We start from the raw sequence: 66131 nt of genomic DNA, 5'->3' as shown, positions 1-66131 counted from the left end.
ACTGCTCTCTACCTGCACACCTCTCCCACATTCAGGCCCTGCCTTCCCTTTGTCCTCACGAGCCTGCACCTTCATGGACTAGCCACCAGAGGGTGCACTGAGACCAAGACCCAGCTCAGCCTGAAAGGCCAGAAGGTTTTCAGGGCAATCCTCCCATCTTAAGCCACTGGGGCTCTGGTTCCAAAAGTCCTGAGACTGACACAGCAGGAGGGAGATTTTACAGTTTGCCATAATAAACCTTGCTACCATCATTCTCCTCCTCTGCTGCCCCCTCTTCCTGATCACTTGCTATGTGGCAGGTGCCATGAACATACTTAGCATGCTTACGTCATTTACAACTCACAAAACCCTTATGAGCTAAGTACTGTCATCTCCATTTATAGATAGAGGAACTGAGCCACTAAGAAATTAGATAGCCTATAATTTATGTCAGTGATTTGGGAGTTCATGAGTGACAGGGCCAAGATTTTCTAATCCAGAACTGCCTGACTCAAGATATATACTATATGTCTTACATTTGGGTTCATGAAAGAAAATGACAAATACAGGATACCTGAGGACTGATGAATAAATAGGAGCAAGAGTGACTTAAGAGGGCTGAGTTCAGAATAAGCCAAGAATATCATGTAATTCTAGGCAGCATTAATAGAGCCAGAGTGTCCCGAATTGGGGAGGTGGGAATCTGCTCACATTGAAGCTCAGCTCTAGGCCTCTCCTATAACCCTTCATCCAGTTTTGGGGCTAGACCTTAAAAGTGACACAGCAACCTTGGGCATGGCTACAGGAGAGTGGCCCCGGAAGGGGGGTGAGGACTTACCACCATGCCCTGTGAGTGGCAGTTTCAGGAGCTAGAGAAAGGAAGAGGAGAAGGAAATGCAGCTGGGACCCAGGACAAATGGCACAAGAATTGTGAAACGGCTTTTCTCAGGTGCTGGTGGGGAGAGGGAGGTTTGCACACATGGGTGCTCTTGGTTGCTTTATAGAAAGGCAAAGTGTGTTTTTCTGAAATCAGGGCAGTGCTCTGGAGGGAGACACCTGAGGTCTCAGAAGGAGGCCTAAGGCCCTGGCTAGAATCCCCAAAAAGCAAGAATCTGGAGTGGAAGAAGGGCAGAGTCAAAGACTTTGAGAGGAAAACTGCTCTCTGTTGGGCTAAAGATTATGGAGGTTCTAAAAATGCTAAAGGAAGAGAAGATCCCGTATGTGAAGTTTTCAGACCTGGCATGACTTGCCCAGGGCCCACAGCTGGTCCAGTATAGAACTTCTGGCCATCCTCTTCATATGTGGAAGTGCTACCCACAGGGACACCGGGCTCAGGTGTTGGTCTACAGCCCTTGGTGGACAGACTTTGGAGGTTTCTGGCGGCCTCTGCTTGCTCCATCTGGAGAAGGATCACAGGCTGCCTCACTGAATGAAGAGCAGAAACTTTCCCAGGGACTGGGCTGGAAAAAGATAGTCTTTAAATTTTTCTCAAGATTCATAATAATCTACAGCATCCAACCAAGGAAAGTGCTTGGTTAGATCAATACAAAGCTCAGAATAAATACAGTGATGTCAACTCCTCACCAGGCCAGGGCACTGTTCACTGCTGGAGATTACCCTGAATTTAGCAGTAACCAAACAATTCCAGATACATTATTAGCCTCTGTGGGGAGGCAGTGGAGGGAGGGACAATCAGATTTGACCAGCACCCTCAAGCAGATTATGGTCTAGGGAAAGTGGCCAAGTAATCACCTTTCTCTAACACAGATAGGTATGAGGCTAACCTGAGAATGAGCCAGTATTGTGAGGAGTGTGTTGTAAATTCCCAGCAAACTCCACAGAGGCCCAGCCACCTGAGCTGGGTCATAAGGCTGATCTTCCAAGTTAGCACAGAAAGAAGGGCAGCTAGGCCAAGGGAATGCCCTAAAGTGAAGGCCTGAAGGTTTGGAGTATTTGGCTAGCTGTGATGAGTAGGAGTGGAGGACTTAGAGAGGGCAGGGTATACTAAGGAGGCTGGAGTCAGAGGAGGGAGGAGCAGACTAGGGCTTGAAAATGTTCAGTGTTCCAAGAAGGAGCTGAGGGGAGGAATGATAGAATCAGGTATACATTGCTGGCAGGGATATAAAATCATATGGATGGGCGGTGCCTGTGGCTCAACGAAGTAGGGCGCTGGCCCCATATGCCGGAGGTGGTAGGTTCAAACCTAGCCCTGACCAAAAACTGCAAAAAAAAAAAAGAAAAAAATCATAAAAAAAATAAAATAAAACCATATGGCTACTCTGGAAAACAATTTGCCAGTTTCTTATAAAGCTGGCATGTACTTACCCTGCCATCCCATAATTCTACCACTAGGTTTTTACTTGAGAGAAATAAAACCTGTGGAAGAATATTTAAAGGTTTATTCATAATAGCAGAACATTTGAGCCATTCTTAACTTCAGGCAGTGGTGAATGGATTAAAAAAAAAAATGATGGTTCAGGGCGGCGCCTGTGGTTCAAAGGAGTAGGGCGCCAGCCCCACATACTGGAGGTGGCAGGTTCAAACCCAGCCCCAGCCAAAAACTACAAAAAAAAAAAAGGTGGTTCATCTAATGGAATCTGCTCAGCAATAGAAACAAGCACTGCTATGTAACTTCTTTTTTGTTGTTGTTGTTAAGCAGGCCCAGGGCAGATTCAAACCCACCAACCCTGGTGCACAAGGCTTATGCTGTAACCACTGAGCTACTGGCACCCAGCAATGTAATTTATTTTGACTGAGATCATGGTCACATGACTGCATGCAAAACGCACTGAACTGTTCATGTATAAAACATGTGAATTTTATTGTGTCAATTATACCTGATTTTCTTAAAAAAGTAGAGGAAGACCAGTGGCTAAGGGTCTAGCAAAGTGGACCCATTAAAGACAGGTACCGTCTCTTAGCACAACATCTGCAGTAGGCACAATACAAGGAAGCCAGCCTACCTGACAAAAAGGTTTGGGCTCCAAACTTCGGGCCACTGTCACTCAAGTTCATACTCCTGCAGTGCTGTGGGCACACCCTGAGGGCCTGAATTCTGGAAGAAATTGTAGCCATAGGTATGAATGTGATTAGGAATAAAAACCTGAAGAGGTGGATAGTCTAAAAGAGGGATGAGGGATGCACAAAGTTAGCGAGCAAGACATTGTTAGGCCTAGGCTAAAGTAGAAAAACACCAGTTAACTCCTGGCAAATTCTTGGGCAGCAAGCCCTCAACAAAATGGAGTAAGTCTGGTTCACTCCCAAGATAGATGGGAAAGTACTCACTAACTTCTTGCTTGACCAACTCCCTGGGAAATGAACTAACTATCCCTGGACTGACCTTTAAATAATTCCAGGTGGAAAGAATACTGGAACTAAAATGTATGGGAAAATATTAAAACAAAGATGTATGACATATAGCTAACTAACCGCAAAATTCTGCCTCTGTACAATGCTTGCTTGCTCGCTGCCCACCCGAATGCACCTGGACAGCCTGCATGCCAACCAGGATGCAGACTAAGCCTTAAAAACCCAACTCCTTAAGCACCTGGGGCTGCTCTCAGAAACCCCTCATTGGGACACTGAGGCAGTCGCCAGCCAGCTCTTCAATAAAGAGATTCTCTTGCAAATTTGTCTTGTCTGGTTGTGTGGTCTCTGAGGAACTCCTGGACACAACAATGTGATTGTAGAGGATGGAGATACAGCCAAACAGTAAGGAGAACTACTGCTAAGTCTGGGTTTTCAAGTCGGCTAATACTTCAGAAAATGTTTAGTAAGGTCTATGTGCTTATGACATCTGGCACTTTTTTTTTTTGAGACAGAGTCTCACTATGTCGCCCTGGGTAGAGTGCTGTGGTGTCACAGCTCACAGCAACCTCAAACTCTTGGGCTTAAGCGATTCTCTTGCCTCAGCCTCTTGAGTAGCTGGGACTATATGCACCCACCACAATGCACAGCTATTTTATTTTTGTTGTTGCAGTTATTGTTTAGCTGGCCCAGGCCGGGTTCGAACCAGCCAGCCTCGGTGTATGTAGCACCATAACCACTGTGCTACAGGCACCGAGCTGTCATCTGGCACTTTATAACACTCTCTCTAACCCTCTGAATAGTCCCTCAAGGTCGACCTCCCTCCTGAGATTGCAACAAAGACTGGGAGGCAGCCAGGGCCTTGGGAAGCACTTGGTTTCTGGAACCAGAAGGCTTGCATGTGTATCCCAATTCTGCCACTTATCAATTGGTGGTTGGAACAGTTGCTGAATCCTTTTGACCTTCCAGTTCCAGAAATAAAATCAATAATGAACATAGTCACGGAAGGAGGGAGAAGGGTGGGGCCTTGGTGTGTGCCACACCTTCTGGGGGCAAGACATGATTGCAAGAGGGACTTTACCTAACAAATGCAATCAGTGTAACCTGGCTTATTGTACCCTCAATGAATCCCCAACAATAAAAAACAAACAACAACAACAAAAAAACCCCCATAAAATAAAAAGCCTCCCTGGCCACAAAAAAAAAAAATGAACATAGTCACAATACATCCCCCACCTTCCTTTCTTGGTAAAATAGTATATTTTAATAATGTTCCTATTAAAAGGCTCTGCTTCTTAATTCAGTAGTCAACAAAGATTCGTTTTCAAATCATCTAAGGGGTAGCTCAGATGGTCCTGTCAGTCCTCTTACATATGATCTCATGATACACTTAAGTTGGTTTTCATCCATGGTTCCTGCCTCATAACTCCCTGAACCCTTGTTATTTCTTTCCAAGTCATAGAATCTAAACACACACTCTAACCTCCCCCTGCCTTCCTGCCTTGGAGCGGTCATATAGAAGTCCTCTGACTTGCCTTGTCTGATTGTGGGTCATAAGATCCTCACTTTAGAAGGGGTCCCACCCTATACCCTCAAGGAAGGAATGCTTCATTGAGACACCAAGAGAAATTTGGACAGGCCTTGCTGGGTTTCTCCAGGAGCACACTTTTTTCGTCCAACAACAATTTTACACAGTTGGCAATCATGCCTGTCCAGTGAAGTCTCTACAAGAGGACAGGTTGAAAGAGCTTCCGGATGGCTGCGTGCGTGGTGGCTCGTCACCCCGGAGGGCACAGAAGCTCTCACCCTTTCCCATACCTCACCCTACGTATCTCTTCATTTGTATCTTCTGTAATATTCTTCATAATAAACTGGTAAATGCATTTCCCTGAGTTCTATTAGCTGCTCTAGCAAGTTAATCAAACCCAAGAGGGGCATTGTAGGAACTCCAATTTTTAGCCAGTGAGAGCATGGGTAAAAACCACGTGGGGGAATGCCTCGGCAGTGGAAGGAAGGGACCGTGCATCCTGTGCAGTGTGACACTATCTCCTCGTAGACAGGATCAGAATTAAACTGGTGGTGTTCATGTAAAAATCACGCAATCATAAAATTGGAAAGGAGAGCTTTATTTCTTATAAAGGGTTACAGCCTGCAAGGTGACCGTTCTGACAGGCTAGAAAGCATAGCCTCAGGCTAAGATGAGATACAGGCACTTTGAGAAAGGGAGGGAAATTTAAGCTGAACAGGTCAGCCAAGTGTACATATTCAACAGGTTATTCAAGAGGAGGTCCATGAATATTCATGAACCTTGCCCTGGTACATGCGTACTGGATAAACATGCATGTTACGTAAGACCCATGTTCAATTTGGGGAGGAGACCTAACATTTAAATCTGGTACAATTAGATCCTTGTGGGTCAAAATGGCTTTTCAGGACACAAGGCGCTCAAGTGCACAGCTTCTATTAAATTGGCTAGAACCAGTCCATCGCCAGTGGGCCATTATCAGGAAAAGGTAACTGCAATCAGTCTCTCATACAACCAAAGCTGTAGTTATGGCTTCTAGGGGTGGGAGTCAGTCTGGAGGTGGATGAGCTGGAATTGTTTTAATATTGCTTATCTCAAGGCCAGTGTTTTTTTAGTTGTTAGAGAGAAAGAAAATCCTTGTAGCAGTCAGAACCTAGTGTAGTTTACTATTTAGGAGTTGGGGTGCGTGACTTAACCCTTGCCTGGTATGGTCTTAGATCCTGTTTATAATTTGGTATTTTACTACCACAAAGAATCGATCCTTTCAGTCTTATGATCTCTCTTTTAACATTAATGCTGGTCAGGTGCTGTATCTAAATCACAAAAGGGAGGTGGTATCATGAGGCATGTCTGGTCTTTTGTCCTGTCATGGCTGGGAAGCCAGTTTTTAAGATTTTCTGGGGTCCACTTGGCCAACATTGCCATGAGGCAATTTCTCCTTTAAGGAAACCACAGCTTTGCTCTAAAGGCCTTTGAACTGATTGGATGTGGCCCATCCACATTATTGAGACTAATCTCTTTTTACTTAAAGGCAACTGATGAGATATTAACCACATTTACAGAACACCTTAACAGCCATACCTAGATTAATGTTTGAGTGAATAGCCAAGTTGATACAAAAAACTAACCACCCCCCTTGTTATGTGGGGTCATCTGGTATGCACAGACAGGGTGGAAGTTTTCAAGGGAAGCAGGTGATTTAGGGAAGGGAGAAAGAAAAAAAAATGTCCTGGTCCCTTTCCTCACAGGAACATCTTGATTCCAGGGATGGTTCTACTGTTAGAATACTCCCCACTAGGAACTTTGTGGCATAAACTAGAAACATTTTAACCTAACATCTTGCAAAGCAATTTGAGTGATGTAAAAAGGGAAAAAAAAAACAAAAAACAAAAAACATAAAAACAGAGACACAAACTGCAACCTCTCAAAAATAAAAAATAAAATTCATTTATTGAAAAGGAAAAGTTTAACACACAATCCATATGCAGAACCCAAAATGAGATCTACAAGCTCTGGCACGATCCACATCTCTACACGTACCATGCCGAGAATACACATCCACGTAGGCGCACAACACACACGTACTTTTTAGTTATCAAGACCTGCTGTACAGCTGTTTTTCTTACTCCTCTCATTCACACATCCACTGACATGCTTTAAAATAGAGTCACCTGATTTTATTATTCACTAAAATAGCTTCCCCAGCACCACCTTGGTTGAAATTAAAGGGCATAGCTCATGACAGGCACCTTCCCCTCATTTCCCACCTCCCTTACTCCAAAAACCTCCCATGAGCACCATTGATATCCCCTGGCCAGGGAATGACCCAGTGGTACAAAACAAAGGGAAGAAATGTAACAGGTTGATGCTGTCACAGCAAACAGTCTTGTAATCAGCCAGACAAACCACCTAAGAGTATTAACCATGATTTCAAAGGCAAATCAAACCCTTCTTTTTCCCCTTATGGTCTCAGAGATTTGTAATGTATTTTGGAAAATTAAATTCTAAGGCAGACTTGAAGTCAACCTCCTAATCATTAAGTCCTGGCACTTGGACTCTGTGTCTCCTCAGACAACATTGTGTTCCCACCAGGAGCCACGGCAGAGGCCTGCCTTAACATCTCTCAGCTACACAATAAACCCATGATACGATCCCTGTGCTGGGACAATGAACAGAGAGAGCTGTAAACAGACATAGATTAAGATTTTTTACATTTCCAAAAAGCATGAGGTGAACATTAGTGTTAAATAGGGATGACAGTCTAAGAAGGGAGAAATTTGAGAAAAAAAGTAAGATGAGAGAACAGGGAGGGAGAAATGATTTTTCTAATGCACTCGTTTGGTATGGACACCTTAAGAGGAGGCATACAACTGCACATTCTACCCATCACAGGGTCAACAGCGAGCAGTTAACATCAGCCAATGAATCTGGCAACAGAGGTGAGTCAGGCAAGAGTGGGTCTAAGCTAAAACATGTCACACCTTTCTACACATCTGGCCAGGATTTGTGCAGATGAAGGGTTCCCAGCAGCTGGACAGCAGCACAATATACATAATGCCACTTGTGAAGGGTGACAACTCCTAGGCAGAGTGAACAGAAAATACCAGGTCACAATCTTCCCAGCAAGTGCTCGCATTGAGGAGAGACACCACCGCTGAGAGCTACCTGCTCACAACAGCAGCATTTGGAGGAGAGAACCACAGGGGGCTCTGAGAAAGCTATTACCTCTGGGCTCATAGAAACTGGGGGGATGGTGGCAGGGGCACAGGGCACAACAGCATCTGCCCAGAAAACCCAGTTTGCCGTTGCTGCAGCAGATACAGCCTAACACTCCAGAAAGCCTTTGCTCTGTAGTTCCACGATCCGATTTCCACCTGTCCTGGTGCCTTTTCACCAGGCAGCAGAGTCAGGGCATGGGGAAAGGCTCAGGCTGTTTCCCAACAGCAGTGGGAAGATTCCAGGGAGGGCTCTCTGCCTCAAGAAGCCCTATCGGTGGCAGAAGAGGAGGGAGGGCTTCCTCCCACAACTTTCCTCTGGCTGACCTTTTCCTTAATGCTCAAGAGCTGCTCAGCTGCACAGCCAAGAAGGCCCTCTGACTGGATCTGCCTTGCCTGGGTCTTCAAAAGGAGCCATGCAGTTAGGCTGTCAGTGTAGCAGGAACACAGGAATAAGATCAAACAGACCAGGACAGATCAGCTTCCAGGATCCTTTAAGCTAGAGGCAGCCCTCCTACACACCAGGCTCTCAGGGCCAAGGGGCTTAAAGCAATAAATAACCTGCAGTTTGCTAAGAGCTGGAGCCAGGGAATCCCAGTATGCCGTTGTCCAGTCCTCAGTTTCCAGCATCGTGGTCCCAATCTCAGAACTCACCCAAACAGGACTGCCTCGAGCAACTCTGAGTACACAGGAGCCTCCACCAAGGAACCTGGGGGCAGTACACAAGTCTGGCCCCTTCAACTGGCACATACCTTTCAATGAAAACAATTCTTAGCACTGCTGGAGGCAGCCAGCTAGGCTATGGGTGGGCCCCCAGAGCCCAAGCTTGGCAACAGGAGATGACAGCACACTTGAGCCCACTTTGGTAATTCCAAGCCTTAGGCTTCAGAGGGTAGGGCCTCTGCTGCTCCCGGCTAGATTCTTGGTCACAAAAGCACCTGTTAGAACCCACCAAACAGCAGAAAAGGTGGGTAGAAAGTGTCACTCTCCTAAGGGAGAACAGTGATGACATCTTCTTAAGTTAATATTATACATTACTAGGCAGGTTAGGACTCACTTCAGTGAGAGTCCCCTTTTCCTGTCCCTTCACCTCAATTCCGCTCTATTGGCTTTGAACAGAAGAGAAAGAAAAAGCTGGGGCCACAACGGAGCCCCTTATGAACTTTGGTGAAACACAAAAAACAAAACCCTGATACATTTTTGCTGCTCTCCCTTAACCAACTGGCAAGGTGAACTTTATCTCCAGGTAAGCAAGAACCTGGTGATGGGAGCGGAGGCGAGAGTCCGCTCTGTACACACACAGCCACGACGCCTGCTCACAGCAGAAGCTGGGTAGTTAATGAACGCCATTCTGAAATACTGCCCACGCCTGGAGGAAAGGAAGAGCAGGCACCCCCAAGCCCAGCAATGCATCCTCCTGCCTTCTCTGCAGTTTGCCCCAAATCTCAGGTCTGGCCTTGAGGTGAGCCGCCCGGGGCTGTTTGCCAGACTCAGGGAGGCACAACTGGGGAGAAAACAGGGGTCCCAATTAGTGTTCAGTGGTTCTTGCCGAAGTTCAGGTCACAGAGGCAGGGTGGGTACTGGTCCTGCCCCATCCCCCCCGATTGTAAACAAGCACCATGCGTAGTGTCAGACCAGCTGCTGTGAAGTTTATGAACTTAATTTCACGCTTTCTGTGCACACTGACCTCAATATCTGATCCGTGGCAACAGTGTGGGTGTCTTCCTTGCATGACAGCCACCAAGGGCTGCCATCCTCTTAGCTCGGTGGGGGCTGAGGCTGGAAAATGGGCCTGAACACAAAGCAACCATTTTCTACATCTCCCACTCAGCCACCCTCCCTCAATCCAGGGTACTCACGAGATTTCCTGAGTCCTCCAATAGCTTTTCAGCATGAGACCAGGCTGGTCAGCGGGAGGCAAAACCCATGCCTCCCAGAGAGGTACACTTTTAGAGGATCCTGATTAAAACCTCTGGGGTCCTCAGCTAAGACTGACATTTCCTGGAGCAAGGTTCTTTTCAGCAGGAGAAGCTGAATAAAAGTTTACTGAGAAAGAAACAGTTCATAATAACCCCAGATCTAGAGACAGAGTCTAAAAACAGAAAGCTAATTTTAAATAACATATAAATACTTTCAGTTTAGGCAGCACTTCATATGTCTTTTAAGAGCTAAAGCAACTAAGAATACAGTGTTGTGACCCATACTGAAGAATCCAGAGAAGAGAAGGTGTTGCCCTGGGGGTCCCAGCAAGTCAGAGAGGAAAGTTAAAAACTCCAGTCTGGTGGGCTGGTTTTAAATCATCTGGTAGGTCCAGCCCCCCAAGACTTGACTAGGGAGAACACTGAGGTACAATATTTGGGAGAAAGATAAGGAAGAGGATCAGCTTTATGAGGAGGGGGAATAGTGCCCACTTATTTCATCTCAGCCTGGCCCAGGAAAGGAGAAGACAAGAGGTGGGGGAGGGGCCCTAAAAGTTTTAAATAAAGTGAGCTGTGCAACAGGAATAATTTGGTGGAGGATGGAGAAGGTGTGAGGGAAAGAACTGAAGAATTCTGGGTTAAAAGAAGTATGAATGAAGGATGACAGCACTGTCACGAAGGTTATCTACCGCAAGTCTGTGCCCCACCCTCTCCTGCCCTCAGGCTTACTTGGCCCAAAGTACCTACGGGCCACATAGAGGGGTTCCCCGACAGTGACCCTGCCTTTCCCCAGAGCCTGGATCAGATCTGAAGCTCTGGGGTCAGATACTGGGGGACGCATTGGGGATGGGGTAGACAGTGCGGAGGTGCACACAGATCATTATATAAAGGCGCGGGTGGCATTGATGAGAGTGGGAGCATTGATTGGCTGGATCAGCTCACTAAGGGCCTCGTAGGTCCCCACCACAAAGCCCACGAAGCCCAGGATGCTGATTAGGGCGTCCTTGGTGATGGTGAGGGGGCTCATGCCCTCTGAGTAGTAGGTGGTGATCTCCAAGAGGGGTGGGATGATGAGGGCCAAGGCGCTGCTGCTCACGGAGCCCACCAGGGAGATGACCAGGTCCAGGCGGGGGATGAGGATGGCCAAGACACCTGCAGGGAGAGAGGACATACCTGTTCAAGACTCCCCAGAGCTGGGAGAGGTCCCCTCCCTGGGCATCAAATTCAGCACCTGTTAAGGGTTAAGAAAACTTAGACATTATCCAGTCTAATCTCCAAGCAATGAATGTCTAGAGGAGTGGAATAACTGGGCATACCACAAGGTCAGTAGAACTGGGATGGGAACCTGGATCTTCTGGCTTGGTCCCCTGGCTTTTAGCTTTCCCTGCTACAGTGCATAACTCCATCTTTCTGAGCAAAAAGGAACCAAATCACATTCCAGGGCAATCTGGTCTCTGCCAAAGAGGGGGGAGTGGACTATGTCTGAGCAACTGCTTTCTTACCACTGAGGACACCTCCAACATGAGCATCTCGACTTGATTAATAACAAACAAAATGGCTGGGGGGAACCCTCGTTTGGAAAAAATACCATGATAAACCATTTCACAAAGCATTTCCAAACAGGCAATAAAGCCAGTTGTTCGTAGGCATCGCTGGACAGATCCTTCCTACACCCACTGACCCTACATTTAACTGATCTTCCCATGGGTGAGCAGAGGCCAGGGCTTCCCAGTTCTATTAAGGATTGTGGGCTCAGGAATTAGACTCTATGTTCACATGCTGCTAGGTGGGTGACACTGGGGAAGCTGGAACTCTTTCTTATTCCCTAGTTTTCTTGTTGGCAAAATGAGGGTACTGACTGCCCCTATGTCACAGAGCTGCCGTCATGATCAAATGAGGCCACACACACACTTAACAACATGTTATCCTCACTAATATTCATCTTGTTGGTCATGAAAAGTGCATCCTTAACTTGTTCATAACCAAATAACAATGTCCTTAGCATTAAAACAGCAATCCAGAGCTTATCTATTACCTCAGTGATTCTTACAAAAGGGCTACATTTTCCATGGGGGGCTTGGCTCTAACTTCCTTTCGTAAATCAAAAATGTGGTCAGGTCACGGTAAAGAAGGCACCGCACTGGGGAGACTGCCAGGGTATCTCCATCCAACAAAGCCAATTTTATCTCCAGTGTCTGAATCACTCGCTGCTGCTTTGGCTGAGCACCAGAAGAAAGGATTGAATTACAGTTAGAGAACAGATTTTATCAGAAACACTTAGTTTTAAACTGGAATATCATTCCCTGCAGTAAGGTGGGAGGCCTGTGGGAACCAAGGCTTAGCAGGGGAGACAGATTCATGACTCCCATCTCACACATACTCTGAAGTCGAGCTGTCCAAGACAGCAGCCCATAGCCATGGGTGGCATTTAAATTTAAGCAAATTAAAATCAAATAAATTCTGTTTCTCACTCACACTAGCCACATTTTAAAGACCCAACAGCCACCGGAGCCTGGTGGCTATTATGCTGAACAGACATAGAACACTTCCACCGCTGCAGAACACCCAGCATTGTCTAGCACTGTTGGGGTAATCTGCCCCATATGTGGGCATAGATAAGAACCCCACAACAGTATCACAGTTACTGTGGGACGAGAAGCCCAGAGGGTAAAATGATAGAAAGTGCCAGCACTGGCACTAGGATCCAGGACCTCAAGCCCCTGGTACAGTAACCTCATCGACCTGATGAGGACAGAAAGGCAGGACCCACGGAAGGAGGGAGGCAAGTGTCTGCTGGATCAGCAGAAAGATCCTGTCTGTGAAGCAATGGGGAGGTAGATACCCAGGTTAGCTTTCCCAGGGACAAACCACAAGGGTTTGGCAGAGACTCCAGCATACACTCAGCCCTGACCTCTTTCTGCTTTGTCAAAGGGAATTGGACAGGGATTCAAAGCCTAATAACTAAGGGGTCCAAGGATATGGAGCCTCACATCCACCTCTGCCACAGTTTGGTATCCAGGGGCAATCCTTTCTTCCTATTTCTTATGTTCATCAACCCTAATGGCAATTCCTAATAACATCTTCACTGATCTCAAGGCTTTGGAAAATTAAAAGTAGTCTGTTTCAGCTCTTTTTTTTTGCAGTTTTTGACCCGGGCCAGGTTTGAACCCACCACCTCCAGTATATGAGGCCGCCGCCCTGCTCCTTGAGCTACAGGCACAGCCCTTTTTTTTTTTAGGCAGAGTCTCAAGCTGTCACCCTTGGTAGAGTGTCGTGGCATCACGGCTCACACCAACTTCAAACTGTTGGGCTCAAGCGATTCTCTTGCCTCAGCCTCCCAAGTAGCTGGGACTACAGGCGCCTGCCACAAGACCAAGCTATTTTTCGGTTGTAGTTGTTGTTGTTTGGCAGGCCCGGGGCAGATTTGAACTGGCCAGCTCCGGTGTATGTCTGGCACCCTACCTGCTGAGCTACAGGTGCTAAGCCTGTTTCAGCTCTTAATTATTTCTAAGTAAACAGAGTGAGTGACATCCCTCAAATCTTGAGGGGGAGAATTTGAGGGAAAAAAATTGGAAGTATTGGCTCGGCGCCTGTAGCTCAAGTGGCTAAGGTGCCAGCACCATACACCAGAGATGGCAGGTTCGAATCCAGCCCAGGCCTGCCAAACAAAAGTGACAACTACAACCAAAAAATAGCCAGGTGTTGTGGCAGGAGCCTGTAGTCCCAGCTGCTTGAGAGGCTGAGGCAAGAGAATTGCTTAAGCTCAGGAGTTGGAGGTTGCTGTGAGCTGTGATGCCACAGCACTTTACCCAGGGTGACAGCTTGAGGCTCTGTCTCAAAAAAAAAAAAAAATTGGAAGTATTATAAAAATTGTAGGTTGTTGATGAAATGGCATTCCCACAATGGGTGATCTAATACTCAGCAAGAGCTGATCTGTGTGACCCACACTAAGACATTTGCCCTCTCTGGAGCCTGGTTCTCCATGTGCCTAAGGTCAGCCTCAAAGTGATGGCCCTGGGTGTTCCAGGGGGTTGGAAAGTGCACTAAGACGGCAGTAGGAGAACCATACCCCAGGGAGAGGTGCTCAAGGACTGCAGGCTCCAGACTCAGAATGTCCAGGCTCCAATCTCAGCTCTACCACTATGTGGCTAGTTACTCAAACTCTTTGAGACTCACGTTCCCAACTACTAAATAGGACTGGTCAGATGCGATCACTCATGGAAAGAATGCAGAGCACTAAAAGCACATAATAAATGCTTCAGTGTTTACTAGTATCACTACTAGCCCCTGCCTGATAAGTTTTGTGGCCCCGAGCAAATCAGTTTACCATTTTCAGCCTCAATTCACCTCCCATTGAAAAGTGGTGACTATTACTACTGATGACCACTGAAGTCTCACCCAACCCTGGAACCCCAAGGAACTGTACAACCCAGTCTGGGTCCCTTAGGATGTGTCCTGGGATATTCCCCTCATCTCACTGATAAGAGGAGAGCTGATGTGCGGCTCCAGACCACACAGCAGAGCGATGGGGCGACCTTCCTAGAACTCAGGGTTGTCCAGAAAGGTAGCTTCTAGCCCACCTGGGTTTGCATCAATAGAGGCAGTGTGAGCTATTCCTCCAGTGCCAGCCACTTCAGCACCTCCACTGAGGAGAAGGGAGGATACATTATCAGAGACAATGAACTCCTGGCAGAAGACAAGTCAGACAACGGGCCCTCCCCTCCCCGCCCTGAGAGTCAGTCACCTCCTTACTCTCTCTCACATTGCGTGGGAGGTCACGTGGGCCGTTCATCAAAGAGCTAAGTGGAATCAGATATGCTCCACTCTGTGATAAGAGTTAAACAGAATACAGACAGAAGTGTGAAGATCAGAATCTTTTCTTAGATTAGGTAGAGGCCTTCTATTTCATCATGATGTTTTTTAAGTAATGTAACAACTTGTTCTTATTCTTACTACTATGTAAGATAAGTATGTCTCATAAAAATATTCTTTTTTTCAACTAGACTCTAATATTTATTTATAGTATTTTTTCTTTAGAGATAAAATATGCATATAATGAAATGCACAAATCTTACATGTACCATTCAGTAAATTCTAACAAATGCACATACCCTTGTAAACAATACTCCCGGCAGCACAGAACATCACCATCAGCCCAGAAAGTCTCCTTGTGCAGCTTCCCAGTCGATCCACCTCCCTTCCCACCAGGCAATCACTGTTCTGAATGTTCTCGGCTGAAATTAGTTTCAACCTATTCTAGAATGTAGTATAAACAGAATCATTGAGTATGGATTCTGGCGTAGCAGCATTAGAATTCAAAAAGCTGCCCAGGTGATTCTAGTCTGGGAATCTTTGCTGTTGCTTAGGCCTTTTCTCACATTCCACATGACAACAATTTGGTATTTGCCTAAGGTTACAGCTAACTGGCTACAGAGCCATGGCTGGAACACAGGTCTTCTTGCTATCAGCCCTCTGTTTGCTATACAACAAAGTTTTTCTGGGAAAATAGCATCCATCAGAATCTCTGGAGGACCATAAATCTGGGACGAAGCGCAATTATGTGCATTTCTTTTTTTTATTGTAATTTTTTTCTTTTTTTTATTGTTAAATCATAGCTGTGTACATTAGTGCAATCAAGGGGTACAATGTGCTGGTTTCTTATACAATCTGAAATATTCTCATCAAACTGTTCAATGTAGCCTTCATGGCATTTTCTTAGTTATTGTATGTAAACATTTGTATTCTGCATTTAGTAAGTTTTGCCTGTACCCATTCTAAGATGCACTGTAAGTGTGGCCCCACCTATTGACCTCCCTCCACCCTAACCTCCCCCCTCCCTTCCCCTTCCTTAGCCCTTTCCTCATAGTCTTGTGCTATAGTTGTGTTATAGCCTTCATGTGAAAGCTATACTATAGCTTCATAGTAGGGCTGAGTACATTGGATACTTTTTCTTCCATTCCTGAGATACTTTGCTCCATCCATGTAAACATGAAAGAGGTAAAGTCTCCATCTTTTTTAAGGCTGCATAGTATTCCATGGTATACATGCACCACAATTTGCTAGTCCATTCGTGGGTCGATGGGCACTTGGGCTTCATCCATGACTTAGCAATTATGAATTAGGCTGCAATAAACATTCTGGTACAGATGTCTTTGTTATATTGTGATTTTTGGTCTTCTGAGTATAAACCTAGTAAAGGAATTTTTTTTTTTTTTAAGAAAACAATTTTATTCACAATAACATCAAAAACAATAAAAAATTAAGACCTAAATTTAATAGAAGTACAAGTCTTGTATACTGAATATTAAACACCATTGCTGAGAAATTAAAGATCTAAATAATTTTTATGTCCATGAATTGAAATAGTTGATACTTTCTTTTTTTTTTTTAATTTTTATTTTTTTAACTTTTTTTTTTTATTGTTGGGGATTCATTGAGGGTACAATAAGCCAGGTGACACTGATTACAATTGTTAGGTAAAGTCCCTCTTGCAATATGTCTTGACCCCATAAAGTGTGACACACACCAAGGCCCCACCTCCCTCCCTCCTTCCCTCTTTCTGCTTCCCCCCATAACCATAATTGTCATTAATTGTCCTCATATCAAAATTGAGTACATAGGATTCATGCTTCTCCATCTAGTAAAGGAATTATAGGATTGAATGGCAGGTCTATTTTTAGGTCCCTAAGTATTCTCCAAACATCCTTCCAGAAGGAACGTATTAGTGTGCATTCCCATCAGCAGTGTAGAAGTGTTCCCTTTTATCCACATCCACGCCAACATTTCTGGTTTGGGGATTTTGTTATGTGGGCTACTCTTACTGGGGTTAGGTGATATCTCAAAGTAGTTTTGATTTGCATTTCTCTAATGATTAAGGATGATGAGCTTTTTTTGATGTGTTTGTAGATCGTGCGTCTGTCTTCTTTAGAGAAGTTTGGCTTCAATCCCTTGCCCACCTGAGATGGGATCACATGTTCTTTTCTTGCTAATATGTTTGAGTTCTTTGTGGATTCTGGTTATTAGACTGTTATCGGAGGTATAACCTGCAAATATTTTCTTCCATTCTAAGGGCTGTCTGCTTGCTTTACTTACTATGTTCTTGGCTGTGCAGAAGCTTTTTAGTTTGGTCAGGTCCCAGCAGTGTATTTTTGATACTGCTTCAATTGCCTGTGGAGTCCTCATAAAATATTCACCCAGGCTGATTCCTTCAAGAGTTTTCCCTGCACTTTCTTCAAGTATTTTTATAGTTTCATGTCTTAAGTTTAAATCTTTTATCCAGTGAGAGCCTATCTTAGTTAATGGTGAAAGGTGTGGGTCCAGTTTCAATCTTCTACAGGTTGACAGCTAGTTCACCCAGCACCATTTGTTAAATAGGGAATCTTTTCCCCACCCAATGTTTTTAATTGGCTTGTCAAAGATCAAATAACGGTAAGTAGCTGGATTCATCTCTTGGTTCTCTATTCTGTTCCAGACATCTACTTCTCTGTTTTTGTGCCAATACCATGCTGTTTTGATCACTATCGATTTATACTACAGTCTCAGATCTGGTAGCGTGATTCCTCCTGGGGTGTTTTTATTGCTGAGTAATGTTTTGGCCATTGGAGTTTTTTTTCTGATTCCATATAAAACAAAGTATTATTTTTTCAAGATCTTTAAAATATGACAATGGAACTTTAATAGGAATTGCATTAAAATTATCTATTGCTTTGGGTAGTATAGACATTTTAATGATGTTGATTCTTCCCAGCCATGAGCATGGTATTTTTTTCCATTTGTTAACATCTTCAGCTATTTATTTTCTTAAAGTTTTATAGTTCTCTTTGTAGAGATCTTTCACGTCCTTTGTTAGGTATACTCCCAAATATTTCATCTTCTTTGGCACTACTGTGAAAGGAATAGAGTCCTTGACTGTTTTTTTGTCTTGGTTATTGTTGTTATATATAAAGGCTACAGATCTATGTGTGTTGATTTTGTAGCCTGAGACATTGCTGTATTCTTGATCACTTCTAAAAGTTTTGTAGTAGAGTCCCTAGTGTTTTCCAGATATATGATCATGTCATCTGCGAAGAGTGAAAGTTTGATCTCTTCTGACCCTATGTGGATACCCATGATCACCTTTTCTTCCCTAATTGCAATGGCTAAAACTTCCATTACAATGTTAAAGAGCAATGGAGACAATGGGCAACCTTGCCTGGTTCCTGATCTGAGGGGAAATAATTTCAATTTAGCTCCATTCAATATGATATTGGCTGTGGGTTGGGTTTGCTGTAGATGGCCTCTATTTAAGAAATGTCCTTTCTATACCAATTAAGTGTTCTGATCATGAAGGGATGCTGGATATTATCAAAAGCTTTTTCTGCATCAATTGAAAGAATCATATGGTCCTTATTTTTTAGTTTGTTTATGTGCTGAATTACATTTATAGATTGACATATAATACCAACAAACATAAAATAACGTAAGTTGAGACCCTGGGATAAATCCCACTTGGTCGTGGTGTATAATTTTTTTTGATGTGATGTTGGATTCTGTTTGTTAGGATCTTATTGAGTATTTTAGCATCAATATTCATTAGTGATTTGGTTTATAATTTTCTTTTCTTGTTGGGTCTTTCCCTGGTTTGGGGATCAAGGTGATGTTGCTTCATAGAATGTGTTGGATAATATTCCTTCTTTTTCTATATTTTGGAAGAGGTTTAGTAATATAAGTACTAGTTCTTCTTTAAAGGTTTGGTAGAATTCTGACATAAACCCATCTGGTCCTGGGCTTTCTTTTTAGGGAGATTTTGTATAGTTGATGCTATTTCAGAACTTGATATAGGCCTGTTCAACATTTCCACTCCATTCTGGCTAAGTCTTGGTAGGTGGCGTACTTCCAGGTATTGGTCAATTCCTTTCAGATTTTCATATTTCTGAGAGTAGAGTTTCTTGTAGTATTCATTAAGAATTTTTTGAATTTCTGAGGGGTTTGTTGTTATTTCATCGTTACCATTTCTGATTAATGAAATTAGAGATTTTACTCTTTTTTCATGCTTAGGTTGGCCAAAGGTTTATCTATTTTATTGATCTTTTCAAAAAGCCAACTTTTGGATTTATTGATCTGTTGTATAATTCTTTTGTTTTCGATTTCATTTAATTCTGCTCTGATTTTGGTTATTTCTTTTCTTCTACTGGGTTTGGGGTTGGAGTGTTCTTCCTTCTCCAGTTGCATGAGATGTCCCATTAAGTTATTAACTTCCTCTCTTTCCATTTTCTTGAGGAAGACTTGCAGTGCTATAAATTTCCCTCTTAGGACTGCCTTTGCAGTATCCCACAGGTTCTTGTAATTCATGTCTTGATTGTTGTTTTGTTCCAAAAATTTGGTGATTTCCTTCTTAATCTTGTCTATAACCCATCTATCCTTCAGCATAAGGTTGTTTAGCTTCCATGTTTTTGTGTGGGTATGCATGTTCCTGTTGTTATTGAGTTCAACTTTTATTCCATGATGGTCTGAGAAGATGCAAGGAATCATTTTTATTTTTTTTAATTTGCTGAGGTTAGATTTGTGGCCTAGGATGTGGTTGATTTCGGAGTATGTTCTGTAGGCTGATGAGAAAAATGTGTATTCAGTTTTCTTGAAATGAAATGTTCTTTAGAGGTCTGTTAAGTCCAGATGTTGAATGGTTAAGTTTAAATCTAAAATTTGTTTGCTTAGCTTCTTTTTGGAGGATCTATCCAGCACTGCTAAAAGGGTATTAAAATCTCCAACTGCTATGGAACTGGAGGAAATCAAGTTGCTCATGTCTGTTAGAGTTTCTCTTATAAATTGAGGTGCATTTAGTTGGGTGCATAAATATTAATAATTGAAATCTCATCATATTGAGTATTACTTTTAACAAATATGACATGTCCATCCTTATCCTTTCTTATTTTGGTTGGTTTAAAGCCTATTGCATCTGCGAATAGGATTGCAATGCCTGCTTTTTTCTGCTTTCCATTTGCCTGGAGTATAGATGACCATCTCTTCACCTTGAGTCTATATTTGTCTTTTAATGTAAGATGAGATTCTTGTATGCAGCAGATATCTGGCTTGAGTTTTTGTATCTAGTCAGCCAACCTGTGCCTCTTTAGAGGACACTTTAAACCATTCACATTAAGTGAGAATACTGATAAGCCTTTCGAGAGTCCGGTGGACATTTTTAATCCTTTTGCGATTGTGGAAGTTGGAATTTGATCAAAATTTTCTGGGTGGGTTTACTTTTATGGTGGAGAATTATGCTGGTCTTCGTGGAGGATAGGTCTGAGAATATCCTGGAGAGCTGGTTTAGTTATGGCAAATTTCTTCAACATGTGAATGTCATTGAAGTATTTAATTTCTCCTTCATGAATGAAACTCAGTTTAGCTGGGTACAGGATCCTGGGTCGAAAGTTATTTTGTTTTAGGAGATTAAAGGTGGATGACCATCCTCTTCTAGCTTGAAAGGTTTCAGCAGAGAGATCTGCAGTTATTCTAATATTTTGCCCTGGTAGGTGATGGTTTCTTTCGTCTAGCTGTTTTCAGAATTTTCTCCTTCATATTAACTTTAGTGAAGTTGATTATGATGTGTCTGGGGGATGTCTTATTTGGGTTGATTCGTGCTGGAGTTCTGAAACTGTCTGCTATCTGAATTTTAGAATCTCTTGGCATGTCTGGACAGTTCTCCTTCATAAGCTCATGGAGAAGAGACTCTGTGCCTTGTGAAGCCACTTTGTCACTTTCAGGGATCCCTATACGATGAACATTGGTTTTCTTTGAATTATCCCAGAGCTCTCTGAGAGAGTTATCTGTTTTTGCCCTCCATTTCTCTTCCTCTTTGAGAGTTTGGGAGCGTTCGAAAGCTTTGTCTTCAAGGTCAGAAATCCTTTCTTCTGCTTGCTCCGTTCTGTTACTGAGGGATTCAACTGTGTTTCTCAGATCTTTGAGGGCTGCAACTTCTTGTCTCAATGTGTCAAAATCTTTGGTCATTTGGTCTTTGAATTCATTGAATTCTTGAGATATCTTTTGGGTTACTGCTTAGAATTCTGATTCGATCTCATTTGCTATCCAGATTCTGAATTCGATTTCTGACATCTCAGCTATTTGTTTGTGCATGGGATCTTGTGCTGTGTCTGCCCCATTGATCCTTGGGGCAGTTGATCTACTCTAATTATTCATATTGCCAGAGTTTTTCTGTTGATTTTGCCTCATGATTATTTTTCACCGTTGGCTCTGGCCGTCCTCAGAGTTGGGGAGGTTTCTCTCCAAGATTAGACCTCAGCGGGATCACTCTATTTTTGCTGGATCTTTGTATGGAGTGGCCCTGTGTAGTTCCTCTGGGTTTGCCCCAGCCAGGGAGTTCTGGTTATGGAAGCAGCTCTGGAGTGTGATACACCTGGATCCAGCAACAGGGCAGAAGGTGGTGTGCACGGTTCTTGGAGTGCCTGGTGCCCAGTGACTTTGGCACAGAGAGCCCAAGGCTCCAGCAGTCTCTGGCCAGGAGAAGGGCTCTGCACAGAGGCAGGGAGGGCTTGGAGGGCACCCGGCTACCAGAGTACCTGGCCAGATGAGTGGGCCGGCGTGGAGGAAGGGAGGGTACGGGAGGGAGGACACAGGGTTACGCGGTTCCCGCAGTTCCTGGTCAGGGCATGCGGAGGCCCAGCGGATGAGCGTCACGGTGCAGCTCTTATGGAGGTCCAGGCGGTGCCAAGCCCAGGAGTTTGAGGTTGCTATGAGCTGTGACGCCATGGCACTCTATCCAGGGCAACAGCCCAAGGCTCTAGTGTGCCAAAACCGGTCTCACTCTGCCCCTGAGGGTTAAGGCTGTAAGGCAGCTCAGTCCCCACCTTTAGGCTGCTCAGTCACTAGGTTACTAGCTCCTGCACCATCCTTGCTCTGAGACCCTGAGAGTGGAGCTTGCTGGAGCAGTTCTCTCACACTGGCTCCCTGCGGCCCACAGCTGAATACTATTAGCTCTGTCCAGCTCAGCAGCTCAGTCTGGGGCCCTAGACAATGCCCAAAGTTCTCCACACTCCTGCTGAAGCTCTCCCCAAGGCAGTTCAACTGAGTGCCAAGTCCTAAAACACTGAAACAGTTCACAGGTAAGGCCTTTCTGGTTTGTAGTCTCACTGCTGCTTGTACTTACAGCTGCTGGCAGGATTAGGTCAATCGAACACATGCAACCACTTTCCAGTTTTCCACTGTTTTTGTCCTCCTCTTGAGGTCCAGAAGTCCCTTGCTGACTGCCTGTATCCTCAAAGGGATGATTATAGGTAGATCCCACCAGCCAGAGATGCCAGATCTCCCCAGACTCACCATGCCCAGTTGCAGGGAAGCTGTTACTCGGCTGCCATCTTGCTCCACCCCCTGTCTATTATCCTCATAAAAATATTCTTAATGGAGGCCAAGTGCAGTGGCTCATGATTGTAATCCAAACACTTTGGGAAGCTGACGTGAGAGGATCACTTGAGGCCAGGAGTTGGAGACCAGCCTGAGCAAAATAGGAAGATCCTTTCTCTACAAAAATTAAAATAATTAGCCAGGCACAGTGGCATGTGCCTATAGACCCAGGTACTCAGCAGGCTGAGGCAGAAGGATCACTGAAGCCCAGGAGTTTGAGGGTAAGTGAACTTGAACTTACAGAGTGAGACACTGTCTCAAAAAAAAAAAAGAGGAAAAGAAAATTCTTAATAGAGATTTTAAAAAGAGGCAAACTTTTCTCTTCTCTTAAATCTAAGACCACAGGGCTGCAAATGGAAGTCCCTTTTCCTGTCCTAGCTGGACTGGACATCACAACTGAACCCTAAAGACTGACAATGGAGAAGCCAAGCAAGAAGAATGAGCCTTCCACCACCACAGTAAGGGAAGGGGAAGAGAAGGATGCCCAAACCAAACTAGCAGAAAAATCCCCCAGAGTTCAGTAGCAGGGGTGCCTGTTTTGCCATTTGAAATGGCTTTAACTTAATCACAGAGGCAAAGTAATCAACTACTTAGGAAGATATAGGGGCAACTAAGACCCCTTCTAGCGCTAAATGTCTTTAACTTAATAAAATAGAGACCTAGGGAAGCGGCCAACTGAGAACACACCTAACCCTACTCTACCTTACTCCTCCTGTAAAAAAAAAACAAACAGCAAAAAAACAAAACACCCCCATCTAAAGAGGAAGAGCGCATACTAACTGCAGTTCCACAGCTCTTACAGGAGCTCAGCTGCGCCATGTACAGAGAGGGAGGGAATTGGGGACACCTAAACCAGACCACACGATTTCTCAAGAGGGCTCCAACGGAATTATAAAACAGGTTCCTTTCAGGCTAAGAGGTCCTAAGAATCTGATCTTTAAACTGCTGAAGCAACCTGAGGCAAACGGTCATATTCAAAGAAGGAAATGACTGGGATCCTGGGGCTGTGGTTTTGGACCAGCATCAGGAAGAGCTGACTTATGCATGAGAAAAGAGAAAGCACTTACAAGAACAAATATACACTCACAGAAATACCTCAGACATTTGGTGCTCTTGGGCTGGGGAGTTCTTTCTTCTATTTTATTAGGATCAACGCTGATAAAACCTACCATGTGACTTTTAAATGTCTAGATACCTGTCTAAAATTAATATTCGTCTTGGACAGATATAAAATTTGATTGGGGGGATAAAAATAAAGAATTAATGAAAGCAAGGGTAACAACTTACCTGTCCAAGGAGTATTTTGGTAAATATTATTCACAGTAAAATTTAATATCATGTATTTAAGAAGTTATTAATGAAGAATATGTATATTCCTGATATAAGATCAAATAAAATCCGAAAGACAAAGTTATATGTGTACCATGATTGGAATTATTTTTACAATGCACTCATGAAAATTAAGGTACAGAAGATAAAATACAAAAATCCTAATTACTTTGTTAAGTTAGTAAGATAGTAAGAATTTCTACTACTTTTATTCCCAAATGCTTTAACATTAGCTTTTTTTTTTTTTTTAAAGCAATACCTTTGTAGAAATTTAAAATCAAATTCAAAGTAGCTACGTAAAATTTTGGAGTTGGAAGAAACCTCAGCAATCAGACGCCCTTCCTATCTTACAGGGCCTTGTTAGGGTTCCTAGCAGGGGGAGCCCCAAATTGCACAGCTAATTAATGATGCTGCCCTTCTTCTCTGCAGTCTCAAGTCTAAACATCTAAAAGGCCAAAAGATTCTGAGCTGCCGCTCTACGTGGACCTGCAAGCTTCCTGCTCTAAAACAGGTGTCCTCAAACTTTTTAAACAGGGGGCCAATTCACTGTCCCTCAGACCACTGGAGGGCCAGACTATAGTTTAAAAAAAAACAAAACTATGAACAAATTCCTATGCACACTGCACATATCTTATTTTGAAGTAAAAAACAAAACGGGAACAAACACAGTTCACACCCCTTCATGTGGCCCGTGGGCCACAGTTTGAGGACACCTGCTCTAAAAGTTCTGACTGCCTGGAATGTCTTGCAGCTGTGTTCAAGGGTGAACAGGTCTCTTAGCTGACACAGTTTTATGTTATTACACCTTTAATAAAATGTTTTTGAAATCCTCCTAACTCAAGTAAGGTGTTTCTCAAGAGGAATAGTTGTATAGCAAGTGATTGCCCCCAAGGAATCCAAAAAAACAATTCATCCTCTCCTCCCTACTCCCCCAGATGGAGCCAGGCTCTTCCAGCGTCTTCTACACAAGATTTGGACATAAGCAATCGCTAAATCTGCATTTCCAAAACTAGGAGCTGGGAGGAAATGCTGTCCTATATGAAATCATAATGAAAAGAGCACCATTCTCTGCAATGCTTGTTTCCCCTCCTCTCGTCTCCTTTATTAGTCTGAAATTAAGCATCAAAAGGTAGGCCTCAGCCACAGAAATTTTGGGGGGCTGTAGGGAGGGGTGAGAAAGTTGAATATTAAGGTAGGAAAAAGATATAAGTCCAGACCAAATCACCCCATTCTCCTTGGAGATGCAGGGTGAGGAAGGGGAGGAAAGTTGGGGAAAAAGATAGAGAAACACCAGAAAGAGCAACACAATAAATGGCCATTAAAATGTATGGATATAATTGAAAAAAATCTGCTACATCAAAGATCTAAAATCACACCCCAATCAGCTTTGTGCTGAAAGGTCTGAAAGAACAGAGAAGCAAGAGCAAAATAAACTGAAATACATTCCAGTTGCTGCCGCAATAAAATGGCTCTAATGATTCTCACAATGACTTCAAAGTCTCCAGGGAAAGTAAGAGAGGCCAGAATGCTCTCAGAGATGAAGGGGCCACCTTCTTTAGTATGCGGACAGTGTAGTGCTAAATCCCAAGAGATCACAGGAGAAAGGAAAAACGACCTCATGCGCTTGAGGATCAAAAGCAGCCTGTGTCCTTTGAGCACCTATGCTGTAGTGTGGAGACAAGACCAACAGACAGAGCCAGGAAGAGTGAAGCCAAGACCAAGAGACACCTAAGGACAGGACAAGGTCTGTGAATCAAAGACAGCTGCCTGCTGTGGGGCACAGCGGAGATAAACCTGGCTGGAAGCGTGGCATATGCTATGGGGGAAGAAGATTCAGGCTCATGTCACTGCCCCAGCTCCACTAAACAGGAAGCAGGAGCTATTCACTCAGCGATAGGCCTACTTTTTCTAGAGGAACCACTCTGAAAAAAAGAAGCAAATTACTTGACCTATCCCCATCCTTCCTCTAGCACCCTTTGGATTCAAGAGTTGGACCCTCAGGGTTGACACTGTAAACACTGTACAGGCAGAAGCTGTCTCCTTTACTTAGAACTGATTAGTCCATGATCTAAGGGTTGGGAGTTGCTGGCACAAGACAGCATTAGAGTCTAGAGCCCAAGCCCAATACACTAAGGCCATTTGCTGGAAAACAGAATGTACCATGTCCTTTTCAGTTGCTCTGAGAACAGCAGTTGGCTTCAGATAATCTTGGGCCCTGGATTAGCTGCTGTATGAGCTGTTTCTAAAGCCTGGTCTAGGAGAGGGCCTGGAGGTCTGACTGCAAGCAAATGCTAGACAGCATGCACATCCTTCATCCCTGATACATTCAATACTGAATAAAATAAAAACCATCATACAGATCTATCTTTATTCCAAAGACAGAAGCTCAAATTGAATAATTTTAGAAAATCTCCAGAGAAGTCTCAACATAATGAAGAAGTTCTTGTCCCAAAAAGAAAACCTAAAAAAAAAAAAAGGAAAGAAAGAAAGAAAAGAGCCAAATAGAGTGCATAAAAGAGAAATCTATATGCATTTAAATTTGAAAAGCAAATTGCCTAGAATTTAAATTAGATATTATAGACCAATTTGTTCACAAGTTCTCTAGTCTATCAACTTATAGAAGCTGAAGAAAATAGAAAAGAGAATTTACTTTCTTTTTTTATTTACTCCAATTTTCAACCCACAGCAAATAGGGTGTTTTACTATTTTAACTCACACCTCTTAGCATGGGGTTAGGGGAAGGACAGTAAAATACCCAATGATAAATCTATACTTAGATTAAGCAGTTGAAAATTTCTGCATATATTTAGTAAGACCAACACCTAAAAGTGCCTAGAATAGTATTATACAGGTTCAAAATGAAATATAAGGACTAGGCTGCCACACTAGAAAAATGATATTTGAAAAATAAGCAAAAATGCGCCCTTGTTAACAGATATGGATTAAAAGGCTCTCTCTCAGGTTTTTACCTTATTTTCTATGGGATATTAGTTGTATGTGTTCATTCCGAATTGTGACCATCTTTACAGCATCTCACATGTATAAACTGCTGTTAGAGTACACGTATAAATAATTGATGTCACCATCTGGACATCCTCGGCTCAGAAAGTGATAGGATGTGGCAGTTTTCTGCTCACCCAGCAGAGGAAGCTTCACTATAACACATGCGCTCACTCATGCACACCGTGGGGTAGAAAACAAACAAGGCAATGAACTTGTTTCCTACTCACATGTCAGGCAGACGAGCACCGTGCGCACAAACAGGTCTACCACTAATGCGCAGCGCTGGGGTACGCGTGAGACAAAGAAAGGAATGATGATCTCAGCCGGGACGTAGAACTGGAGCGCGTAGGTGAAAAAGATCCCGATGGAGTACAGCAGCTTCACCGACTGGTACAACCTGCCAAAAGAGCCAGGATACTTTCAAAGGCTGCTCGGCGCATTTATACATCACCAGGAAGAGTGCAAAATGGCCCCAGGGCAATTAGGTGACACCTACCAAGTGCACATGTCCTTTGGACCCAGCAATTTCACACCTAGGAATTTATATTTCAGACGTGCTTATACACGTACACAAAAGCTTACATTCAAAGTATTTCCTTGCAGCACGATTTAAGAAGCAAAGATTGGAAGACAACTTAAATTTCAACCAGTGGGCAACTGGGTATCCCCATATAGCTGTTAAAACATATGAGGCAGATCTCCAGGCGCTGATGAGCAACTGTCTTCATTTATACTATTAAGTGAAAAAGGCACCAGGCAATCGTGTCTACAGAGTGCTACAATTTTTCTAAAGAAAGAAAAAAGATGGGGAAAACACTCCTTTACATAGACATATGACAATCTTACATACACTAAATATCTCAGAATAAAACATAAGAAATTTGGAATATGGTTGTCTCTGAAATGGAAAATGCTCAAAGTGGGGCCTAAGGATTGGGGTAGGACAAGGGGTTAATGTTCTCTACCTTTTGGAATCTTTGCCATGGGCATGTATCTTTTAAAAATAAAAACAATTAAAACGTAAAAAGCCTATTTATATCCTTCCCATCCAATTCAGCACTTCCTACAATCAGATAATGACCAGGCAGATCCAAGAGGCAGGAGCAGAATTCATCTTTCCTCTTCACCAAGGCACCTTCTGCTCCCAGCATAGCTTCCCAGGGAGATTGCTAACTCACCCTGGGATTTCCCTATCTTATCACCCCCGTAGAGGAGAAGTCTCTGATCGGTAAGTGCTTATACATCTGACTTGGTCATTAAAGGGACTCCTAAGTAAAGCTCCACTTCAAACCAGACCCTTAACCAGATGTGTTAAGCAGCAAGAACCACCTGGCCTGCCTATTGAGGATCTACTGACATGCAGTAATGAGCTGTGTGTATAATGTGCACTGTTTCTCTACATTCAACTTAACACCCAGAAGATGTTCTTGTGCCCTAAGCAGGAGAGCATCCTTAGAAAGACATAGTTTGGTCTAACTTGCTCAGGGATAGACAATAAAAAGTCCTTGGAAAAATCAGCTGGTGGCTCTATCATTAAACACGGAGCAGCCAACACCCTATGAGGTACTATGAAGTCTGGAGTACTATGAAGTCTGAAATTGGGAAAATGATACCTGCAGGGACAGCCCCCAAAAATGCACCTGAATGGCAGCAGAATGATTCCAGCAGATGGGTTTGGGGTGTCAGGAAAGAAGACAGGGGCTAATCTATGGCTTCAGAGCATGTTGGCTACTTCTGCTGTTCCCACTCCACATATCTTCTGGGGAAAGGGGACACAGTGACACTGAGCTACCACCTGACTCTTCTCTCTTGGGAAGGGCAGGAACAGTTGGAAAGGTAAAAGCAGACGGATAAGCCAGCTACCCTGATTGGATCATTACACACTGTATGCATGTATGAAAATAGCATACATACCTTATAAGTATGCACAATTATTATGTATCAATTAAAAATAAAAAATAATGAAAGCAGGCAGCAAAGAAAGACTTTTTTGAAAACAATGGCCCATTTCTGGGTTACTACTATGCTGGCTATACAACTAAATTGATTCTCTGACCCCTGATTTGGATGTCCCTTGCTAGATGGTGACATAACAAATAAATATTTTTCTCAATTTGCTCAATATGTCCTCATCCAAAGTCTCATTGACTAGAGGTCTAGAGAGTACACCCAGGCAGATCAGCCAGGCTGGACTGAAAGGTTATTCTGGTCCCTGGCACACTCGACCAGCTCCTCAGAGTCTGCCAACAGCTATCCTCCACAATGAGATTTTAATCTTCAAAACAGCATGGTTGCTTAGCACGCACCCTAGGACACCCACCTTTTTAGAAAGCATTTCAGTATGTCTCAGCATTTCTCTATAATACAGCCTCCAATGAAAGAGAGGTACAAAAGACTCCCGACAGCCCCTCGTCCACAGTGAGACGCTCCCACCTACACATCAAGCCTGCAACTGTCAAGGGCAAGGAATGGCAGGAGCTGGTAACTAAATGCAGGTTTGCCCTCCCCCTTCCCCATCTATCCGGGATGGTATAAAGTGAACAGACTAGATAACATGGCTCTTCTGCACTTAGGATTTCTGAGGAATAAATGGCATATCAGTCAGCTGATCAATGGGTGGCATTAGCAGCAGTCTCCACAAGAATCACTCATCAAAACACAGTGGCAATGAAGGCTGGCCTAGGGGATGGTGACAGCGATAGGCTGGAGTGAAGTGGGCTGATTTAAGAGGTAAGAGGAAGAATCCACACTTTGACCCATTAATTTTTTCAAATGTCCAGTGCCCCTGGGTGTCCCTCCCCCATCACGTACCAGCAGTTGGGCAGGTTGAGGGTTATGCTGCCTTGGATGTTAGCTCCAAACTGCAAGTACCCAAGACAGCCCAGGCTGATGTAGAGGACGGTGACGATGATCATACCCACATATAGGATGAGTGGAAATTTCTGGGGATCCTTCATTTTATTTTCAAGGGGCAGAACCTATAAGAAAGAAGTGAGAGGGGAGAGAAAGTACCGAAAAAAAGCAAAATTAATGGCCAAAAAAATAATTTAATGTCCTCAGAAAAAAAGTAACTTCTTTATCCCCAGAATTCCCAAAAGCATATCTGTTCTTTACTAGACAAATGAATCAAAGTGGTTTCATCAGAAGTTATACTCTCGGGAGTGGAGGGGACTCCACAGCCCACTGTCTGGCTGGGAAGTCCTAAGAGGTGAGGGTTAGGTGGGACTAGACTCCAGGACTCCTGACTCAGCCCAGCATTCGGCCCTCCTGCTGTGGGATCCCGTGAGTGCAAATACATGGTGACCACAGGCCCTCTCACATCACACTGGCCTGGCACCTCATTTGAGATCACAGCCTCCTCCTAAGCTGTCTAAAGTGTGCAAAATACAGGCCAGGGAAAACTGCCACTCTAGCTCAATAGGGGAGGCTACCAGCAGGGAAAATTTAAACTTCCAAGTTAGAGAAACTGAGGTACAGAAGATACAATGACTCAATAGAGAATCTCAAGACTTAGAGACTTAACAAAGCTCAGTTTCTAGATTGCTGTTTAGGCACCATTGACCTTTGCTGCCTCCTTCATCATAACAGATATTCTTTAACTTTGGCAAAAGTGAAGACCCTTTATACAGATAAGATCGTGGGGCTTAGAAAGTAGAAGCGAAGAGGAGAGAGAGAGAGCGGAGGGGAAGGGGGATATGGGAGGATGGAGGGTACCTGGGGGGACCTCAGCTAATGTGCATGATGCAATGGTACATTTCAAAACTATTAAGAAATGGGTATAATTGTGATGGATGTGTTACTTAGTTCAATGTAAGCATTTCACATTGTATATCGAAGCAGTATCCTGAACCCCATAAATGCATCAACGTACAAAGTTATAATTTAATAAAAATAATAATAATAATAATAATAAAAAGATCATGGGGCTGGGGAAAATTGCAGGTGTGGTTCACAATCTGCTATCACCTGCACTGCACGTGGCCCAGCTAACTGCCAGTAACAGCACAGAGCAATGTCTAGCAGCCCCACAAATTATCTTTGATCTTGTCGTTACATTCATTTTCCTCCTGTGCCTGTGGCCATGAGGCATGGCACATCTGTGCTGTGCTGTATATACCCAACTCCAAGACCCTGCTGCAGGCCTGGGGCTCCGAGGGGCACCACAGCTCTGTGGCCCCCTCTGACCCTCAGCATCCCTCGCCATTAGCTCCAGGGTCTCAAGCTCCAGTTAATCCACATTCACTAGAAACAGCTTCTAAACTTAACCATCAATTTGCTTAATACCAAGAGTACAAAGAGCCAAAAGGCAGGGTGCTCATCTCCTCCATGTCCTATCTCAGGCCTGGGACAGTGCTGTAGATGCAGAGAGCACCATGAACATGCAGTGTGCAGCCTGGTGCTTCACCCTGACACGCAAGACAACCCTTCAATCCAGAACTAAAAGTCCAAACTGCAGAGTCCTCTCTGTGTTGTAAAGAAAAAAGATACAAAGAAATCTTGAAGTACCAGATGAGGACGTTTACAGAATGACCATGCTTCCAAGCCTTGGCTAGTGAAACAAAGCAGAGAACAACTTCTGCACTGTGCTGTTAGAAGAAAAAACTGATACAAATTCCCAGTACAATGTCCCTTAAGAACACAGAGTCTCCGGGCATCTTTTACACCTTCTCCACCTCTTCACTCCAGTCCTGAGTTCTTGGCACCTCCTTTTCACTAGAGGCCCACTCAGCCCCCACCCCAGCAGGAAACCCTTCATGCTTGTGGATGAAGGTCAGACAGCCTCCCTGGGCAGCCAGAAGCCCCAAGAAAGAGGACAGGAGAATGTGCCAACCTTAAGACAATCAATGCTTTACATCAATCCCTGAAGCCTCCCTCAAAACATCAGAGCATCAACAAGATCTCAGGATTTTGACAAAACAAAATAAAACAAAAAACCTGCCCAACTTCCAGATTTTCTTGAAAGTAAAATACAGTATTAGGGAAATCAATAGGGAGAAAAAAAATGCCAAGAAAGGAGAAGAGTCTTCTCATTGTCAAACCTTGGCCAAGAGAGCTACTAACTTTCTTCAGAGAAGAATTCTAGGCTGGGCACAGTGGCTCACACCTGTAATCCCAGCACTCTGGGAGGCTGAGGTGAGTGGATCGCCTGAGCTCACAAGTTCGAGACCAGCCTGAGCCAGAGCGAGACCTCATCTCAAAAAATAGCGGAGCGTTGTGGCGGGTGCCTGTAGTCCCAACTACTTGGGAGGCTGAGGCAAGAGGATCTCTTGAGCCCAGGAATTTGAAGTTGCTATGAGCTGTAACACCACAGCACTCTACCAAGGGTGACAAAGTTAAGACTCTGTCTCATAAAAAAAAAGAACTTTTATCTTTGTTATAAAAATAAATAAATATGGGAAAAGGGGCAAGGAAGGGGAGGAGAGAGAGGAGGATGGGTGGAGGGAGGGCAATTAGTGGGTCCACACCTACAGTGCATCTTAGAAGAGTACAGGTGAAATTTACTAAATGTAGAATATAAAAGTCTGAGCACAATAATTAAGAAAATGCCATGAAGGCTATGTTAACCAGTTCGATGAAAATATTTCAAACTGTATATAAAACCAGCACGTTGTATCTCACGATTGCATTATTGTACACAGCTATGATTTAATAAAAAATAAATGAATAAATAAATAAAAATCAAATTAGGTACAATTGAGTAGCAGATTTCCCTTTAAGGAAAAAACTTGGGTGAAATCATAGCAATTATGGGGGAAGCTGAGCTTAGAGTGAGGGCCACTTGTTTACATACAGAAAAGACACCACATCAATGTTCCATGGCAGAGAAATTATTCACACATTTATTGATTCAATAATAAAATAAATAATGTTATTAATAAAAATAAAAATGTATTAAACATTTACCATGTCTTAAGGACTGTGCAAAGCACTTTGTACATATCTCACTTAATCCTAACAACTACTATTTATTAAGCTCACTTTTCAGGAGCAAACAATAAAAGTTCAGAGAGGTGAGTCCACAAACAAGATCACACAGCTACCCTATGGCAGAGCCAGGACTTTTACCCCACATCGGTCTGACTCCAGACTTCATGTTACTGATTCCTCACTGCACGTACAGGAGGTGAGGGTGCAATGGAGGGGGTCTCAAATGTAAATGTTAAAAAATGACATATAATTTATTTTGAAACGTTAAAGCTAGAAAACTTCAGTAAAATCCCTGAAACACTACCCATTAACTGGCTAGTAACTCTCAGAAGATAATTTCTAACAGTGCTTCTTCAACAGTCCTTGAAGTTGACCTCAAGGACCCCAAGGGCACCAGAGAACGCTGGCCCAAAACAAAGTGTAACTCTTACCATCCCAATGCCTTCAAATGCAAAAATGGCTGTGCCAAAGAAGAGCGGGTAGGTCTTCCAGGGGGCCACCAAGGGCAGGTGGGTCGGGTCTGGGATCCTCTGAAAGAGAAAGCAAAACAAAGCAAAAGGCTATACAGAGATTCAAGATTTGAACCCCAAATCAGATCAGGGAATCTTAATAAATCCAAGATTCTCTAAGGGGATAAAAGTCTGATACCTGACAGATGATTTGGGGACATATAGCTTTTGTATTTTTTTTCTCTTCAGGCTGAGCATACCCTATTTGTCTTGGGGGAAAGACTAGTCTAATGTACTATAAAAAATTCAGGCTTGGTGCCGGTAGCTCAGTGGTTAGGGCGCCAGCCACTTACACTGGGGCTGGCAGGTTCAAACCCAGAGCGGGCCTGCTAAATAATAATTACAACAAAAAACTATCTGGGTGCTGTGGCAGGCGCCTGTAGTCCCAGCTACTTGGGAGGCTGGGGCTAGAGAATCACTTAAGCCCAAGAGTTGGAGGTTGCAAAAAAACAAAAAGAGTTGGAGGTTGGTTGTTCTGAGCTGTGATGCCACACCACAGATGGGTACCATAGTGAGACTCTGTCTCAAAAAAAAAAAAAAAATTCAGGGGTGGTACCTGTGGCTCAGTTAGTAGGGTGCCAGCCCCATATACCAAGGGTGGTGGGTTCAAACCCAGTCCCAGCCAAACTGCAACAACAACAACAACAAAAAAATAGTTGGGTGTTGTGGCAGGTGCCTATAGTCCCAGCTACTCAGGAGGTTGAGGCAAGAGAATTGCCTAAGCCCAAGAGCTGGTGATGTCATGGTACTCTACCCAAGGTGACGAAGTGAGATTCTTTATATCTAAATTAAAAAAAATTCAAATGTTGGAGCGGGCATAAAAGAGTCATATTCTTTCACTAGTTAATCCCATCCCTAGAAATTTAATCCAAGCAGAAAAAAAAAATCAAAAGAAAAAAGTTGACAAAACTATTTAACAAAGTTACTGGAAACAACCTAAATGCTCCCAAACAAGTGACCAGTTAAGTAATTAACCACAAACCAACATCACAGAATATTATGCACTATTTGAAAAGTAAAAATTGAGATAACTAAGGAGAGCATGAAAAACTGCTTATGAAATAAAAGCAAGAAAAAAATTTTTTGATTTATATATTGACTATGATACAACTACATGCCACTCACACAGATAAATCTGGAAGGGAAAGGAAAGTGGTAACTTTTTATATTGGGTCTTTTCCACTTTTCTCTTTCTCTCTCCTTTTTTCTTCTTCTTCTTTAAAAAATTCTTAGCACTGAGTTTGAGTACTTGGAAAACAGTACTGAGATGTATACAATAGGAGTGTTGAAACATTTGAGAATAAATGGCAATTGTTTGGGAATAATGGCAATTATTTGGCAAAATAGGCGGAAATACCCCCAAGGCAATTGTTAACTGCAGGTGCAATGTAGGGTTGCACAAGCAAGGAGGTATAGTCACAAAATCCTCCACTCAACAGCCAGTAACAGATCAAATGGAAAGGTGGTTTGAAGACTGGGTTTGAAATCTGGGTTTTTAAGCCACTTGCACACATTGCTTAGATTAAAATAAAAGTGGATTGGCAGTGCCCATAGCTCAGTGGGTAGTGCGCTGGCCACATACACCGAGGCTGGTGGGTTCGAACACAGCCTGAGCCTGCTGAACAACAATGACAACTGCAACCAAAAAATAGCTGGGCGTTGTGGCGGGCACCTGTAGTCCCAGCTACCTGGGAGGCTGAGGCAAGAGAATCGCTTACGCCCAAGAGTTTGAGGTTGTTCTGAGTTGTGACGCCATGGCACTCTACCCAGGGCAATAGCTTGAGACTCTGTCTCAAAAATAAATAAAATAAAATAAAAGTGGATTTTAAAATTGTCTTTTACAATGTTTTAAAATTGATTTAACTACATAGGTCTTTAGATAAATACAAAGTATTTGCTAACAAGGTGACAGAATAATATCAGGAGAACAAAAGGAAAGCTATTCTTAATCTCTATAATAGGCTTCTCTTTGAAAGATTTCACAACAACTGTACTATAGTCTTTTGAAAAATAAAAAATAAAAATAAATACTTTTCTTTGGACCCCTACTCACAAATGTCAGGCTTCTTTAAAGGAAGCATTTCAATACCTAAAATGAAAACAGACTAAGAGGTATTTTTAAAGCTCTACAATGAGACATTAGAGAAAGATTGTTCTGTAATCATTCCTGAGTCACAAATGAAACGTAAGTTCTTGGAAACAGGTACTATCTCTTGGTTAGTGGATAACTCCTGCCCAGGTGCATACGTCAGATCAAGCTGAGGTATCACATAGGGAATTTCACAATACATGTTTGGGGATAGTTTGGGAATGAGACTAGCCAAAGAAATATAATTCTACATACTTACTGGTTGCTACTGACTTATAACCCAATCAACTAAATGGGAAAAGTTTAATTTACAAAGAAACATGCAAATCAAAATCAGCTCATTATCAACAGACCTCCCCAATTCTACAATACAGTCAGTCCTCACTTAATGTCGTAGATAGGTTCTTGGAAATTGTGACTTTAATTCAAATGACACATAGTTACTTCGTTCAATGTTATTTTGTTATAACATTGATGAGGGGAAAAAGTACTTTCATTATACATCATTTCCAAGAATCTACCAATGACATTGAGTGAGGACGTATACAATCAGTAATAATAATAACAACTTTTTGAGAAAATGCAGTTCAATGTACATGTGGATTGAAAGATGTACTCCAATTTTGGAATCGTTATAACTGTGAAACAGTGCAACTCAAAATTAAGGAAATGTAGTGATAAAACATTCATTGGAAGGTCCCTCCAGGCAAGTAACTCTGCCCAGAACTGTGCCATTCATCAATCCACAAGCTGAAGATACAGGGAAATGACTCAGGTGGGAGACCCGTGGCCTGCTGCCTACAACGAGTGGCATGAGTGCAGGGAACAAGAACAAGAATGTTAGGGAAAACATTCAGAAGCACTGGACAGCAGAGGGATGCTCATGAAAAGCAGGGAAATATGCCAAAAAAGAACAGCCGCCACAAAGAGCGGCAACCAAAATGACTCAGAGGGAGCATCTTTAGCTGTAGGCCACACAGAAATGAAGCTGTCACAATGCTACGGGCAGTGACTTCTCCAACGCAGAGAAGCTCCTCCTTTGTGATGCACCTGGGGCAGACAGCACGTGCTGAGCCCAGAGCTCGGAACTGCTCACAAGAAATGAGCAGGGCTGCCTCTACACGCAGACATCACTCTGGATGGATACTGCCAGTCACCTGGGACTGAGATGGAATAACTCGAATTTCATTCATTTCTCTGATCATGGCAATCACTATAGTCCAGCTACCTGCATAGTTTAAAATTAAATGTGTTTCTGTGTATATGTAAGAGGTGGCCTCACTGACTTCATCTTCAGTGTCCACTGCAGCATCGCCTAGGCACTCTTGAGAGCCCTAATTACAATGTGAAATCATGGGTTTATTTACCCTTCCTGGTCTGATGATGGAAATAATCAACTGTGCATTCATAGGCCCTTCTTCTAGTCCAGCGGTTCTCAACCTGTGGGCCGTGACCCACAGGAACTGTATTAAAGGGTCATGGCATTAGAAAGGTTGAGAACCACTGCTCTAGTCCCATAAAAAATGGAATGTATTCTCGTTAGTAGAGTGGTGAGTAAAAAAATTAAAAAGATTAAACAAAATGGGACATGGAGAGCTGTTTATGTTTTTAAAAACATTTCTGCAGAAGACGAGTCAATAAGTGTCACTTGTCCAACTTACCAGAACAAGGAAAGCACAGCAAATGATCACTGAGGATAAAGTTAATCTCAAGTCATAATGTCATTTCCTTAGTATAGGAAGTCCCTGGTTTTTATGACACACTGTTCTCCTAGAAACCACATCCATGGGTGACGGGGTCACTATGAAGCAGACTGTGTGAAAATGAAGTAACATTCACCTTTCAGACTGACCAAAATTAAAAAGATTGATATATCCAGTGTTGGTGAGGGTGGGAACAGACACATACTGCAGAAGGAGCCTCTACAAAATTAGTACATAGCTTTTGGAAAAAGCAACATGGCAGTGTAAAAACTGTGAAAGCGCATACTCTAGATAAATAACTTAGAGAAGTATTTATACATGTCCACAACAAGAAATGCATAAGAACATTCATTACCTTAATATTGATACTAAAAATTATCAATGACCAGTGCTAGTCTCCTGATTAGGGTTAGGGCAAATAAACTGCAGCACATCTATTCTCTGGGATCCTACATCTCCATTAAAAAGAATGAAGCAGTAAAAATAAATAAATAAATAAATAGATAGATAAATAAATAAAAATTAAAAGAATGAAGCAGAACCGAGTATATTAACCTGGAAAGCTCTCTCAGGCATTTTCAAGGGGTACCCAGAGGAAAAGAAAGTAGATGAATACTATGTATAATTTTTAAATATTAGGCTTAAAAAAAACCCAAATCTATTTTTATTTCATATACTTTTCTATATACCAGTGTTTTTCAACCTTTTTTTATCTCATGGCACACTTGAACCTATAGGTAAACTTCTATGGCACGCTTAAATTACGTTGATCAAAAAAAAAGGAGTAAAAAAAAAAATAATATACTTACTGTTCTTTGAACTTCTTTCAAAACCATTTTAATTCATGATTTTTAAAAATTTTCATGTTACCCCTAAGATCCTCCTACAGGGGCAGCGGCACACGGTTGAAAACTCACTGCTATTTACTTACATGTGTGCAAATGCATTCATGGGATCTAGACTCAGACAGACCCATCACACCGAGAGCTCCCTGGGAGGAGACTTGATGTGAGGTGTGATATTCAAGAGGCATTTGTGTTGTCTGCATTTTAATAAATGTGCATGAATGAATTATTTGAGGAACAAAATTTAAATACCTTTTCATTTATGCTTTTATTTTCCTGCTTTTACTTTTTCCCTTTTTCTTGAAGCATGGCAAAATGCATTGTCTATTTCACAAACAGCCACATGTTTAAGGGCACATGTTTCTCTGCCTGATCATCTACTCACATCTACATGGATGTTTTCTTTCATACTACCCCCGAGACCTGCCCCCAAGTGGAGGCAGGTCTAAGTGAGGGGTGGAACAATAAGTAAATTTGTGATTTTGACAAATATAAAAAATTGGAGTTGGTAAGGAATTGCTTTCTCTAAATACAAATTAGAAAAAGAAAAGATTTTATTTACAGCTTAGTATTTTCCCCTATTTTCCAATTGTGCATAATGATCACGTATTAACCATGTGTATTAATGGTCTGTAGAGCTATCACAGACCATTCCCAGCAGGTGACAAAGATGAGCATGCCTTGGGACCTAACTGGGAAAAGGCTAAACCAGTGATCTCAATGCGGGGAGTCTCAGGGACAGCTGGTGATGTCTGGAGACACTTTTGATTGCCACAAGGGAAGAGAAGTTGCTACTAGTGCCTAAGGAGCAGAGACCAGGGATGCTGCTGAACGTCCTCTGTTGCACAGGAAGGTCACTACCCAAAAGGACTTTCTGTCCCAAATGTCAACAGTGGGGAAGTTGAAATCTCTAATCTAAATACACTATAAGTCACATATAACTGTTAATATTTTACACTTACTTGTTTGCTTTGTCCCTTTGGTATTTAATAGGAGGATGAGGGAGGGCCCAGGCTCATACCTGAACGATGAACTGGTAGATCATGACCAGGCTGACCAGCATGCTGATGTTGGCCAACAGGGAGAAGATGGACAGGGCTCGGAGGCTCCGGACGAAGACCAGCAGCACCAGGAAGGGCAGGAAGGAGAGCATGTAGAGCCGCGAGTCCATGGTGGGGGTCAGAATCACTGTCTCGTTACTGTGACAGTTGTTGGTGGTCCCATTGGCTGCTTCTATCACCTAGAATGAGGGGAAGGAAGTAAAAGGAAAAGCCTCCCAGATGACAAAGGCCAGTGGATCTTCCACGGGGGAAAACTCCTGAGTGAAGGCTCAGGTGTGTGAACAGGCCCCCAAGAAGGCTCCGTCTCTGGAGGTCTTCATGATCATCAGCAACCCAACTGCCTGAGCTGCATGTGATCAGATTTACCTAAGACAGGGCCAGACAAGACATGGGGAGGTTTTTCTAAGCCCTGGGTCTTTAGAAGAGAATCAAATAAAAGACACAGTTCTACGTAAAATGGTAAAACCTTAAATCTTCTGTTGATCAAAACCACCGTGGAAAAAATCCTAAACAAAAATTTCACTCAATCCTTCCCATTCTCTCTCTCTTTCCTTCTTTCTTTAAACCAGAATCCTACCTGTTTAAAGTTGTCAGCCAGAAACACAAAATAGACACAGCAGAATCCCAGCTGAGTGACAATCAGGAAGAAGTCCACAATGTGCCTGGAGATGGGGAAGGAAGGAATCCAAAGATTATTACAATACACATGCAGGACTCTGAGAGGGACCAGTGTTTTAAATAGTGCTTTTTTCTCAAGGCATTACAGACCATTCCCAGCAGGTGACAAAGATGAGCTTGCCGCAGTTAAAGGAGGAACTATTCTAGGTGCCACTGGTCTGGGGCTTTGGGAGAAAGGTGAACAGAGGTGCTAGCTGTGTGACTTCTGGGGTCCCTTTCTTAGCTTCTTATCTGGAATGTCGTATGAGGTCAGGGCATCCCAGTGTGGTGGCATCCCTACCACTGCCCAGCCCCTTGGCATCCTCCCTACCCAGCTGCCCACCTATGTCACCTCACACCTTTTTCCTAGAGCTACTCAACCAACAGGAGAGATCCCATCACCATCTCTTTTACAACCTGGATCCAAAAACCAAGCTAATCTCACATAAGCACATAGAAATGGCTGTAACCAAAACAGATTGCTGGTTGAACACTAACAGCTGGTAATAACCTAAAGGGTCATCAAAGGGAAAAATTATATTACAGACCATTCTTACATGGGACCTTACATTGCAGTTTAAAAGAATGTGTTAAATGTATATGTGCTGACAAAGAAAAACGTCTGAGACATTTAAGGGAGAAAAGTTTCCCAATAACATACATAGTATCGTTAATTTAAGCAAAACTTTTTAAAAAGCATGTGTATGTTTAAATACATAAAGAAAATACCAAAAGGATACCCATGCAACTGTGACCAATATGTTCTTTAACTTTTCATTTTATGTCTTGTTCAAAAAAATGCTTTTACTATGGGCACACATTTAAAAGGCACACTTTTTACTGAAAGAAGGAAGAAATGAAAGGAACGAGGGAGAAAGGGAGGAAGGAAGCAAGTTTAGAAGAGAGTAAAAAAAGAACTAACAACCAACCAACCTATGTTGTTCACTAGGCAAATGTGGCTTCTCCCAGTCACAGAAAATAATCTTGCTAAAAGAATTATATAATCTGCATCACTGGATGAGGCTACGAATGAAGGTGACAATTTCCTCTATAATCACTAAAAGAGACTTCCCTAGAGAACACAATTTTAATGTGACTTAATTTTTTTAAAAAATAAGATTCAGTTCATGATACTATCAATTTCCTACATCTAAACTTAGGAAACAAAAGGTAGACTATTTCTCTCTAGGCATCTGAAAAATTACCATAAGGAGAAATGCCTAAACGCTCCCACCCTGTCCTCCCTTACCTCACCTCCTCCTCAAAGCCTCCTCCCTCTCCTTCTACTTCATGCACTTCTCCTCTGGCTGTGCCAGATGAGAGAATCTTTCAAGTCCCTCCCACTCTGAACACCAAGGACGTGCTCCCAGCCCCTGAGACTCTCTTCCTGTCGGTGTCTACCACTGCTCACCTGGTCTTGTTCTGTGTATTCTCTTCCCACACATCTTCCCACACATCTTTCTCCTTACACAGACTTCAAGCTCCTGGAGGGCGAGGACCATGTAATTTACTGCAAAAAATCTCCCCTCCCTGGCTAGAACTGTTTTGTTCCACTTACAAGAGAGTACTTAAATATATTTGTTGAAATGAGTGAATCAAATGTAATCACTGGTCACAGACTGCCAAAGTTGAAATGGACCCTTTGAGACCTTTCAGGCCAGGCCCCACGTTTTCCTGATGAGGAAACTGAGAACCAGGGAAGGGAGGAGTCACCAGCTCAGGGTCACACACAGCTCACCATGAGCAGAAGTGAGCTAGCACCCACCCGAGCCCACTGACCCAAAGAATACTCTCTCCACCCCTTACGCTGTGCCCCTGACACCAGGTCTCCACAATGGGGCTGTGGCTGAAGACAGGAGGAAAGCATTACCTTCCCCAGTGCGCATGGTTCCGGAGCCAGGAGCAGGGGCTGGATTCCAGTCCATACATCACGGTGTCCCCATAGTCCACAAAGGATTTGTTGAGTCTGGGGGAAGGGGCACCAGAGAGGAAGGGAAGAGTATGTGAGTTAGACCACAACAATGGCAGAACTAATTCAGCCTCCAATTCCCCATCTGTGCCCTGCAGGTGCTACTTCTGAGTCCTATATCTGATGTTTTCAAAGATCAGAAGTGTTGGGGCGGCACCTGTGGCTCAATGGGGTAGGGCGCAGGCCCCATATGCCAGAGGTGGTAGGTTCTGGCCCCGGCCAGAAACTGCAAAGATCAGAAGTGTTAAGCTGATGGGACTTTCTTTACAATGAACAATCATTTGGTAGAATCGTTTCAGTGTAGTAAACTACAATTAGAATGTGGTGTCTTTCCACTGGACATAAGAAAATTTAACAGATGACAATGGGCCAGAAAAAGAACACAAAACAACCTGGGAAAGGAAAGGCTGCAACAGTGAGTAGCCACCTTCAGCTCTAATGGAAAGAGCAGATAAAAAGCAGAAGTGAGCTCACTTCCAAGGCTGTAATGGAAATCCAAGGACAGTGCTCACTTCCAAGGCTGTAATGGAAATCCAAGGACAGTGCTCACTTCCAAGGCTGTAATGGAAATCCAAGGACAGGCTGCCACTGAGAGGTGGCTCAGAGGGCTCTCACCTGTGGCAGAAGTGGTGAGCACATTTCACCAGGATGGCCATGCAGTGCACGGCCACAATGCCGATCACCAGCAGGCTGAGGGGGCCCATCTGGACAAGTGTTGCAGGCAGAAGGGGAGAGAGAAAAGCAGGCAGAATTAGGAGTGAGTCCAATCAAAACACAATTTGCAAATGACTAAAATGCTGCTAAGGCACTTTCAATTGACAGCTTCTCAGAAGAGAATTGTGAGCACAGAGGTGGGTGCTGTAAGATGGGCGCTATCTGGACTTCAGCACATATTCAAGAGATTTAATCTCATGAAGAAGAACCCAAGATAAGTCTGGTCTGAGACTGTGGTGAATCAGAATAGAAGGTTCTTGTGACTGTGGGAAGAAGAGATGGGCTAAGGGATGTGGGGGGAAGGGGGAGTTATAGTTGAGAAACGCTAGATCCAAAAAGACTGAACTTAGTTGAAGATAAGCCCCCTCTCTGAGCTACCTCTAACTCTAAAAGAAACCAGAATGGCTTTGGACAGGCAGTCTATAGGAGGCGAATCTTAAAAAGAAGATGTAAGGTTCTCAGAGTTGACCATTCAGGGATGGGGTGTGGAGGGCCTGTGTAGAAAATGGACAGATGTCCATTACTAACTAATCAGTTCCTAGTATCGATAGAAACCGCTGGAGCCATTTTAAGTTCATCCTCTCTACCACTAAGTGAGCTCCACAAGGGCAGGAATCTATGTTTAATTCCTGGATATATTCTATTCTCAGAGCCTAGAAAAAGGCCTAGCACAGAGAAGGCCCTCAATAAATATCTTTAGATAGATGAACATCTGAATTTTGGTTTTTCTCAGCTGAATTAAAAAAAAAATGACTTAAATGAAGTAAAGTTTTAAAACAATAAGAAACTATCCCCTATACTTTGTCACAACGCTTCCCTCTACTGATGCAGACTCTTACCAAGATGCCTGCGTTTTTCACTGCCAGAGGCAGCCCCAGGAGTCCGGTGCCAATGTTGCCTTTTAATAGGTGGATCAAGGTCTGGAACCATCTAAAGTGGAAGATACAGGGAAACATTAACCATAATGACAGCCAACTTTAATTAAGCAGTTAACACTAAACTAAGTGATTACATGCATTACTTTATTTTACTTCCACAACTACCCTATAAGTTTTTATTTTATGGATGATGAAGCAATTTGCTCAAGGAAACACACCTAATAAAGATGTGAGCCAGGATTCAGACCCTGGTCTGACTGCAGAGCTCACTCTCTCACCCACAGTAATTTCTGTAAGCCAGCAGCACTCTCTGTGACTCATCTCAAACTCCCTTATCTCTCACAGATGGGACCAGAGGACCACAGGCCCCTCTCCAGGCATTCCATCCTTTCCAGGGAACTTAAGGCCTGGTTCTCACCCCTGAGCTGATCCCTATAAAGACTCATACCCAAAACTGCCACAGAAGATGACAAACCCAACTGCCAAGGACAAGCACAGGCACGAGGACATAGGAGTCCCCAACCCTGTCACAGAAAGTTGTATGGAGAGTCAACAGAATAAATTCATATAATACCATAAAAGCCAGAAGTCCTTGAAGCCCTTTATGTTAAAGAAAAAAAGCCCAATGCTATAGGGTCCTGGCATTGGAGAAACCTTTGAATTACCTGGTTTATCCTCCATGTCAGAGACAGATCTATATAGACTGTGCTCTTCGTGCTGCAATTGTAAAGCCTCTCACATTTCCTCATTCATTTTGTTTTTCTTTTTCTTTCTTTTTTTTTTTTTTACAGTTTTTTGACCGGGGCCGGGTTTGAACCCGCTACCTCCAATATATGGGGCCAGTGCCCTACTCCTTGAGCCACAGGCGCCACCCCATTCATTTTGTTTTTCACTGAGTAACTATCCTCTCTCATGTATGAAACATTGTGGTGACTGCAGTGGTGAAAATAAGTATGAATAAGACACAGATCTCTTCGAAGTTAATAATGTCCTGAGGAAAATAAGGGGACACATGAATTACCACCAAGGACAGAAAGATTCCTGTCTTTAAGAAAAGGCCAGGAACAGCACAGGGAGAAGGAAGCAGGAGAGAGGAGAGACATGGGCTCAGGCCAGTAGGGCAGACAGGGTTTGCAAATGTGCTGTTGGGGAAGAAGGCATCACTGGCCAAGGGAAGAGTCTGGGGACAAGCCCCTAGAGAGACGTGTGGGGCATGAACCAGAAGGAGCAGTACTTGGGTTTAGTGGCCACTCAAGTGGGGCTGAGAGTCAAAATGGAGGGGTACAGGAAATTCCTCCTTTTTATACAGAGAGTAGAAATTCATCAGAGGACTGACAGCAAAGGGGTAAACTTGTCCTCAGCATTTTCCATCCTTTGTTACCTCCAGTAGGATAGGAAATAAGTTAAATACAGTGTTACTTTGCTCCACTCAGGATGTAGCCCCTGGAGCTGTCTGGAAATTCTCTGTATAAATCATCTGCATAAATCGATCAAAACTGATGCTTATACACATTTCTTCAAATCTGCCATTCAGTAAAAACTCAAAGAAACTGGTTACTAGTAAGGCCACTAGTAAGACAAGGCTACGCCCTCTGGAAAGGAATTTTACTTTAATCTTTTTTTCTCCTTGCATCTTCAAGAAGAAAATCTGTTGGTTTTCCTGCTGTCCTCAACCTTTTCATGGAAGATCGAGGGAATACTTCCACTCTAAGCGGGAAGAGTTAAGTGCTCTCCTACCCATCCTGAGGATTTCCAGGACCCATTATCAATAGCAAGAGAAGATAACTGGACAGGATAATGGGCCTATTTAATTTCCATCTTAGCAAATATTTAATCCATTTAAGAGCAAAGGTAAGCAGTGTACCAAACCCAATGTTTCAGAGACCTCCCTGTGGGAGACCAGGTCCCTCTGGCCTTAGCTCTGCCATGGCCTCCAGATGACAATTCCCTCCCTCCCTTCTCTGGCCCTGTTGTCTCCTCTGTAAAGATGTCTCCATGGTGCCTTCAGCTCTAACAGCAGGATTCTAGGCAATTGGCCACAGGACTCTTTTTAATAGACAACCCCAAGTTGGGGTTACACAAGGCTGTGTGAGTAACAGAATTACGTTATTGGACTGCAAAGTCTTAACTACAAGGATGAACTATCTTTCTGAAAAGGGAGAGGAGTTGTCCAGTGAATCTCTGGAGTTCCATTCATGCTCCATAAGCAGTTCTTAGACTTCTTGGGCTCAAGATCCCTTTATTCTCTGATAAATAATTCGGGACCCCAGATGGCTTTTGCTTCTGTGGATGATACCTGCTGATACATAATTATATTTAGAAACTAAAACTGAGAAATTTAAAAACATTTCATTAAAAATAATAATAAGGTCATTATATGTTAATATACATAATAATTTCTTTCTTTCTTTTTTTTTGTTTTTTTTGAGACAGAGCCTCAAGCTGCCCCCTTGGGTAGAGTGCCGTGGCATCACAGCTCACAGCAACCTCCAACTCCTGGGCTCAAGCGATTCTCCTGTCTCCGCCTCCCAAGTAGCTAGGACTACAGGTGCCTGCCACAATGCCCAGCTATTTTTTGGTCACAGCCGTCATTGTGTTGTTTGGTGGGCCAGGGCTGGATTCGAACCCGCCAGCTCAGCTGTATGTGGCTGGCGCCTTAGCCGCTTGAGCCATAGGCGCCGAGCGGATAATAATTTCTTTTAATGAAAAATAACTCCATTTTCCAAAAAAGAAAATGTGAGAATGTTTCTTACCCCCTCCCCAAATCTCCTTAATGTTTCACATAACAGAGGATAGATGATTATCTGTGTCTACATTCAATCTATTATGATACATTGTTTTAAGCACATGAAAAAAAGTTTTCTCATAGACATGTAGTTGGAAAAGTAAGGAGTATTTTAATAGCTTCTTCAATCAACTACACTAATTTTTCTTTGACACTATTCCAAACTGAGACCGTGAGTATTTCTTAGAAGTTAGCTGCAATATAGAATCTGAACTTTTCATTCTCTATTAAAATCCACTGGTGGTCTTGCTCTTTCAATGAATCTTTTACCCATGCACAATTTCCTAACATCATCCTTTGGTCACCTGAAGGATACTGGTTCCCTACGTTATGCAGATCTTCCAAATGCTAACATCTTTCATTACACAATATCAAAAAATCATATTCATGGGTGGCACCTGTGGCTCAACAGAGTTAGGGCACTGGCCCCATATACTGGAGGTGGCGGGTTCAAACCCATCCCCGGCCAAAAACTGCAAAAAAAAAAAAAATCATATTCATTAGTATCACCACTGACCTCACCAAAAACATTTTTAAGTAAAGATGTAAAGCTTATGGGGCTGGATGTGTTTTTTTTATTTTCTAATTTTGCTTGAAATCCCAAATTTTATTGTGAGCAACAAATATATATTATTGATTGTTTTTCTTGAGGCGATGGGCTCATTTCATTCATTTTCAGGAAAATGTCTACCAAGTACCCAGGTCTAAACCAAATACCTATAGTTCGTTGGTTTCTAGTAAAAATATGTTCTATGAAAAAAAAAAGCAGTAAGTTCAGTTAACAACATAATACTACTGATTTATCCTGTTTCCCCAAAAATAAGACATCCTCCGAAAATAAGACCTACTTACAGGAAAGATAAGACGTCCCCTGAAAATAAGACCTAGTGCATCTTTGGGAGCACACCTTAAAATAAGACACTGTCTTATTTTCGGGGAAACAGGGTAGTATGTCACAATATTGTAATTTGGGCTTATTTCAGTACAAAAACCAAACAAACAAAAAAAGAAATCAATCACTCAAGGTCTTTGTCCTGAGACAAGTATCATACTTTGGTACACTATGGTACACAGTAGAAGTGCTTCATACGTTCTTTCCAAGTTGTCACTCAGAATATTACTAATTTTTAAAAATTAGTTATGTGACTATTTCATCTAGGACATTCATAAGCAAAACCGGCTTTTTTTATGCACATGAAGAATACAATAATGAGCAGTATAATTTAGTGCCACTTACCTCAATTCATGCTATAGTGCCTGCAATTTTACCCACCACTGCTTCCACATTATCAGTACAAACATGGTGAAAAAGCAAACAACATCTTAATATTATTATAAAGATAATTTTGACCTCAGAGACTTCTTGAAGTGGGCTTGGGAACCCCAAGAGGTCTGTAGAACGCATTTTGCAAACGGCTGCACCAAGTCACCTGGAGAAAGCTAGCTGGTATCAAAAAAGTCAGCTGGTATCTCAGCCTGGGGAAGAATCACTGAGGCTCAATCACTAGTTAGTATAATATAACTAAGAAGGGCAAGAGGAGAAAAATTTGCCCAACAGCATAAACTGAGGCTGTCTCCAAAGAAGTTAATAGCTTGATAATATCAAGTGTTAGGAAATCACTTTACTAAACACACCCTCATGGAAATGTTTGGGGTTCCTATTTATATCTCCTAATTAGGGGTTTTTACTGAGCCTTGGACTTCTGGAAGAGCACAACATATGCGTGCATATGTACAATAGAGCAAGAAGAACTTCCATTTACTTTGTTCTTTGGCAAATTAGATAATAGGGTAGAGCAAGAGAGAAACAGAAAAGGAACCCAACTCAAAAAACTAACCCTCATACTTCCCTCAAAGTAGAGATTCATTAAGATTAACAAGGTTCTTCCACTCAACTTGCACATTAATCACATCTGGCATGTTTTCTACATGAATGCTTTTGTGCATCTTATGTCCCAGGCTCAAAATACTCAAACAGTCCTCCAAGTCCATGAAATACTTTTCCCTATCCCTCGTGTGATGGAACTGCAGTATTCACTATCATCTACAGATAGGCTTTCCTGGTCACCTACCTCTTATCAGTTATCAGGGCTGGACGGAAATCTCCAAACAAAGTTTACCCCAGAAAAGTCTCAATATAAGCTCAAGAATGGTATCTTCTGATTTGCTCAATTTGCAACAAACAAGGGGAAATAATTTTGTGTTGACCACTAGTTATCACCCAATATGGAAAAATAAAAGAAGAGATGCTCAGAATAGCTAACAGGCACGCATCAGCTTCCACAATTCCAAAACCAATAAGCTACATTCTGGCATTACTAGGTGGTTGGTTTTGAGCTTCTAAGAAGTCTCTAAAAATAATGAAAATCCAGACCCCATCTGGCAAGTATGGAATAGACAAGTTGACGCCTGAGAACAAGATGCAACAAAAACTGGAAGGGAAACTAGAGAAGCTTGGAAGAAGCATTTCACAATAACAAGCGTGACCTCTGACAGGAAGCCGTCATGTGCATTGCCACTGGCTGTGTGTGGAGCTTCTACCTCAGGGCTCCCGGGGGGGTGGATGAGGGTAGAGGAAAAAGGGAAGGGTCACTGCACTGCTGCCAGCTGTGGTCTAAGCAGTCTCTCCTGTCACCTACAACTGTAAGCAAATGGGGAGGCTACGAAAACATGCCAGGTGAGGAACAAGGTGAAATCAGCTAGTGGTGGTGAGGGCCTGGGAATGCGAGCAGACCATGCCTTCTGTTTCTATCCCAGTTCACAAGAGAACACGCCCTGCCCTAGGAGAGTGCAGACAGTGACAGGCTTCAAGAGAAGCTTCCGTGATCCCTTTGGCTGGTGACAGGGGATGCCGTAAGTCTAGGAGATGATGGTTCCTTCAGTAAGCCACCCCGTAAGTAAGAGTTAGAGCTAAACTTGAGGACTAAATTGAGGGCTGCAGAACTGGGATCCAGAGAAATGTCAGAGGTCTGCTGAGGTTGGGGCATAGCTGGGATAACTCAAAGGAGTAGAAGAAAATCTTCCTCTGGATTTTCTAATTCAAGTGTGAGGACCATATTATCAGCATAGCTTCATAGTGGGGTCCTCAATTTTTCTTTGCATTTGTGGAAACTGAGGCCCAAAGAGTGCCAAACTCAGCCGAGATGAGTTGTGGGTTTTGCTTTCCAGAGATAAGACTTAGTAAGCACTCCTGTGGGAATGCACAGTGAATCTTCTCTATCAACCCCAGAACTTTTTAAGTGCTGAAATTATTCTTCCCTCCTCCCACTTCTTCAGCCAAAAGAACTGGCAATTTGGGACAGAGTTATGGGAGAGAGTTTGCAAATGGGCTCGGAGATTATTTGAGGTTCTAGTACAGATGATGTGCAGTTCTAAATTAAGAGAATTAAGAGAATGTCCTTGCTAGAAGCTTTTCTTAAGCCCAAGCCCTTGCTCGGCCCCAGTTTTGTGGGACCAAGGCAACGGGAAGGAACAGAGTAAGAAATGGATTAGAGAGCAGCAGCCAACAGCATCTCAGTGCAGTCACTCGCCCCATCTCTTCCTTGCTTACTTTCATCTGTAAAGTGGGGAATTGAAATGGAGGAGAAAAAAATAAGTCTAGGACCATGCATCCCACCTGAGGAGGGGGCAGAAGATAAGAGAGACTTACGTTGTGCTGCTGCTTTCCCCAAAGCGCTGGTAGGAGCCAGGAGAGGTGGGGTTGCTGAGGCCGTCCGATGGGCTCTCCTCGGGGCTCCCGTCCGTGGAGCTGTAGTCATGGTAGTCTTCGTTCCGAAGTCTCTGCGTGGACATGGCAGCTGGGGGCAAAGGGCCAGCATTAAAACCTTCTGCAGCTGGGGCCTTGAGCTCCATGCCTAGGGTGGGCTCTGGGGCAGGAGCAGTCATTGTTACAGTAGCTCAGGGTGACAGCTGCACTGTGGATTTAGTACCAGGGTGCCTGGTACCAAAGGAAATGGAAAAGTGCAAAGTACACAGGGGCGGGCTGGGTTCACTCAGCGTCTGCCTCCCAACCTTCCAGACTGGTGTCACACTCATAACTTTCCAAATTTGTCCGAGTACACCTGGACAGAGCAGAGGTGAGGTACTGCCCGAGCGGGGGAGGAGGGAGAATGCAGAGAAGCCCTTCCAGGAAACATTCCCCATTCCTTAGGTCAGGGTTAATTACTCTGTCCTCTGAGCTTATTTCTCAAAACTTGAGCAATAGTTAAATTGTATATACACTCATCTTGCCCAAGAACAAACTCTCAGAGTATGGGAATTTTATTTCTCCTATGTCTTCTGCCTTCACTAGAGAACCCTGTTGCATTCAAGAAATCTCTGGATCATCCAATTCTGCTTAAACTCTCCCCTGGATCCCACAGCCACAAACGACCTTCTCCTCTCTGCTGTGACCTCAGTCTATCTTATACTCTCTAGAGGCCATCGGTAACTCTCATCTCCCCACCCTGCTTTCTTTTCTTGCCACCAACCTTACTATTGAAAAATAGCAGCTCAGAGGAAGACCAGGAGCACAAGGGGTATTCACCCCTGGCCCCTGTCTCAACATCTCCCCTCCACACTCCTCCTTCCTTCTTATTTTTATGGGTTTGCTCATTTTTAAAAGATGGTGAAAGAAGAAAACCTTCCTCCTGTGGGCTGGAAGGTTGATGAGGTGGTGTCCCCTGGGGGGGAGGGGGAGGACTTTCTCAGTAATGCTACCAGACAATAGAGAAGACACACGATAAGGATACATTTGGGGGGTTGTGGAAGCCCCCAAAATCATAGAGACTATTGCGGAAAGCACCTTCACAGGTTCCTCCAAGCCCCTCATTTTATACGTGAAGAATCAACCCCAGAAGATGAAGCGACCCGCCCTGGTACAGCTAGGTATTAGTAAAGCAGAAAGCCTATCTCATGATGTCCTGTTTGAATCTGGAAACATCTGCCAAATACAGTGCCAGCTTCTTTAAGGGAGTATCACAGCATAATCAGAAAGAGTCAGCTTCTTGCCCTCAAGTGAGAAAAGAAGGTATGTTAACATTAAAAGTACCAATAAAACTCCTCTGACTCTGCGTGCCCTGGAGGTTCTCCTCTGGCAAGTCACTGAACACCCCTTACCTCCCCTCAGTCTGATGTGTCTCAGATACGTTGTGAGGAGACAGGACCTCCGACTGCCATTGCAACACCCCATCCCACCCCAGCACCCAACACAAGCTGCCAGAGGACAGCGCTCCCCACAGGTCCAGTCCCTGGGGACTTCCAGAAACTGGCCCAACCCTGGCACCAGAGTGATGCGTGGGAGATCCCATTTTCTCCCACAGAAATGCAGCTGAAATGCAGCAAGGTCCCTAAGTCATCTCACAAGGCAAGTGCTTTGCATAAAGCCAGGAAAGGGCCTGGAATTCCCAGGGCAGATCTGGCCTCACTTTACTGCCGGAGCCACTTGGCTGAAAACCTATGAGGGCGTCATTTACTCACATGCTAGAGGGAAACAAGAATGCCTTCGAGCTCTGGGGCAACTAAACTCATGAGAGGGCCAGGAAAAAATAATGTATGAAGTATCTTACCAAGAGCAGTTGAAAACCTCTTGCTACGCGGGTAAAAACTAGTAAGTTAATTTATATGTATGTCAGGAGGCCTGGGTTCAAAGCCTGCCTCTACCACCAGTTTGCTTAGTAAATCTGAACAATTTTCTTTTTTGCTGTTGTTGTTGAGACAGAGTCCCACCCTTTGCCCCTGAGTAGAGTGCAGTGGCATCCTAGCTCACTGCAACCTCAGACTCGGGCTGTGGGCATCCCGCTGCCTCAGCCTCCGGAAGCTGCTGGGATTACAGGCACACGCTGCGGTGCCCAGCTGAGTTTTTCCATTTTTTCATGAGTCAGGGTCTCACTCTTGCTCCAGTGAATCTCAAACTCCTAAGCTCAGGCAATTCTCCCTCCTCAGCCTCCCACAGTGCTGGGATTTCAGGCATGAGCCACCGTGCCCAGCAATTTTCTTTATTTTTCTAAGATCTTTGTTTCCAAATGTGCCCAAAGGGGAGGGAGGTGTGGTCTAAAATATCTCTCAGCTTCACTCTAGTGCTAATACTCTAGCAATCAATTAACATCATTATTTATGCAAGCACCAGCTAATTTCTAATCTCTTCCAACATATCCAAAGCATCTGAGGAATATAGAAACTTCCAAGTGAATCCTGTGAGAAAGGAACTTTTAATCTGAGGAATGTAAGCCTCCTTTAAATTAGCAGGCCCAGAGTGGTATTAAAAATGGGACACCAGCCACATCTCACTCCTTCCTTGAGCCAATTAATTACTTCTTGAATCCACTTGCTATGTGGGGTCTAGAAACCAATGCTACATAGTCATAAAATGCCATACGCCCCACAACTCACAGCCTATAGTTTTATGGTCTATGTATGGATGGCCAATCACTATCAATGTCATTTCTGTGAAGCAAGGAGAATTCCTGTCAAACAACTTTGTATCAGCCCATTCCTTGTCCCCCTTTGCCTTTAAAAAAGTGCCTGTAAAAATGGGACACGAGTCTTCTTCGCTTTGGCTCAAGTAAGCTTTAAGATTATATTTTGTGCCTCAGCTTCTTCCTTTAGTTCAACACCTGCCTATATATTACTGAACGTAAATGGAAAAAAACCTAGGGACTGATGAATTCCACAGCCCTTCCCCATCAAGCAAGAAATCCCTGTGGTGCTTACCTGGTATACCCACGTGCTCAATTTATTTCTAACACCATAAAAGGGCCTCTTTTATGTTGTGTAAAAAAACTAAAGTTACCCACAGCAGAATGTAAACTGCTCAGAAAGGAGCTGAAATCCGTAAATCTGAAGACCAAAAAACAACTGCAACTTAGCAATTGCATGGAAATTGAAAAAAGAAAAAAAAAAATGCTACTTAGGAGTTTGGGTTGCTAAACTCAACAGAAGTCAAAGATATAATAACAGGCCAGGTGTGGCGGCTCATGCCTGTAATCCTAGCACTCTGAGAGGCCAAGGCATATGGATCACTTGAGCTCAAGAGTTTGAGACCAGCCTGAGCAAGAGAAAGACCCCGTCTCCAAAAACAGAAAAACTAGCTGGGTGTTGTGACAGGTTCCTATAGTTTCAGCTATTCAGGAGGGTGAGGTAAGAGAATTGCTTGAGCCCAAGAGTTTGATGTTGCTGTGAGCTGTGACGCCATCTCCCTACCCTGCTTTCTCCACCCAGAGCACAGTGAGAGTCTGTCCCCCACCCCCCCAAAAAAGATAACAATACCAAAGAAACTAATACAATTGTGGTTGCACTGGGATGAGAGAGGTGGAGGTAGAGGACAGCACCACTGAGTTTTGCCACACATGTATCCCGCTAGGCAGCATACTACAAAGAGAGCAATGACAAATTGTGGTGTATGCAGGGGCTGGACTAGGATCAAGAGGGGGTTGGAAACCAACTTAGGGAGGAATGGGTGGAAGCCCGCAGATAAGTTTCAACCTGGCAAACTGTCTTTAAAAGCTGTCACATGGATTACACTTGTTCTTTGGGCCTCAAAGTTCAGTAGATGGAAAATAAAGCAAGGCAGATCTCTGGATAGACACAGCGAAGAACTTTCTGTCAAGGACAGTTATCCAAATGAAACAGATTGCCGTGAAGAAAGCATACTCCCATCCCTGAAGAATCTAAGCAGAAGCCCGTTCTCAGAGATATTATGTAAGGATTCAAGACAGGGGAGGAGCAGTCACTCCCTCGAGCTCCTGTTCCAGCTCTTTCTGGCAATCAAGGCTTCCTCTTCTTGTTCCCTGTCCTCACTGATGTGATTGACCATGGTCACCCCACCTTGGGCTTCCTTTGATGAAACCTGACATCCAAGTCCACTGCTGCAATTGTCAGTTCCTCCCTATAATATATTTTAATAGTGCTTGTTAACTGTCAAAATGAGGATTGTAATGTGTTAAAGTTAAACATTTAAAGTTAAACATTTAAGGGTTCCTTAAGGGCTCCTTAAGGAGCCCTTCAGCTCCTGAGGACAGTGAACAGAGATATTCATGTTGGGCCCATTAAAACCAATTCAAAATCTTCTGCAAGATATTTAGACCCCTAAAAGTGAATTTTTTTTTTTGAGACGGAGTCTCACTTTGTTGCCCTCGATAGAGTGCCTTAATGTCATAGCCCAACAGCAACTTCAAACTCTTGGACTTAAGCAATTCTCTTACCTCAGCTTCCCAAGTAGCTGGGACTACAGGTGCCCGCCTCAACACCCGGTCTTGCTCTTTCTTAGGCTGGTCTGGAACCTGTGGGCTCAAGCAATACACCCGCCTCAGCCTCCCAAGTGCTGGAATTACAGGCATGTGCCACTGTGCCCTGCTAAGAGGGAACTTCTAAGAAAGTTCCTCATGTTTGGTGGTGGGTCGGGGGGTGGAATCAAGTGTACCTTCAACCAAAATTGTATTGAAATGTATGTACCAACTATTTGTATCACCTTGAAATATTTCCATAATTTTCCTTACATAAACTATGTTTTTAGTTGTATCAATTGGCGAGAATTGCTCTTTCACCCACAGAATATGCGTTTCAGCTTAGCACTAAAAATGAGCAGATGGAATCACTTTGTGCTGTGGATATAGTATGGAAAATGTCTCTTAAAATTTAATTTCATTTTAAAAAATCATGTGTTAAATTTTCTAAAGGTGGGAAATTTTTAAGGGGAATGCTGTGGTGATGTTTTTAAAAGATAAAACCAGAAATTCTTTTTATAAATTCAAATACCTGTGTTTCCATGTAAACAGTATGGGATTCAGGAGAATATAATCTGGCTATCAAAAATCCTGCTTTCTAAGCCCATAGTCACTTTATTATTTTGGTACAGAATTGAGAGGATTTGTATCAGATGATTTCTAGTGCACTTTTACTTCTAAACCTTCAGGATTCCGATTTCAATTTTTTAGTGACTGAGTTTGTTCAAAATAAAGGACTGAGACATAATAGATGGTGACATATTCTGAAGCTGCATGACCCGTGCAAGTAACCACTACCCACAAGTGGCCACTAAGTACTTGAAATACAGTTGGGTAAACCTGAAATATGTACACAGCGGATTTCAATGAACTGGTACAAAAAATTGTGAAATAACTCATGAATTAATAATTTTTATATTGTCCATATGTTGCAATGATAATATCTTGGATATATTGGGTTAATAAACATATGAAATTGAAAAAGGGAAAAAGACCAAACAGATTTCTGGGCCCAATCTGATTCTACCTGTGCATTTTATTTATTTTTATTTTACTTACTTATTTTTTTTTTTTTTTTGAGACACAGTCTCACTTTGGAGCCCTCAGTACACAGCTCACAGTAACCTCAAACTCTTGGGCTCAAGTGATTCTCTTGCCTCAGCCTCCTGAGTAGCTGGGACTATAGGTACTCGCCACAATGCCCGGCTATTTTTAGAGATAAGTCTCTCGCTCTGGCTCAGGTTGGTCTCAAACTTACAAGCTCAGGCAATCCACCCACTTCAGCCTCCCAGAATGCTAGGATTACAACCATCATTACAACCATGGATTACAACCATGGATTACAACCATGCCCAGCCTGTGCATTTTATTTTTACTAGCTTCTGAGGTGATCCTGATCATAGGCAGATTTATGTAAAGTACTAAAAAGAACATAAAAGATCTTATTATAGGTACACCCCAGGCCTCCCCTCCTATCAGAAGAGTTCATGCATTGGTAAAACTTGTTTGCAGATTAAAAGTGTTATCCACTATTCTGAAACAATTACATTGAGTTGGACTTTGGAACCCAGAGCAGCAGCAAATTCCCCATATGCATTTTTTGTTCTCTGCTGCTGGAACTGTAAACATGAGCTAGGACACACGTGTTGCTATGTGTGTTCTATAGGTGAACTTATACAGGACTTGACTTCCATATGATTTATTTTTGAAACAGCCTTGAGAGGAGTCCATCTAACCTACCACAGAAGTGTACCCCACAAAGTGAGACTTCTACCTGAAGGAAGCTGGTGCTAGGGCAGGCAGAGGGCAGCTGCTGAGCTCAGCATGAGAGGCCGCTGAATAGGCGAGCATGCTCACTTTTTACCCACAATCATAAAGATCACTAGGTCACTAGATGTTAGGACCAGGCAAGACTTCAGCTCCCCACTTAGGTGTGAGAAAACCAAGATCCATGCAGAAAGATAACTCATCCAGACCCCTGCTGGTCAAGGAAGATTTGGGATTAGAATCCAACAAAGCAGATTCCCAGTTCAGTGTTCTTTCTACCATTCCATAAATTATCTGCCCCCTCTAAAATCTTTCTGGGAATAAAACTAGTCCTCAAGCCTGGGGCAGGATTAGGTCTACATAATAAAAGGCATAAGTGTTTGGGGTATGGTAGTGTGACTCTGAGTTACATAACCTTCCTTTGCCTCAGTTTCCCCATCTGAAAGATGCTGTTAATACTACCCTACATCAGAATATTACCATGTAGATTGGAGGGAAAAAGTAAATAAATGTTAAATATGTTGTATGGCACATTATGACCCTTATTAATGAACCCTTATTAATGGTAGCAATTGTGATTACAATACTATAGTAGAAGTTCAAGGACAGGAAGTGATAAAGTTCACTAAACAAACTCTTCAGTACTTTCATTTCTCATACTCTGCAGAGCTTAGCCAGGTCCCTATCTTGTAAATAGTGATCCAAGTGCCACCAACATCTCTGTAACCTTCATACACTAATTTCCTAACTTTTTGAAAAAGACAAGCACAGAGAAGCTTTTTCTACTATAGGGGGTCATTGAGAACTGGTCCTGAGTATTAAGGCTTCCAAGAGAAATGTTTTGGGAAATAAAAGAAGAGATAGCACCAAATGCAGCATCATACAGTTTCGATTTTGGCCTATTTACAAAACCCTAGCCATTGGACAGAGGCTACCTTTGTGCCCTCCACCCAGTAAGACCTGGCCAGTGGAGGAAAGCACAGGATTCCTCCAAGGCCTGGGTTCCAAAGTAAAAACAGAAGACCATTCATTCTCACCTGACCTTGAAAAGGTATCAAGCATTTAAAGAGGGGACATAGGGAGACAGGGTGGGAGGAGGAGGCTGAGGGAGATAATGAAAAGGAGGGAAGAAAACAGGAGTACTTAACATGAGAATAGGTATCTGAGGCAAGGGGAATAAAGAAGTCACAAAAGTAGACATCTACTCCATTCTATTCCACATCCCACATGCTAATAAGTCCAGTCCTAGAATATCACAGAACTTCTGAATTGGAAGAAAACTTAAATCTTTATGTAGGTCCAAACCTCTATACAACACTATAATTTTACCTACAACATCCCCAAAGTAATTGCCCAGTGGCAATCATCTCCAGCGACCGGAGCTCCACGATCTGTGTTCCAATGTGGGAGATCACTAATTCTTTTAAAAGTTTTCAGGCTCATTAAACACCACTTCCCTTATGGCACTTCTAACCATTGGTCCTAACGGTGGCCTCTGGAATATTACAAAATAAATGGAATCACTCTTCCTGACACAGCTTTTAGAAAAGACAAAGACAGCTCTGAACACTGGGAGCTGCCACACGATGAGGCCAAATGAACAGCTACATAGATTAAAGGGAAAATACAGATTCAAGAACAGGAAATTATTACAACACAATCAGACAACAAAGGGAGAGAAATTAAATACTGTTATCAGAACAGACTCTGCTGCATACAGCCTTCACCCCCAGACATACTCTGAATCTTAAACTCTGCATGAACGACCAAACCTTTTGTGTCCCTTCACTTCAAGAATGTCTTTAAAGAAAATATGTTCTAAAGGTACAAGTTTATTACTGTAACCTAGACTCTAGACAACAGCCAACAGAAGGCCCTGATCATGTTCAAAGTAATAAAAGACAGTCAAGATCATTTTCAGCATTAGTAATTGGGTTAGACATAATACAGAGACAGAAAGAAAGGAGGAGGGTTTCATTAGCAAGGTAGCAATAGATTAAGTACAGGAAACTGCTCCGTGGATAACTGAATTAAGTCTTGTTGCAAGGTTGATACTTTAATGTACATGGGGGTGTAATCTCTTTGAATAAAAACCAAAAAGACCTAAATGCAAAGCATCCAAATTGGAGCAAAAGGGGATGATAGGGATTCAATTAATTCATTCTATAGACTGAGAAACCTAAACACAAGTCACCCAAGGTTGCCAGGTAAGTAGCAGAACTAGAACAAAATCTCCTGATTCATAATCTCTGTTCTCCTTGCACCACGCAGCTATCATCAGTCAACAAACATCAAATGTGAAACATCCATCCAAATAACAGTCTTTACCAAATCTGACAAGTTATAGAAAAAATAAAGCAAAGGTCTTCACATTCTCCAGGGCTCTCCACAACCTCACCTCAGCCACCTATGTCTCCCAAGAGCATATTCCGGTTCATCTTACATTTTGGCATGACTTACAGAATTGCACGGCGGTCAGAAACCAAACCTACAGAACGATGAGTGTGCAGAAAAATGGTGCACAAACAGGGAACCACACCCAAAGCCAATACAACCCAGGCGATGGAGAGAGAAAGCACACAGCTAAAAAGGGAGAGGATTAAAACAGAAAGGGACAGGGAAGGGGTGTCTTTTGACATGTCAAGTTTCCTGCAGGAGGCAGTGTGCTGAACAGCAAGCAGCCGCTGGAGCTTTGGAACCCTCGGATTCTAGTCGCGACTGTGCGACTAAATTCATTGGGTGACCTTAAGCAATCCACTACCCCATCCCGGGCCTCGGTTTCCCCAACTGTCCTAGTAGGAGGCTGCACCAGACGATTTCCCAGAGCCTTTGCAGTTCTAGTACCCTGTGACTCAAAGACCCATTATTAGCAAGTCCCGAGCAGAGCTCCCGCAGCAGACAGTAGACTTTCTGGAAACAGCCAGACCCCTTGGGGAAGCGTGGAAGAAGCCCTAGCAGGTCGTCTGAGGGATCTTCCCCATCTCGGGACCTCAGTTTCCCCACCTGTCAAATAGAACGGAGAGACCCAACCCCACGTGGTCAAGGGAGATAGCGCGAGAGACAAGGCATGTCCTCTTGGCCTCATTCGGGAGGAGTGCTCGCATTGTACCGCTGCAGCGACCAGGGGGAGCAGAAGAGTCGCGGACCCGCACCCCAGGCTGGTCCAGTGCCTGACCTGGAGCATCTGCTACGCCCGGAGGAGGGCGAGGTGGGTCCTGCGGAAGGCGGGGAGCGCCACCAGCCGGAGCAGGTCAGCACAGGGACTCACGGCTCCGGTTCTGGTCCCAGCTCCGGCTCCGGCTCTGGCTTCAACACAGTCCGCCCTCGCCCCCTTGCTTCAGCACCGACCACTAGCCATCCTCCCGGGAGGCAGCGGCAGCCGCTTCCGGGCCCCTCACGTGATCCAGGCACCCAAGCCGGAGGCCAAGGTCACATGCTCGCGTACTCTGCTGCTCCTCCTCTTGTCTCCCTGTGCTCGCCAGCTCGGCTCCGCAGCACCACCTGGCCACTTACTGCTGCCACTGCAGGAGGACCGTGCTCTGTGTACTGGGAGTGGAAACCGAGGGGACATTGGTCTTGCTTGGGGCATGGGTAGAGTCCAGTGGAGGAACCTTGTCTCTTGAATTGTGGGCTTATGATATATTGCTAATTTTTAAACTTGCTACATTTTATTTAATGTGTAATGAGGATGTATTGCTTTTGTAATCAAGAAATACGCATCTTAAAAAAAATCTAGCCACATTTTTAGAAACATACAAGGTCGGGCAATTAAGTTTGCAAACTCATCCTAGAAAAACTGCTACATACCACATTGCTGGATAATCACTACAGCCACCTTTGAAGGCCTCCCCCTGGGAAGCTGTGCACCGAGTCCACCCTTCAGAGCACGTTTTCTAGGATGAGTTTGCAAACTTAATTGTCTGGCGGCGCACATTTGAAATGTTTAAGCAACATTTTAAAGTTGATACCAACATTTCAGTAGGTTTGAGGTGTATGTGTTATCTAGGCTTCTCCCTTTCCCTTATCTCTGCAGGGTTTTCCTTTTAAAATTACGTAACAAATAATCTTCAAGTCAAAAACTGTGTCAAGAGACGGAAGATTATTGTTTAATAATTGTTCATTGATAAAGGGGTCGATTCATCAAGAGAACATACAATTGTTGCACCACCACTGGAGTACCTAAATACTACATATAGGCAGCAAATATTAATGAACATGAAGGGAGAAATAGGTAGCAATGCAATAATAATAGAAGACATCAATACCCCACTTTAAACAATGAGAACAACCAGATAGAAAATTCATACGGAAATAATTGGAGTTGAACTGCACTTTAAACCAAATGGACCTAGCAGGTGTATACAGAACTTTCCATCCAACAGCAGGGGAATACACACTTTTCTCTAACATACCTGGAACATTCTCAAAGATAGATGAGGTTAGACCATGAAACAAGCCTTAAATTTAAGGAGTTTGAAATAATGTTAGTATTGTTTCAGACCACAATGGTATAAAACTAGAATTGAAAACTGGAAGAATCTTGCAAAATTCACAAATTTGTGGAAATTAAACAACATGCTTCTAAACGAGTAATAATCAAAGAAGAAATCAAAAGGAAAATTTTAAAATACCTTCAGAACTAGTTTTAAGAGAGAAGTTTATGGCAATGAATACCTGCATTAAAAAATAAGAAAGACTACAAGTAAATGGTTCAGCACTACTCTTCAAGGAACACAAAAAAGAAGAATGAACTAAAGTTACCAGAAGAAGGGAAATAATAAAGATCAGAATAGAAATAATCAAATAGACAACAGAAAAGCCATAGATAAAAATAAAAGATGTTTTTTTTTTTTTTGGGAAAAGAAATGAACAAAATGGACAAACCCTTAACTAGACTGAGAAAAAAAGAGAGCACTCAAATAAATAAAAAATGAAAGTGAGCATGTTACAACAGATGCCTCAGAAATGAAAGGGATCATAGGGACTCTGATGAACAATTATGTGCCAACAAATTTGACAGCCCAGAGGAGACGGATAAATTCCTAAGAAAAAAATACAACCTACCAAAATTGAATCAGGAAGAAATTGGAAGCCTGAATAGACCATTAACAAATAAAGAGTTTGAAGAAATAATGAAAAACCTCCCAACATAGAAAATTATAGGGCTAGAGGGTTACACAGCTTCTTTCAATTCTACTAAATGTTCAAAGAAGGATTAATATCCATACTTCTTTTTTCTTTTCTTTCTTTTTTTTTTTTTTGAGACAGAGTCTTACTGTGGTGCCCCCCTCAGTAGAGTGCTGTGGCATCACAGTTCATGGCAACCTCAAATTCTTGGGCTTAAGTGATTCTCTTGCCTCAGCCTCCCAAGTAGCTGAGACTACAGGTCCCCACCACATGCCTGGCTATTTTTTGGTTGTAGTTGTCATTGTTGTTTGGCAGGCCCAGGCTGGGTTTGAACCAGCTAGCTCAGGTATATGTGGCTGGTACTCCAGCCACTGAGCTACAGGTGCTGAGCATAATACCCATACTTCTTAAACTCTTCCAAAAAATAGGCCCATAGGGAATACTTCCAAACACATTTTATGACTCCAGCATCACCTCGATACCTAACCAGTCAAAGGTATCATAAGAACAAAAGAAAACTACAGGCTGATTTCTCTGATGAATATTGATGCAAAAATCCTCAATAAATTATTAACAGAATTCAACAGTATCAGAATTCAATCTTCAAAATGATTATACATCATGACCAAATGTAATTTATCCCTGGTATTCAAAGATAGTTTAAACATACACTGATCAGTCAATATGATAGACAACGTTAACAGAATGAAAGCTAAAAAACCTCTAGACATTTCAGTTGACCCAGAAAGAGCATTTGAAAAGTCCAACATCCTTTCATTTTTTTCAACATCCTTTGTTGGTAAAAATTTTCAATGGTTTAGGTATAGAAAGAAAATTTCTCAACATAATAAATGCCACTTATAAAAACCCACACCTAACATTCTAATCAATGGGGGAAAACTGAAAGCTTTCCACTAAGATCCAGTTCAAAACAATGAGGCCCACTCTTGCCACTTATATTCAACATAGTATTGGCAGTACTAGCAAGAACAATCAGACAGAAAACTGTCTAAATCAGAAAGGGAAAAGCAAAATTATCTCTTTGCAGAGATGACATGATTCTGTATGTGTATAATTACAATAACAATAATTCAGTAAAGTTGTAGGGTATAAAATCAACATACAAAAATCAGTAGCTTTTTATATACAAATAATGGTCTAGCTGAAAAAGAACTCAGGAAAACAATCACATTTATGATAGCATCAAAAAGTACATAGGAATAAATTTGACCGAAGAGGTGAAAGGTCTGTTACATTGAAAACTAGGAAACATTGATTAAAAAAATTGAAGAAGACACAAATAAATGGAACGATATCCATTCTATATTTATGGATCAGAAGAATTAATATTGTTAAAATGCCCATACTATCCAAAGCAATATCCAGATTCAACACAATCCTTACCAAAATCCCAATGGCATTTTTTACAGAAACAGAAAAAAATGATTCTAAAATTTGTATGGGATTACTAAAGACTGAATAGCTAAGACAATTCTGAGAAAGGAAAATAAAGTTGAAGACATCACACTTCCTGATTTAAAGTTATATTACAAAGATACAGTCATCAAAACAGTATGATACTTGCACAAAAACAGGCATGTAGGCAAGAATGGGTATCCCAGAAATCCAAATGTATTTGGTCAACTAATTTTTGACAAGGGAACCAAGAGGACATAATGGGAAAAGCATTTCTTCAAAATGCTGGTGAAAGTGAATTTCCTCATGCAAAAGGATAAAATGGGACCCTTATCTTATACCACACACAGAAAATCAATTAAAAATAGATAAAGACCCAAATGTAGGCTGGGCACAGTGGCTCATGCCTATAATCTTAGAAGGCTGAGGTGAGTGGATTACCTGAGCTCACAGATCCAAGACCAGCCTGAGCCAGACCAAGACCCTGTCTATAAAAATAGCCAGACGTTGTGGTGGGTGCCTGTAGTCTCAGCTACTTGGGAAGCTACTTGGGAAGCTGAGGCAAGCTCATAGTCACCTCAAGAGTGTGAGGTGACTGTGAGCTATGATGCCATAGCACTCTATCTAGGGAGACAAAGTGAGACTCTGTCTCAAAAAACAAAAACCAAACAAACAAAAAACCCTAAATGTAAAAAGCTCTTGGACATTGGCCTGGGTAATGATTTTTTTTTTTTTAATATCACACCAAAGCTCAGGTTACAAAAGCAAAAATAAATAAATGAGACTATATCAAACCAAGAAACTTCTGCACAGCAAAGAAAACAACAAAACTAAATGGCAGCCTATACATTGAAAAAAAAATCACAAACTATGTATTTGATAAAGAGTTAATATACAAAATTTATGAAGCACTCATACAACTCTGTGGTAGAAAAATAACCCAGTTAAATAATGGGCAAAGGACCTGAGTAGACATTTCTCCAAAGAAGACATAAAAATGGCCAGTGGTTATTTGAAAAGGTGTTCAATATCATTAATCATAAGGTAATTGCAGATCAGAACCTCTATGAGATACCATCTCATGCCTGTGAGGATAGCCATTATCAAAAGGTCAAAAGATAACAAATGTTGGCAAGGCTGCCAAGAAAAGGGAACCCTAGTACTCTGTTGATGGGAATGTAGATTGGTGCAGCCATTATGAAAAACAGTATAGAGTTCCTGAAGAAATAAAAAATAGAACTACCTTGACCCAGCAATGCCTTTTCTGGCCATATACCCAAAGGAGATAAAATTACCACCTTGTGAAGATCCCTGCACTCCCATGTTTATCATAACCTTATTCACAATATCTTTCCACGATCTGGAAACAACCTGTCTGTCAATGGAAGAATAGATAAAGAAACTGTAGTGTGTGTGTGTATACGTTATATATACATACACACAATGGAATATCATTCAGCCTTTAAAAAGGAAATCCTACCATTTGCCACATCAGTGAAAATGAAACTGTGAAATGAAATAAGCCAGACACAGAAAAATATTGCATGGTCTCACTTATATTTGGGATCTTTAAAGAAAAAAAGGCAAATAAACATAAAGAATCACACAGAGATTGCTGGGGACCAAGGATATTAGGAGGGGGTTAAGGGGAGGAAACAGGAGATGTAGGTCAGAGGATACAAAGTTGCAGTTATGTAAGAGAAATCTATAGATCTAAGGTACAGCAGGAGGACTATAGGTAATAAAATAGGTACTGCACAGAGTAGAACAGAGGTGCTAGAGGCTGAGAGGGATAGGGAGAAGCAGGGAATAGGGAGGGATTTGTTAAAGGATACAAACTTGGCTGGACTTGGTGGTTTACACCTATAATCCTAACACTTTGAGACGCCCAGGTGAGTGGATTGCTTGAACTCAGGAGGAGTTGGAGACCAGCCTGAGAAAGAAGGAGAGCCTGTCTCTACCAAAACTAGAAAACTAGCCAGCGTTGTAGCAGACACCTGTAGTCCCAGCTACTCAGAAGGCTGAGGCAAGAGGATTGCTTGAACCCAGTAGTCTTAGATTACAGTGAGCTAGGCTGACCTCACAGAACTCTAGCCTAGGGTAACAGAGTGAGACTCTGTCTCCAAAAAAAAAAAAATTTACAGCTACATAAGAGGAGTAAGTTCTAGGGTTCTATAGCACTGTAGGATGACTATAGTTAACAGTAATACATATTTTCAAATAGCTAGAAGAGAGAATATTGAATACTGTCAAGGTGAAGAAATGATAAATATTTGAGATAATGGATATGCCAAATACTCTGATCTGCTCACCATACATTGTATATATCAAAATATCACTATGTATCCTGTAAATCTGTACAGTAGTGTCAATAAGAAATAAATAAATTTAAACATAAAGAGTAAAATAAATGTACTATATTTGGGATTTTGAATGAGTAGGTTTAAAATGAGTAGATTTTAGCACTCTTTCTACAACATTTTTAAAACAGAGTAAGTATATGAAATCATGGCTATGTTTATTTGCTCCACTATAGTAACAATTTTACTATCTACATGTATCTTATAACATCATGTTGTTTACCTTAAATATATACATGAAAATGTTCTAAGTTATGTAGTTACTTGGGCTAAAAAAAGAATGAACCATTAATACAGATATTAAATGGATAAATCTCAAAATACACAGAGAAATTATCTTATAACATCATGTTGTTTACCTTAAATATATACATGAAAATGTTCTAAGTTATGTAGTTACTTGGGCTAAAAAAAGAATGAACTATTAATACAGATATTAAATGGATAAACCTCAAAATACACAGATTTATCTTAAAATAATTATGCTGGGCAAAAAAAGCCAGGAAAAATATCCCATTTGTATAATATTCTAAAATATACAAAATAACCTATAGTGATGAAAACACATCAGTGATTTCCTGAGAAGAAGGGGCAGGAAGGAACAGAAGAAAGAGTGATTAGGAAAGGGCATAAGAAAATGTTCAAGGTGACCAATTTGTTCCCCATCTTGATGAAGCCTGTTGTGATGGCTTCGCAGGTGAATATACAGGGCGGCTATAAAGTTCATGTGCAATTCAAAATAGTAAGCTATTTTGGCCACCATGTATATGCAGATTATACACTTTAACCACAGGATGGACATAAAGTTTGTGTGTAATTTAAATAGTAACCTATTTTGAGTTGCACACAAACTTCATGTCCACTCTGTATATGCAGTTTATTGGATATAAATTATACTTCAATATAGCCATCAAATATTTAGTAAAAATTATGTAATGTTAATATATTCTTGCTAGAAAAGTTAGGCAATATAGAAGTCCATCAATTGAAAATACTTTCGCCCCCAAATTTATTCTCCTCTCCAAAGTTTTACAGGTAGCAGCTTGTGCATATTATTTTCCAATAATTGTTTTCCATAGTTCCAGTATTATGCAATTACAGAAATAGCTATCTATATACAGACATGTACAGATTTGTGGTGTTAAAATTTAGAATCATGAATACCAGGATGTTTGTTTTGCTTAAGACTTTTCACAATTCTCTCATCTCTCCCCATTCTACTCCCCGCCTAACCTCTATATTTTTTAAAAATTGAGACAGGATCTCACACGGTCACCCAGGCTGGAATACAGTGGTATGATCACAGACAGCTCACTGCAGCCTCAACTCCTGGCTCAAGTGATCCTTTGACCTCAGCATCCCAAGTAGCTGGGACTACAGGTGTGGGCCACTGCACCTGGTTAACCGTCCTCCACTTTCAACATGTAGAGAATTTCTTTGGGAGAGGACTTTC

General features: G+C 42.6%; 1 protein-coding gene across 6 annotated transcripts; it reads right to left on the bottom strand.

Moving 5' to 3' along the window:
* Window positions 1-5418: 5418 nt before the first annotated feature.
* On the bottom strand, window positions 5419-59164 carry SLC36A1 (solute carrier family 36 member 1). 6 transcript variants are annotated; one of them, XM_053567104.1, is made up of 11 exons: window positions 59044-59164; window positions 49457-49604; window positions 42984-43074; window positions 42046-42134; window positions 41332-41427; window positions 39382-39466; window positions 38765-38983; window positions 33029-33127; window positions 29481-29647; window positions 26897-27066; window positions 5419-11175 (listed from the first exon to the last, which is right to left on the bottom strand). In XM_053567104.1, exons 2-11 carry the CDS (start codon window positions 49597-49599, stop codon window positions 10886-10888), a joined length of 1449 nt encoding a protein of 482 aa, XP_053423079.1. In that variant the 5' UTR covers window positions 49600-49604; window positions 59044-59164; the 3' UTR covers window positions 5419-10885. The 6 variants fall into 6 exon arrangements, with proteins under 6 accessions (XP_053423079.1, XP_053423078.1, XP_053423076.1 ...); XM_053567103.1 differs by having other exon boundaries at window positions 58951-59158; XM_053567101.1 differs by lacking the exon at window positions 59044-59164 and adding an exon at window positions 58779-58943.
* Between the last annotated feature and the right edge of the window lie 6967 nt (window positions 59165-66131).

The sequence above is a fragment of the Nycticebus coucang genome, chromosome 17, assembly GCF_027406575.1.
Source record: "Nycticebus coucang isolate mNycCou1 chromosome 17, mNycCou1.pri, whole genome shotgun sequence".
Lineage (NCBI taxonomy): Eukaryota > Metazoa > Chordata > Mammalia > Primates > Lorisidae > Nycticebus > Nycticebus coucang.
The sequence above is the reverse complement of the archived record's forward strand: the minus strand, read 5'-3'. Positions and strand labels throughout refer to the sequence as shown.

What these genes read in the sequence shown, in the direction of transcription:
- SLC36A1 (XM_053567101.1), bottom strand. Translation starts at nt 58,860, where the DNA reads ATGAGGCCAAGAGGACATGCCTTGTCTCTCGCGCTATCTCCCTTGACC. An exon ending in AACCATGCGCACTGGGGAAG is followed by an intron (nt 39,467 to 41,331) that starts GTAATGCTTTCC and finishes CCCCATCTCCAG; the next exon opens with GCACATTGTGGACTTCTTCC. An exon ending in TCTACCAGTTCATCGTTCAG is followed by an intron (nt 33,128 to 38,764) that starts GTATGAGCCTGG and finishes TTTCTCTTTCAG; the next exon opens with AGGATCCCAGACCCGACCCA.